General features: G+C 36.3%; 1 protein-coding gene and 1 pseudogene across 1 annotated transcript; both read left to right on the top strand.

Moving 5' to 3' along the window:
* The first annotated feature begins 36,735 nt into the window (after positions 1 to 36,735).
* Positions 36,736 to 37,666, top strand: LOC127688820 (olfactory receptor 147-like; annotated as a pseudogene).
* A 4,284-nt stretch (positions 37,667 to 41,950) lies between these two features.
* Positions 41,951 to 42,898, top strand: LOC127690035 (olfactory receptor 145-like). Its single transcript, XM_052189597.1, has one exon. The coding sequence runs from the start codon at positions 41,966 to 41,968 to the stop codon at positions 42,896 to 42,898; it is 933 nt and encodes a 310-aa protein (XP_052045557.1). The 5' UTR covers positions 41,951 to 41,965.
* Positions 42,899 to 72,089: the final 29,191 nt, after the last annotated feature.

Genomic DNA, 72,089 nt, shown 5'->3' with positions numbered 1-72,089 from the left:
CACCCCTGGCTAGTCTGTCTACAGGTTTATCTATCTTGTTCATTTCCTCAAAGAACCAGCTTCTAGGTTGGTTGATTCTTTTTATAATTATTCTTTTGTTTCTACTTGGTTGATTTCAGCCCTGAGTTTGAATATTTCCTGTTCTCTACTGGTCTTGGGTATATTTGGTTCTTTTTGTTCTAGAGCTTTCAGATGTGCTACAAACTGCCAGTGTATGTTCTCTCAGTTTCTTTTGGTGAGAGCTGTGAGTTTTCCTCTTAGCACTGCTTTCATTGTGTCAATTAGGGTTTGAGATTTTGTAGCTTCATTTTGATGAAATTCTAAATAGACTTTAATTTCTTTGCTTATTTCTTCCTTGACCACGTTAACATTGAGTACAATGTTTTTCAGCTTTCGTGTGTATGTTGGTTTTCTGTTGTTTTTGTTGCCATTGAAGACCAGCCTTAATCCATAATGATCTGATAGGATTCATGGGGTTATTTCATTGTTCATATATCTATTGAGGTCACTTTTGGAGAAGGTAGCATGATGTGCTGAGAAGAAGTTATATTATTTTGATATAGGATGAAATGTTCTATAAATATCTATTAAATCTATTTGGTCCACAACTTCTGTTATTTTTATTGTGTCTCTATTTAATTTGTGTTTCCCTGATCTATCCATTGATGAGAGTAGGGTGTTGAAATCCCCCACAATTATTGTTTGAGATGAAATATGTGCTTTGAACTTCAATAAAGTTTTTTATTTATGAAGGTAGGTAACTTAGCATTTGGAGCACAGATGTTCAGAATTGAGAGTTTCTTCTTGGTACATTTTTCCTTGGATTAGTATGAAATATCCTTCCTTATCTTTTTTGATAAGTTTTGGTTTAAAATCTATTTTATTTGATATTAGAATGACTACAGGAGCATGTTTCCTGGTACCATTTTCTTGGAAATGTGTTTTCCAGTCCTTTCCTCTGAGGTAGTGTTTATCTTTGATACTGAAGTATGTTTCCTGTATGCTGCAAAATGCTGGGCCTTGTTTATGTATCTAGTCTATAATTATATGTCTTTTCATTGGGGAATTGAGTCCATCGATGTTAAGAGATATTAAGGAATAGTGATTGTTGCTTCCTGATATATTTGATGTTATTTTTATGTTCGTGTGGCTGTCTTCTTTTGGGTTTGTTGAAATAAGATTATTTTCTTGCTTTTTCTAGGGTGTAGTTTCTCTTTTTGTGTGGGATGTTTCCAACTATTATCCATTGTAGGATTTGTGGAAAGATATTGTGTAAATTTGTTATTGTTATGGAATATCTTGGTGTCTCCATCTACGGTAATTGAAAGTTTTCTGTGTATGGTAGCCTGTGCTGGCATTTATGTTTTCTTAGGGTCTGTACTAACCACACAGGATCTTCTAGCTTTTATGGTTTCTGGTAAGAAGTCTGGTATGATTATTATATGTCTGCCACTATATGTTTCCTCACCTTTTTCCCTTACTGCTTTTAATATTCTTACTTTATTTAGTACATTTGTTATTTTGATTATTATGTGATGGGAGGAATTTCCTTTTGGTCCAATCTATTTGGAGTTTTTTAGGCCTCTTGCATGGGCATTTCTTTCTTTAGTTGATGAAGTTTTCATCCATAATTTTATTGAAGATATTCACTGTTCCTTTAAGTTTGGAATCTTTACTCTTTTTTTTATACATATTATCCTTAGGTTTGGTCTTCGTATTATGTCCTGGATTTCGTGGATGTTTTGAGTTGGAAGATTTTTACATTGTGCATTTTCTTTTACTGTTTCAATGTTTTCTATGGTATATTCTGGACTTGAGATTCTCTCTTCTATCTTTTGTATTCTGTTGGTAATGTTTGCTCCTGATATCTTTCCTAGGATTCGAACTCCAGGGTTATTTCCCTTTGTGATTTCTTTATTGTTTCTACTTCCAGTTTAAGATCATGGATGGTTTTTTTCATTTCCTACACCTGCTTCATTGTATTTTCCTGTAATTCTTTCAGGGATTTTTTGCGTTTTCTTTTGAAAGTCTTCTATCTGTTTTCTTGTTCTCTCTTGTATTTCTTTAAGGGAGTGATTTATATACTTCTTAAAGTCCTCTATCTTTACCATGAGATGTGATTTTAAATCAGAGTCTTGCTTTTCTGGTGTGTTGGTGTAAGCAGGGCTCACTGTGGTGGAATAACAGGATTCTGATGGTACCATTTATCCTTGGTTTCTGTTGCTTGTGTTCTTGTGTTTGCCTTTCACCATCTGGTTATCTGTGGTGTCAGCTGTTCTTCCTGCCTTTGATTGTGTCTTGTTTGTCCTGCACTCCTTTTTGTCAGTACTCCTGGGCAATCAGTTCTGTGAGCAAATAGGTATGGAGAGCTGTGGTACAGGGTCAGCTCTGTGCTTGTAGATGTGTAGGCACTTCTGGGAGACCAGCTCTTCCTTGGCAATATTTGCTTACACAGCACTAGGCCCAGGACCAGGTGTAGACGCAATTTTGAAGCCGCCTGTCCCAGGCAAGTCCTATGTTCCTGTGTCCAGAAGGTTCTAGGAAGGTTCCACTGAGCAGCAGTGGTGGTCCTACTTGCACTCACAGGCCTGTCCACACTCCTGGGAAGCTAGCTATCTCCCTGTGCTACCTGAGTATGGAGCCCAGCAGCTGAGGGTCTTCTCCAGGGATAGACAGAAACCAGAAGGCTCCCCTATTATTTACATTTTTAAATGTCCCTGTTTCTTGAATGATGTCTTTAAATTCTGCCTTATGTAATTATATTTTGTTACAAAAGGCTTGTTTAATTTTAGCTTTTTCAAATAGAGATTATGTCACTTCCTATAGTTTATGTCCACTCATCTATAGATAAATAGTCATAACAACACACACACACCTACAATAGAACACCATCTATAAATGAAATTTTGCAAGGGGAATTATAAAGGTTTTAAGAAAATTCCAAGAGAAAAGACAATTATATTAAGATATCATTTTCTTCAAAAACATGAAACTCCTTTTGGTATCTGCTTGCATTTTCCTCTGAGGTGTAGCAGTTAAATGAGTTTACCACAGGTGTTGTATTCATATGCCTATATAAAAAACATGGTGTTGGCATGGGTTATTCTTGTGATTGAACAACTTATTAATCTAATTCTTCTTAATCACCACAGTATGAATTGCCTAGTGCTTTGAATGATGTTGGGTACTGCATGATAATTTTGTCCAACTCATTTTTAGGATATGCTCTTCCAGGTTCATGTAACCAACCAGAATATTAAACACACACACACACACACACACACACAGACACACACAGAGAGAGAGACTGAAAGACAGATGGAGAGAGAGAGAGAGGGAGGGAGAGAGAGAGGAAGAGAGAGAGAATTATAGTGGAACATGCATAAGATATAAGTATCAAAGAAACTAAGACAGCAGGGTCGAAATTTGAAGGCCAAGGCCTTACAGCCTATGGTGGATGAAGTAGTGATACCTTATTTTAGAAGAAAAGAAATGTTAACAGAAACAGACAAACAAACACACCAAAGCAAAGAAGCTCCTACTGAAATAGATGGGAACAAATCATTGCTATTAATCCTTAAATGGTAAAGTAGGTTTGTAATCATAGCACAACACAGAGAGAATTACAAGGATATTGAATTTGTAGGCTATCTGGGCTACACAATATTTGAAATAGTAAATAAATGAATGCAAATATAAGTTTCATTGAGATGTCTGAATACCAACCATGATACAGGATTATAGTCCAGAAAAGAAATAGGTATACAATTTCATTAGTAATTATGAATCTTGTTTATATTGGTATAATATGTAATCCAAGGAAAATTATCCTTTAGATAGTTATGGAATAATTGTCTCTTTACTGGAAGGTCAGTATTAATGCACATATAATCTAGGGACGAATGATACTTGACAAATCATCCTTTCCAAAAGCCCATGTTATATTTTCTGGCACTATAAATTATAATCAACAAGGGGGAGCCTCCTGCTTATTTTCAACGTGATTTCTGTGCCATGTATCATGTATTTAAAAATGGGTGTCTACATATCAAAGGCAACCAATAGAAGTAGTAATATCTTGTATTATTTGGAAACTCTCTGGGCCCTCTCTAAACAACAGCTCATCTAGAGGTATGATCTATTTGGAATATCTGTTTTTATTTAAGTGTTATGACTTCCTATACAGCATATGTTTTTGTGCTTTGTCTGCTTATATAAAATATGGATATATTTCAACTTCATTATTTTTCCCTTATTATGAATTAAATTTACTTACTTTGTTGCATAATCATTTAAGTTAAACATTAAATTTCAGATAATTTGAGATAAAATTTGCCCTGCTTATAACTTGAAATCACTCATTATAATATTGAGTTATCAAGAACAGAAATGAAGATTCATGCTTGGTTATCTTGGTTGGAAATAAAATTGTTGTAAAAAATATTAAAAATGATACCAACATGGGAATAATTGTACCAGTTAAACCTTTAAATCAATCTGATTAAATTTATTTATAACAGAGTTAAACAGTTTTATTTATTATAATATTTACATGACTATCAAATTTGCTTAAAGTTGATGTCTCAAGAATATTTTGTTTCCTGACACTCTGTACTTCTCTCCTGACACCTGAATGCAGGTGAGTGGCAGTGGATGATGAGAAAATGGAGGGAGACACTAGAAAGTTGCAGGTGTCAGGATGCAAGAGATTCCCAGGACCCAACAGGGATAACACTAGCCAAGATACTGAGCAAATGGGATATAGAACCTGTAGAAACCATTTCCAGTGTAAAGGCACAACCTGCAGTTTGGCGATAGTGCAACCCAGCAATCTCAAAAATTTTAACCCAGAATTATTCCTGTCTAAATGAAATGCAGAGACAATGAGTGGAGCTGAGACTGAAGGAAAGACCATCCAGAGACTGCCCCACATAGGGATTCATCCCATCTGCAGACACCAAACACAGACACTATTGCTGATACCAAGAAGGGCTTGCTGACAGGAGCCTGATATAGTTGTCCCCTGAGAGGCTATATCAGCACTTGACCAATAGAAATGCATATATTCACAGCCAACAGTTGGACTGAGCATGGTGACCTGAATGGAAGAGTTAGGGGAAGGCCTGAAGGAGCTGAAGGGGATTGAGACCATATAGGAAGAGTACTATCAACTAATCCCACAATACCCACTTCAGAGCTAGGGCCCTAATCCTGGAAAGGCTTGATCCAGCATTGTAGGGGAGTACCAGGACAGAGAAAGGGGAGGGGGAAAGATAGGAGAATGGATGGTGAGAAGAGGACTTATGGGACATATGGGGATGGGGGAACTGGGAAAGGGGAAAGCTTTTGTATTGTAAACAAAGAATATAGAAAATAAAAATATATGTAAAAAAGAAAATTGGTAACTAGTTGATATAATTTCTAATTAATGTAGACAGTCCTTAACAATTAAGTATAAGACCTGAATGATTATGCTTCAGAACAATTATATATGTATATTAGCATATATATATATATATATATATATATATACATATATATATATATATATATGTGTGTGTGTGTGTGTGTGTGTTTGTGTGTATATATACACACTATATATATATGCATATGTACATGTATACTTATATGTGTATATATAATTTGAAGTTGTTTTTAATAAAAGTAAAAATAAATAGTATCTTTTGGGATTTTTAAATATCAGATGAACTTTATACATATTCATCATTTGTAAGTGTGCTTGAAGACTACAGTTCCACCTCAGGTGTTACTTGAATCTGCCCTTCTGCTTTCATTTGATCACTTGAAAACTGTCATTCTGAATTTGATGACATAAAATATCGAAGTTGTTTAATTTACATTAATTTGTATTTTCATTTGTATCTACCTTCCCTTTATTCCTTCATTTTCTACCAACATGCTAGGCTATAATAATTTCAAAATGCTGAAAATAAAAGAAAACAAATATACAAAATTAAATAAAATTAACATGTGATTATATTTTCACTATTTTCATTAATATGTAGAAAATAAAATAACTTTACATATTATATTTAAAGATTATACTTGTTTTGCAACCACAAATATAATAATACATATTATATTTATTAAGTAACTTAGTAACAGGTTTTTTTTTTTACTGGAAAAATTATTCATCTTATTACTAAACTGTTAATCACCAAGTCAGGGAGCCCCTCAGAATTTTTTAGTAATTGTTAAAAATCTTAATTTGAGATATGACACCATAAATGTGGTGTTGTTTGTTGGTTTTTCTGGGGTTTTTTTTGTTTGAGAAAATATATTATTATGTAGCCCTGGATGGCCTGGAATTTAATATGTAAAAGCAGGCTAGACTCGAACTCACAGAGATTTGCTTGACTATACCTCTAGAGTGGTGTCAATAAAAGAGTACCCTACTTCACACAGAGCAATAAATGTGATTTTTAGGGTTTTGGATCTCTGGGTATATTGCTTATGGTAAAGCACATACCTAGCATAGATGACTTCCTGAGTATTATTCAAATCTATAAAAGCAAGACATGGCATTCAGAAAAATATTTAATAGAAGGTGACTTCCTTTAAAAGAAACTTAAAAATAATGAGAGAGTAGACAATAACAGAAATAGACTGTGGAATATTAGCATGAAAGTACATGGGAATAAAAAGAAAACAACAAAAGCATCAGAATTCCCTTAAGAGACATAGATGAGTGTCAAAAGGGAGTTCAGTATTGGTCCCACAGAGGAAGTGCATTCCCTAAAGGAGAATGTATAACTGAATGGAGAACTAGCCCCTAAATATTTAGACATATATCACAGTCAGGTATGCAAATCATATAACCCCATTCCCTCTTTAAATCTGAGGCCTGTGTTCAGAGAAGAGACAAAACAAACAAACAAACAAACAAACAAAACAACAACAACAACAAAAAAAAAACCCGCATCTTCCTTAAATAGAGCAACATGTTGGAGAGCAGTAATTTTGCTAAATGTCTAGTATTGCCCAGTGGCCAACGTGATAAAAATAAAAGGTATATGCTTCTTTGTGATTCTTCAGAGTGTAGAGAATAGCTTTGTGAATTATGATCAGTAGTTCAGAAAGATTTCTAATGAATATAGCATATTAATAATGTCCTGTATCACCATGGAATCAAGGACATCTAGGTCCTCCTCAGGATACCAGGGTAAATAAAACCTGTAAGTAAGCAAGAATGTTTTTCTCACTAAAGGAGTGTACATTTGAGTTCTACTCCAATATTTTACTAGTAGGCACTTTCAGTTAGATATCATTAAAGTCTAAAATGTTTGTGTGTGACATTTGTTTTAAATCATATGTTTATGAAATGCTCAACAATAGAACTGATGTAAATGTGGCTTTTTTTTAATACATGACTGCTTTCATTTGATTTTAAAATGTATGCATTCAGAAGTTAACCTTAAGATATACCCTGTTAATAAACTCAATGTTACAATAAAGCATTATTCCTATTAATATGTTGAAAACGTATATCTCTGGGTCTTGGCATCTTTTCCAATTGAATGGTATTTCTTTTTAGCATGTAGTCCTTGTAGCTTTAAAAGCAAAATCTTTTATTTATAGTATTATTTTCTTATTCATCAATCTTTATAGTGACATTTGACATCAATTTACTAATTTATTCTGATTTTTCCCTCCCATTAGCTCCAGTAACCAACATACCATGATTTATGTTTGTGGACCAAACTCTTAATTTACAGATGCTGTAGATAATACAAAGTGTTTTCTACTTTTTGATTTCAGCTCAATATGTTTACAGAAAGGCTTGGTATTGAGCTGAAGCCAAGCTCCAAGGTCTTTCTTTCTTTTCCAACCTGCACAGATATAAAATTTCACCAAATTTCACTAGAAAATGTCTTCAAAACTGAGCAGAAGACTTATGTAGTTTCAAGAAAATACGAGTTGCTTTTGGTGTCTTAATCAACAAGTACATGTTCTTTGGAATAGACTGAGCTTACTTCTGAATTCATGATTTTTGTTGTGAGAGGACTGCTAACTAAACCTGAGAGTGATCCATCAATGAGAAACTAGAAATGAATGTAGTCCACTCAAAAGAATTTCTAGATGTTTAGAAATCCCAAGCACAACAGGAATGCTAGAGCTGACTTCAAGAACATGCATTTTAGCAACAGGAACTGACCTGAATCCACTAAAGATCCTTATATGGATGGCCCTTATTAGCATGGTAGCTGTGTGCCTGACAAAGACCATCCAGGTAGAGATTATTACTTGTAAGGTGGTTCACAATAGCTGTATGCCAAAGTTAATTCTTTTCAACTTGCCTATTTTGTTATTAATTCCATGCTAGTAACATGCATGAGCTTCTAAAAACACACACACACACACACACACACACACACACAGAGAGAGAGAGAGAGAGAGAGAGAGAGAGAGAGAGAATCACACAAGAAGACAGAACAAGACAGAAACAGAGAGAGATAGACACATAGTAGTCAGGAACAGATATAGAGAGACAGAGATAGAGTGACAGACTCAGCTAAACCTTATAAGTACTATTAAAAGTGATCCTTATAACTCAATGTTGATGCAACAGATACTTCTCTAGTTATTGCCCAGCTCAACCTTTCTACATTTTAATGTATACACAATAAACTGTTGATTATATTGTATAAGAAGTTAATCTATCAACATCTGCTGGTCTCTTTTAAACTACAAGAGTACAAAGTACACTAAATTAACTATCTATACAATTAAGATCTTTTGTTTATGTCATGCAAGGGTTAAATTTAGATGAAGTTCAGTACCTTTACTCTAACCTCCTCAAGGAAGAGAGCAAGTCAAAGAAATAATATTAAACAGACCAAGGGCAAATTGACTTGGCACAATCTGCTTCACAATTCTCTCTTAGTTCTTCTAATAGTTGTATTGTGTATGACAGTAATCTAGTCAGCTTACAAATATTGTTGTTGATGCTCTAGAATATACTTCATGTTTATATCTATAGACTATGCCATTGAGTAAGGTGGTATAATGAATGTGGCCGTTTTTTCAATTTAATAAATTTCAGACATTTCTAGTACAAACCTCACTTATACAAAAGAAGTTTGGTGTTATGTTTATTTATGTTGTCTACTTTATCTTTGTTTCATCCTAAAGATTCTTTTACAAAAGAATGGCTCTGGAAAATGCTTCTCTGGTCACTGAGTTCATCTTGATGAAAAAAAAAAGCTTTCATATATTATATCCAACAATGATATAATAAGTGCTTTCTCATTTTGTAATAGAATAAGAATTACCAGCAGTATAGTGATCTGTGCAGAAGAGAGCAAGAAGGCAGATCATGTATATGGTTTCAATCAGGAAAATTACAGTTGAGTCCAACTTATCACATAGCCACTCTTATTAATGATTTTTTTAATTAAAAAGGAATAAATTTTACGTTTCAAGCTACAAAGAAGAAACAATTATGTCAGAGAATGAGTATTTCATTTTATTCACTTTAATTACTTCACAGTTGATATCTATTGCAGGATATTTACTGTCTAATCATATTGAGACAGTGAAAGGCCTGTGAATTGACAGGAATATGGAGATGGAGCTAGGAGTTGGGGAGTCAGAGAGCTAACACTGGGGCATGGGAGAAAAAGGTCAGAGCAGGAGGAGATGAATATTGGCTTGTGATCTTTTTCTGTGTGTTTCATAAGGTTAGAGATATTGGGAAAAGACTTTTATCATTGTAAATTGGCATCTTGTAATTTTGAGTTTAATACACATAAATATAAATGGCTAACTAATTAAGCATTAAGAGTTATGATTTACTTGGTTACTGGAATGTAGACTGCTGACGGCAGTGAGAAATCACAGGTTTGATGCTGTCAGAGCTGGATGGGAGAGAGTAGCTCAGCATCCTGAGAAAATACACAGAGCAGGGACCCCACCAGGACATGGTGCTTAGGCCTGGCAGGGCAGGAGAGATGGAGTGAGTGGCCAAGACTGCTCCAGAGAAATCTATTGTCTAGCACTGTCACTCATAAACAACATATGTAGAATTCTATTTTAAATTACAAATAAAATCAGAATAATTGATCATTTGTTTACACGATTTCTAATTAAAGTAGCATAGTCACTACAAACTAAGTACAAAGTCTGATGAATTGTGATTCAGAACAATTACATATTTTCATATGTATTCATACATAAGAAATATGTATGTGTACATATACATGTACACATGTGTGTGTGTATATATATATATATATACATATATATCAAACATTTGAAATAGTACTTAATAAAAATAAAAATTATTATTATTTTCTGGGATCATTAAACCTTGAATGACTTAATACATATTTTTTTTGTTTCTACTTAGGTTTTAATATAAGATATTTTTAAAATATTTTTATTTTCTATATTCTTTGTTTACATTCCAAGTGATTTCCCCTTTCCCTGATCCCCCCTCCCCATATGTCCCATAAACTTTCTTCTCTCCATCCATTCTCCAATTACCTTCTTCCTTTTTCTCTCTGTCCTTATATTCCCCTCCAATGCTAGATCAATCCTCTCCAGGATCAGGACCTTCTCCTTACTTCTTCATAGGAGTCATTTGTTATGCGATTTGTGCCTTGGGTAATCCGGCCTTCTGGGCTAATTAATATCCACTTATCAGAGATTGCATTCCATGTGTATTCTTTTGTGACTGGGTTACCTCACTTAGGATGATATTTTCCAGATCAAACCATTTGCCTAAAAATTTTGTGAATTCATTGTTTCTAATTGCTGAGTGGTATTCCATTGTGTAAATATACCACATTTTCTGTTTCCAATCCTCCTTTGAGGGGCATCTGGGTTCTTTCCAGCTTCTGGCTATTATAATTCCTAAGTATGTTTGAAGACTCCAGGTCCATCTTCAGGTGCTAATTAAATCTGCCCTTTCCTTTCCTTTTAATTCTTGATAACAATGATTTTGACAGCAATGGGATGATATATCAAAGTTGTTTTAATTTACATATATTTGAATTTTCATTTGTATATATCTTCCCTTTCTACTTCATTTTCCACCCATGTACTAGTCTATAGCAATTATTAAATACTGAAAATAGGGGAAAAAAACAAACAAAAATAAGCCAAACTCACACATGATTAAATTTCCACTAATATCATTAATATATAGATAATCCCCTTACATGTTTCCTTTAACGATTTTATTTGCTTGCTTTTTAAGCACTTAATACCAAGTTTATTACAGGAAAAAAAGTTCATCTTGTTACTAAACTGTTAATGAACAAGCTGGGCATCCACTCAGAATTTTTTAGTAATTGCTTAAAAAAAATTATGTTGAGTTGCAATACCATGAATGTTGTTTGTTGGTTTATTTATTTATTTGAGAAAATATATTATTGTTGTAGCCCTGAATGACCTCATATTTAATTTGTGCAATCAGGCTAGCCTTAAACTCACAGAGATTTGCCTGCCTCTACCTCTTGGGTGGTGTAAATAAAAGAGTACCATACTTCACAAAGAAGAATAAACATGATTTTATGATTTGGGGGGTTGGATATGTTGCTCAGTGGTAGAGCCCATGCCTAGTATGAGTGACTTCCTATGTTTTATCCAGATTTATAAATACAAGAGATGACCATGAGAAAAATATTTATTAAAGGTGACTTTCCTAAAACAATTAACATAATGAGACAGTAGACAATAAAGGAAATAGACTCAGTGGAAGATTACCTTAAAGGAATGTGGGAAAAAGAAAAATAACAAAAGCAGCAGATTTCCCTTAAGAGATGAAAATGACTATCAGAAGGAAGTTCAGTATTATCACATGCAGAGGAGAGGTACATTTCCTAAAGGAGAAGGCATAACTAAATAGAGAATTGGTCCTCAATGCATTAGACAGACATCACAGTCAAGCATCAAAATGCAGCAACACCATCCCCTCTTTATTTCTGACATTTGTGTCCAGAGAAGAGACCACGAAATCTCATTTTTTAACTGTAGCAGCATGAAGGACAGAAGTAAACTATGTAAAATTTGAAGAGATGCCCATTTACCAGCATTATATAAAGAAAAGGCGTTTGCTTCCCTGTAATTTTTCAGAGTGTTAGGGAATAGGTTTGTGAATTATGATCAGCAATTCAGAGAGATTTCCAATGAGTATAGGATATTAACTTTGAACTGTATCACCTTGCAATCAAGGTGATATCTAAGTCCTTTTCATGATACCAGGGTTATTCTCAGGATACTGAAAATAAGCAAGACTGTTTTTCACACTTAATGTAGGTAAGTTTTAAATTTGATGCCCATATTTTATTTGTTAATTGGCAGTTTCACTTACATATGTCTAAACTCTAAAATGTTCATGTGAGACTAATGTGTTTTAATCCATGTCCTTAGGAAATGCCATGTGTTCACGAAATAATATTTAAATAATTTTTAGTACATAGGACAGATTTAATTTGGTTTTAATGTGTTTGCAATGAGAAAGTAATCTTAAGATATAGCCTCTTAACAAATTCAAGATGACAAGAGAGCACTAATCCTGTTAATATGGTGAAGAGTAGTTCTCTAGGTCTCGGCATCTTTCTAAATTTAATGGATTACTTTTAGCATGTAATCATTGTAGGTTTAAAACCAATATCTTGTATTATACCTATTATTTTTCGTATCCATGAATTTATTCAGTGATATTTGACTTAGATAAACTGAAACTAATAGAAAATAAAGTAAGGAAAAGCCTTAAGCACATGGGCACAAGAGAAGGTTTCCAGAACAGAACACCAATTGCTTCTGCTCCAATTGCTTGTGCAACAATTGACAAATGGAATCTCTTAAAATTACAAAGTTTCTGTAAGGCAAAGGACACTTTCAATAGAACAAAACAGCCACCAACAAACTGGGCAAAGATCTTCACCAACCCTGTATCTGACAGAGAGGTAATATGCAATATACACAAAGAACTGAAATATTAGACTCAAGAGAACCAAATAACCCTATTAAAAATGGGGAAAAGTTCCTGAACAGATCATCAATAGCTTATGCTTAAAGATCAAAAATTGACAAATGGGACCTCATAAAATTACAAAGTTTCTGTAAGGCAAAGGACACTGTTAAAAGGACAAGACAGCAACCATCAAATTTGGAAAGGATATTCACCAACCCCACATCTGATAGAGGGCTAATATCCAATATATACAAAGAACTCAAGAAGTTAGACCCCAGGGAACCAAATAACCCTATTAAAAATGGGGTACAGACTGGCGGGGAGTGGGGGGCTAGAAAAGGGGAAATCATTTGAAATGTAAATAAAAACTATATCGAATAAAAAAAACTGGGGTACAGATCTTAACAAAGAATTTTCACCTGAAGAAATTCGGATGGCCAAGAGGCACCTTAAAAAGTGTTCAACATCATTAGTCATTAGGAAAATACAGATCAAAACAACCCTGAGAATTCACCGTACACCAGTCAGAATGGCTAAGTTCAAAAACTCAGGAGACAGCAGGTGTTGGCAAGGATGTGGAGAAAGAGGAACACTCCTCCACGACTGGTGGGGCTGTAAGATGGTACAACCACTTTGGAAATCAGTCTGGAGGTTCCTCAGAAAACTGGATATGAGACTTCCAGAGGACCCTGCTATACTTCTCCTGGGCATATACCCAAAGGATTCCCCAGCATGCAATAAAGACACGTGCTCCATTATGTTCATAGCAGCCTTATCTACAATAGCCAGAAGCTGTAAAGAACCCAGATGCCCCTCAAAGGAGGAATGGATACAGAAAATGTGCTATATTTACACAATGGAATACTACTCAGCAATTAGAAACAATAAATTCACAAAAAAAATTTTTGTTTTTTTTTTGTTTTTTGTTTTTTGTTTTTTTTTTCCGAGGCCCAGATCCTTAATTTTATTTTATTTTATTTTATTTGATATATTTTTTATTTACATTTCAAATGATTTCCCCTTTTCTAGTCCCCCACTCCCCAAAAGTCCCGCAAGCCCCCTTCCCTCACCCTGTCCTCCCACTTAACCCTTCCCACTTCCCCGTTCTGGTTTTGCCAAATACTGCTTCACTGAGTCTTTCCAGAACAAGGGGCCACTCTTCCTTTCTTCTTGTACCTCATATGATGTGTGGATTATGATTTGGGTATTCCAGTTTTCTAGATTAATATCCACTTATTAGTGAGTGCATACCATGATTCACCTTTTGAGTCAGGGTTACCTCACTTAGTATGATGTTCTCTAGCTCCATCCATTTGCCTAAGAATTTCATAAATTCATTGTTTCTAATGGCTGAATAGTACTCCATTGTGTAGATATACCACATTTTTTGCATCCACTCTTCTGTTGAGGGATACCTGGGTTCTTTCCAGCATCTGGCAATTATCAATACGGCTGCTATGAACATAGTAGAGCATGTGTCCTTATTATATTGTGGGGAATCCTCTGGGTATATGCCCAGGAGTGGTATAGCAGGATCTTCTGGAAGTGGGGTGCCCACTTTTCAGAGGAACGGCCAGACTGATTTCCAGAGTGGTTGTACCAATTTGCAACCCCACCAGCAGTGGAGGAGTGTTCCTCTTTCTCCACACACTCTCCAACACCTGCTGTCTCCTGAATTTTTAATCTTAGCCATTCTGACTGCTATAAGGTGAATTCTCAGGGTTGTTTAGATTTGCATTTCCCTAATGACTAATGAAGTTGAGCATTTTTTAAGATGCTTCTCTGCAATCCGAAGTTCGTCAGGTGAGAATTCTTTATTTAACTCTGTACCCCATTTTTTTTGTTTTTTTTTTTTATTCGAAATATTTTTTATTTACATTTCAAATGATTTCCCCATTTCTAGCCCCCCACTCCCCGAAAGTCCCGCGAGCCCCCTTCTCTCCCCCTGTCCTCCCACCCACCCCTTCTCACTTCCCCATTCTGGTTTTGCCAAATACTGCTTCACTGAGTCTTTCCAGAACAAGGGGCCACTCCTCCTTTCTTCTTGTACCTCATTTGATATGTGGATTATGTTTTGGGTATTTCAGTTTTCTAGGTTAATATCCATTTATTAGTGAGTGCATACCTTGATTCACCTTTTGAGTCTGGGTTACTTCACTTAGTATCATGTTCTCTAGCTCCATCCATTTGCCTAAGAATTTCATGAATTCATTGTTTCTAATGGCTGAATAGTACTCCATTGTGTAGATATACCACATTTTTTGCATCCACTCTTCTGTTGAGGGATACCTGGGTTCTTTCCAGCATCTGGCAATTATAAATAGGGCTGCTATGAACATAGTAGAGCATGTATCCTTATTACATGGTGGGGAATCCTCTGGGTATATGCCCAGGAGTGGAATAGCAGGATCTTCTGGAAGTGTGGTACCCAGTTTTCGGAGGAACCGCCAGACTGATTTCCAGAGTGGTTGTACCAATTTGCAACCCCACCAGCAGTGGAGGAATGTTCCTCTTTCTCCACATCCTCTCCAACACCTGCTGTCTACTGAATTTTTAATCTTAGACATTCTGATGGGTGTAAGGTGAAATCTCAGGGTTATTTTGATTTGCATTTCCCTAATGACTAATGAAGTTGAGCATTTTTTAAGATGCATCTCAGCCATCTGAAGTTCTTCAGGTGAAAATTCTTTAACTCTGTACCCCATTTTTAATAGGGTTGTTTGGTTTTCTGGAGTCTAACTTCTTGAGTTCTTTATATATATTCGATATTAGCCCTCTATCTGATGTAGGATTGGTGAAGATCTTTTCCCAATTTGTTGGGTGCCGATTTGTCCTCTTGATGGTGTCCTTTGCCTTACAGAAACTTTGTAATTTTATGAGGTCCCATTTATCAATTCTTGCACTTAGAGCATACGCTATTGGTGTTCTGTTCAGAAACTTTCTCCCTGTACCGATGTCCTCAAGGGTCTTCCCCAGTTTCTTTTCTATTAACTTCAGAGTGTCTGGCTTTATGTGGAGGTCCTTGATCCATTTGGATTTGAGCTTAGTACAAGGAGACAAGGATGGATCAATTCACATTCTTCTGCATGCTGACCTCAAGTTGAACCAGCACCATTTGTTGAAAGGGCTATCTTTTTTCCATTGGATGTTTTCAGCCTATTTGTTGAGGATCAAGTGGCCATAGGTGTGTGGGTTCATTTCTGGATCTTCAATCCTGTTCCATTGATCCTCCTGCCTGTCACTGTACCAATACCATGCAATTTTTAACACTATTGCTCTGTAGTATTGCTTGAGGTCAGGGATACTGATTCCCCCAGAATTTCTTTTGTTGCTGAGAATAGTTTTAGCTATCCTGGGTTTTTTGTTATTCCAGATTAGTTTGATAATTGCTCTTACTAACTCTGTGAAGAATTGAGTTGGTATTTTGATGGGTATTGCATTGAATCTGTATATTGCTTTTGGCAAAATGACCATTTTAACTATATTGTTTCTACCGATCCATGAGCATGGGAGGTTTTCCCATTTTTTGAGGTCTTCTTCCATTTCCTTCTTCAGAGTCTTGAAGTTCTTGTCATACACATCTTTCACATGTTTGGTAAGAGTCACCCCATGATACTTTATACTGTTTGTGGCTATTGTGAAGGGAGTCATTTCCCTAATTTCTTTCTCAGCCTGCTTATCGTTTGAATATAGGAAGGCCACTGATTTGCTTGAGTTGATTTTATAACCTGCCACTTTGCTGAAGTTGTTTATCAGCTGTAGGATTTCTCTAGTAGAGTTTTTTGGGTCACTTAGGTAGACTATCATGTCATCTGCATATAATGATAGTTTGAATTCTTCCTTTCCAATTTGTATCCCTTTGACCTCCTTATGTTTTCGAATTGCCCGAGCTAGTACCTCAAGTACAATATTGAAAACATAAGGAGAAAGGGGGCAGCCCTGACTAATCCCTGATTTTAGTGGGATTGCTTCAAGTTTCTCTCCATTTAGTTTGATGCTGGATACCAGTTTGCTGTATATTGCTTTTACTAAATTTAGGTATGGGCCTTGAATTCCTGCTCTTTCCAAGACTTTAAGCATGAAAGGATGCTTATCCAAACAAAGTTTTAAACAAAATTTAACCAAAACAAAGTTTTAAACAGAATTTTGTATTTTTTTATCTTTAGTTATAATACTAAGAGTTATTGTATGCTGGCTAATATATTTTCCTAGATTGTGTGACTGTTGGGGGTAACTAAATTGAAAAGGAGAATTTAATTTATAATAGTTGTTTTTAGATCCCTATCTTGGAAAACTTTCATCCTTCACTATTTAGCAATTTGAGAACATCAGTAAGTAAATAGATTCTTCCTTTCATTACCATTCTCTCACATTCTCAAAATATTAATTGTTGGAAAATGTCCAAATAAAGATTACATGAATAATAAACAATTTTGATGGTACACTTACTATGTGTCTTGTTTTACAATTGTGAGTCAAATAGTCTGTCTATATTCCTGATTTTCTTTCTTTGGTGACCATGTGCCATTTGATTTGATAGTGTTCCAGTTGTTCACTAACTCACTTTTTGCCCTACCAGACTGTTTTTTCACATGGATGAATAATTGCAGATGTCTGTAAGCAATGTATTCCATATTTTCCAGACCTTCAACATTCATTTTTTATTGAATAGTTTTGTTATATGCCCAACATATTTGTTATGAGACAGTTATCATGATAATAAAAATGATGATGTCTTGAATATGGTATGAAATTTACAGTGACAGTTGAAATATTCCAAGAAACTTATTCTATAATGAATCACAGCATTGTCCATGAGAATATGTAGACCTGGGAAGCATAATGATCACACTAATCTATTCCCACAGTGGAAAATGCCTCTGCTAGAAATAAAGTAAGGGCTTCCCAAACTAATGTCCTCAGGTCAGGAGCATCACTATAACTTGGCAACACTAGAAACAGAGACTTTCCATCTATGTGTTGTTAAAGATGGTTCTCATGCCTCCTCTAGGACATTGGAAGCAGAAACCATAGCACATCTGTTCAGTGAAAATTATCTTTAGTGAATTATTTAGTTGTAATCAATATGAGCCCAGAATATTATTATCTATTTGGCTTTTCCTTCAGTCTGTGCTCCACACTTTGTCTCATTCTTTGCTCTCATGAGTATTTTGTTATCCCTTCTAAGAACTGAAGCACACACACTTTGATCTACCTTCTTTTTGAGCTTCATATGGTCTCTGATTTGTATCTTGGGTATTCCAAACTTTTGGGCTACAATACACTTATTAGTGAATACACACCATGTATTTTTTGTGATTGGATTACCTCATACAGGATATTTTCTAGTTCCTTCCATTTGCCTAAGAATTTCATGAATTCATTTTTAATACCTGAGTAGTACTACATTGTATAAATGTATGCATTTTCTTAATCCATTCCTCTGTTGAAGGACATCTGGATCTGGGTTCTTTCCAGCTTCTGGCTATTACAATAAGGCTACTATGAACATAGTGTCCTTGGTATATGTTAGAGCATCTTTTAGGAATATGTCCAGGACTGCTATAGCTGGGTCCTCAGGTAATACTAAGTACAGGTTTCTAAGCAACAACCAGACTGATTTCCAGAGTGGTTGTACCAACTTGTAATTCTACCAACAATGGAGGAGGGTTTCTCTTTCTTTATATCCCTGCCAGAATCTACTGTCACCTGAGTATTTGATCTTATTTATTCTGACTGGTGTGTGGTGGAATCTCAGGGTTGTTTTGATTTCCATTCCCCTGAGGACTAAGGATGTTGTACATTTGTTTCAGTGCTTCTTGACCATTCAAGATTCCTCAAATGAGAACTCTTTGTTTAGATATGTGCTCCAATTTTAATAGGGTTATTTAATGGGATGGAGTCTAGATTTCTTTGTATATACTTTATATGAGCACTCTATTGGATGTAGGATTGTTAAGAAATTTTCCTAATCCATTGATTTCTATTTTGAAATATTGACAGTGTCCTTTTTTTACAGAAGCTTTCCAATTTTATGAGTTCTCATTTGTCAGTGCTTGATCTTAGAGCATAAGCCATTGGTGTTCTGTTCAGGAACTTTCCCCTGTACTCACATGAGTATTCGAGGTACTTTGCCACTTTTTTTTCCTATTAGATATATTGTTTCTCGCTTTATGTGGAGACCTTTGATCCACTTGGACTTGAGCTTTGTATAAAGATAAAAGAATGATTCAATGTGAATTCTTCTACATGCTGACCACACTTTCAACTAGCAACATTTGGTGAAAATGCTGGTTTTTCCAATGCATGGTTTCAGCTCCTTTGTCAATGATCAAGTGATCATAAGTGTGTGTGTTCATTTTTGGATATTCAATTATATTCCATCCATATTCCCTCCTGTCTGTATCAATGGGGATTCATCCCATATCCAGTCAACAAATGCAGACACTATTGTAGATTTCAAGAAGTGCATGATTACAGGATCCTGATATACTGGTCTCTTGAGAGTCTCTGCTGAGGCTGATGCATACAGAGGAGGTTGCTCACAGCCAACCATTCGACTGAGCAAAGGGTCCCCAATGGAGGAGCTAGAAAAAGGACTAAAGGAGCTGAAGGTGATGATAATATCATAGAAAGAACAACAATATTAATCTACCAGACTCCCGAAATATCTTAGGTACTAAACCACCCACCAAGAATTACCCCTCGCTCCAGTCCTATATGCAGCATAAGATGGCCTTGTTGAGTATCAGAGTGAGAAGAGGTCGTTGGTCCTTTGAAGGCTCAATGCCCTAGTGTAGAGGAATGCAAGGACAGGGAGGAAGTAGTGTGTGGGTTTGTGGGGGTATACTCTCATAGAATCAAGTGGATGGGGAATGGGTGGGATAGGGGGTTTCTGAATGTGAAATATGAAAAGGGGATAACATTTATAATGTAAATAAAAAGGTCCAATAAAAATCTAAAAACAAAGAAAATAAAATGTAATTATCCACTTCAGAAAAAAATATTTATTTTTTTAAATCAAACTTTTGATGATATAGGAAACAATCTTTTAAATGACAAACTCAGAAGTGGAAGGACTCACCATATTCTTTCTTTTTTAATAAATATTTTTACTAGTTATTTTTATATACTTCATATTCTATTCCCCACCCCACCGATGCCAGTCCACCCTGTGACACTTCCACATACCATACCTCCCTTGCCCCCTCTCTCCACATGGATGTCCCTACCTCCAACCCCCACCTGACCTCTACACTTCCTGGTGCTTTCAGTCTCTTGAGGGTTAGGTGCATCATCTGTGAATGAACAGAGACCTGGCTTCCCTCTACTGTATGTGTGTTTAGAGCTTCATATCAGCTGGTATATGCTGCCTGTTTGGTGGACAAATGTTTGAGAGATCTTCAGGGTACAGCTTAATTGATATTGCTCGTCCTCCCATTTTCTAATAACAATGGACTTTTAAAACATGAATCTTCAAATTACACACAAAGCCACAGTAGGAAATCAGTTGAACTCTCCCAAGCAATTTAAAAATACAAACAATTCCCTTCATCTTTGCTTTTCTAAATATTTTTGCATCTTCAAAATTTTAAAAATCATGGTCTTCATTCACTGCAAAAGCAGGGTACAATTGTCCTATTGATCAATTACTTTAAATTAAAGAAGAGGTTTGGAAGATAACATAATAAATAAAAGGGTTATAAGTAATATAGAGCCTGATTAACCCTGCTGACGCCCACCCCTCTTCACACACACACACACACCAAATTGTGATGGAAGGGAGGCATTTCTAATTAACACACTGGACAGCTACAGTTAGACAGTTCCTTAAGCTCACTGGCCTGCAATCTTAGTTTAATCACCAAGTTTTTGTACAAAGATAGGTAGATAGAATCAGAAATAATAGGTCAAAGATGGTCAAGGAAGTAAACTGGTTGTTGAATTCTAGCATGCACAAGTAATTGCATATATGTTTGCAAACACACACACATGCGCGCACACACATTCACACTTGCATACATTCAAATAAAAATATACATATATGAGTCCACCACTAGTAGGAAGACAACACATCAAATGAGGGAGAGGGAGTATATTCTACAGTCACTCTGAACCATAATCATTCCCATCTGGAATGAAGAAGAGCCTGAGGTAAAGAAGGTACAACGACAGGCCAAAGTGGCATCCAGCTCATTGGGAGGGAGGTCCTAAGGCCTGACACCATTATTGATGTTATGGAGTTGTCATATAAATGGACCTAGCATGATTGCATTCTGGAACAGCCAACAAGCAGTTGAAAGAGTCAGATGCAGATATTTGCACACAACAAATGGACAGAAGCTGACCCCTGTTGTTGAACTAGGGAAGGCTGAAAGAAGCTGAGGAGAAGGGCAACCCTGTAGGAGGATCAGCAGTTTCAATTAATCTGGACTCCCTCAGATGCCTGAATCATTGGACCACCAACCAGGCAGCATACAGCAGCTTATATGAGGCCCCCACCACATATACAATAGAAGACTGTAGGATCTGTGCTTGTTCAGAGGTGATGCACCTAACCTTTAAGAGACTGGATGCCCCAGAGAGATTAGAGCTCAGGAAGGGTAGAAGGTGGGGACATCCACATAGAAACAGGAGGTGGGGAGGAGTTATGGGATGTGGAACAGTCAGAGGGTGGATGGGTAGGGGGAATAAAATATGAAGTGTAAATAAATTAATTAATTAAAATATGTACATATAAGTAAATAAACTGGAAAGGGGATATAATGAATCAATTTTGAACAGAGCAAAAACTCTGATGCAGATATCTTTTTGAGGTAGTCTTAAGGTTTTGTTTTGGGGTGCTGTTGTATGATAACAGCTTTTAAATATTTTACTTTTCAAACGCTCTTTGCTGGGAAGAGCAAATAACATCAGTTTTACCATAGTTTAAATCTGCCCTCCCAAACCATCATGAAATGTAATTGCCAGTGTAACGTACTTGGTAGTGTTTTTAAAAGACGATCAATCCTGACAGCAGTTGTCCTGATTACATTAGTATTGCAACTGAAGAACTGGGATCATCTGTATGGATTTGCATTCTTTATAAAAATAATATATTTGTCCTAATGCTCATTCTCCTCCTTGTATCCTGACTATTGCTCCCAGCATCTCTGTCTTGTTCTGATATAAGATCCTGCTGCAGGAAGGCTCGGACAACATTTAGGCAGTTTGAATTTAGAGGGTGTAACAGTCAGACATAAACTGCTCTCTTCATGCTTGTTATTGATTATCTTAGAGAAAGAAATTGAAAAATTATTTACACACACATAAACAACCACATATATTTTATACAACACTATCATTAATTACTTAGTAGCGGATATTAGAATTTATTTTAGTGCATTTTCTTTGCAGTGCCTACTGGTGAGACAATTACTTATTTTTTCTTTTCTGTATAGCTGTTATTAATTTCATCCTCAACTATTAAGACTAAAATCCTAACCTTTGTGAAAATTTATCTATATAATTTTGTGTGAGATATAGGCTTTATGTGTTTGTGATATTGTTTTCTCTAACAACTGTATTTTTCAAAGACATAAAGATATGCACTGGAAAGATACAATTTTGAATAACTAGAAGGATCTTCATTTTTTTAAATCATTTTATTGGATATTTTCTTTATTTACATTTCAAATGTTATATCCTTTCCCACTTTCAACACCTACTGGAAACCCCCTATCCCATCCTCCTTTGCTCTGCTTCCATGAGGCTTTTCCTCTACCCACAACAATCCTTCATCCCTGCCCTCAATTCTGGGGCATCTATCAAGTATTTATAGGACCGAGGACCTCTCCTTCCATTGATGCCTGACAAGTTAATTCTCCGGTACATATGCAGTTGGAGTCATATGTTCTCCTTGGATGATGGCTTAGTCCCTCACAGCTGTGGGTGTATGGTTGATTGATTTTTTTCTACCTATGAAGAAACATCAGGACAATTGTTTCCGATCATTGTAATATGGAGGATTGTAAGAGAATATAAACTATCAGAGAGATTGAAGGTTTTGTAAGAATATGTTCTATAACAGAGACAGGAATTGTATAAGCAAATAAATCACTATTGCAGAGAGCATATGTGTAGGTAGAAATTTAAAAATGCATGCATTCTCACAAGAGCCCCATGTTAAAGGATTGCAATTATGGTGAGTGTCAAAGTAACATTTCATGTTGTTCTTTTATTTTAGTGACTTTTAGTCATTTATTAATTAATTAATTTAATTAATTATATATATTTTCTTGTATGGTGGGACTGAGAAATTTGGTTAAGCTTTTCTGGTGAGGCATATCACTATTTCCAAAGTTACATATGTACTTTAAAACTCTGGTACTTGTTATATCTCTATCTCAATAGGAAATCATTCATTTAAAGTATCATTAATAGAAATTTATATTTTATCACATTTTTTCTTTGTGTTTGCTGTTCTTGGAATACATCATTATTGATTTTCATGACGATGAGTGAGTTAACTGCAGATGCCTCACAGTGAAAGTTGTGACTTCTAGGAAAACAATAATGAAGTCTTTTTAACCATAGAACCAAAGGAATGATATGGTACAAGTCTGGCTCTGAGAAACAATGGGTGTTTGGGAGTTATTTACATAAGTGTAGACAAGAAGTTACTGCCAGGAATATGGGATTCAAAAACAAGTGCCTAACCGAAGAAGCCACAGAAAAGCAATTTCCTTAAATCTGCTGCATTGAGGTTTTCTGTCTAAAGGGCATTCTGCTTTCTTCCAGAAATGTTTAATGATAATGTGTTTTTCAATGCTGTGCCAATATGGTGAGTTTTGAAAACTTCTTCAGAATTATGATCCACTTTCAAGAAGGAATACTTCAGTTTTGAGGCTTTATATACAAAATATTGAGTATTTCCTATTAATGGTACAGTAACTTAATAAACTGTAATTTTGTATGTAGCTTTTAGAATTCCAAAAGTTTTTGATTGGAAATATGGGCTTAGAGAAAAATGTCTGCTAAAACATTAAATCAATTAACTTAACTAATAAGTATTGGAGAGATATACCTTTGGATATTTTTTATATATAGCAAAGTTTCCTGGCAAACACCAAAGAGAAATTTGAAACTGTATTAAATTTTTAGAAATAAACCCACAGTTTATCCAGTTAAATGATTTTAAACAAAAATGCTAAGAACGAGCATTGGCCAAAAATTTTTCTTTAGAATAAGCAGAGCTAGGAAAGAGGATATTACACAGGCAGAAAAAAGACAATTGTTTTCTCTTTCTTGCTGAGAGCAGTCAACTTAAAATGCATCAATGGCCTAAATGCAAGATGTGAAACTTTGAAATTTTCTCAATGATTGGACCTGCTGCTAAATGTGCCCCAATTTTGCATCACTCAAAATTGTTCTTATTAAAAAACTAATAACAAGTAAATACATTCTTTTTTTCTGGGAGGAAGTTCTATTTCCATCTTCTCAAGGTAGTTTGGTACGTATTTTTGGGAAGATAACGCAGAACAAAATTGTCAGTCCCTCATCATGATGCACATAGAACTGAGTAATATTTTCCAGTGATAACTAGACCAAATAAAAATAATGCATGCTTATAAGTTCATAATCTTTTCATTCATTAGCCGTTATTTAGGGTGCATTTTGCTTTCACCTAATATTATGTAAGTATAGGCTAATGTTGTAAGTAAACTTTACAATGATCTGAACAATAATATATTAAAGAATATTTATATTTTTAAATGTCTTTGACTCTTGAATGATGTCTTTAAATTCTACTTTATGTAAATATATTTTGTTACAAAACTTCTGTTCAGCTTTAGCTCTTTCTAATAGAAATTCTGTCACTTTGTAAACTTCATGTTCACTCATCCATAGATAAACAATCATAAAAATACACACACACACACACACTCACACACACACACACACACACACACACGTGTCTACTACAGAACACAGTCTAAAAATTAAGCTTTTCCAGGGGAATTCTAAATGGTTTAAGATAACTCAGAGAAAAGACAATTATATACAGATCTCAGTTTCTTCAAAAACATGGAAGTGTTTTTAGGATCTGCTTGCATTTTCCTCATAAGTGTAGCAGTTAAATGAGTTTATCATAACTGTTGTATTCATGTACCTATGCCAAAAACTATGCTTTTGCAATGGATTTTTCTTGATATGGAACAACTTATAAATCTTCTTCCTCTTAGCCATCAGAGTCTAAATTGCCTAATGTTTTGGATAATGTTGGCTATTGCATAATTGTGTCAAACTCATTTTAGAATATGCTCTCCCAGTTTCATATCATCTAGAGTGTTTTACACACACACACACACAGAAAGAGAGAGAGAGAGAGAGAGAGAGAGAGAGAGAGAGAGAGAGAGAGAGAGAGAGAGGCAGACAGAGACAGACACAGACACAGACACAGGCAATTACAAAATGAAACCATTTAATATATCATATGTATAGGCCAGATTAAACTTAAAAAGATCATTGTATCCCCACCAAAAAATTTTCAATTTTGAAGATGATCTGAAAGAATGGGAAATTTATCAGAATTTAAAATAAGAGACATTTTGGTAGAAAACGTGGTAGCTCTTTTTTTTTTAATTGAAAATTTTTTTCTTCAGTCAAAACATTTTGTTCCTAGTTTCCTTCATCTAATTCGTCCAAGATCCTTCCTATCTTCCTACCTTCCCAACTTTATTTTCTGCTCCCAAATCAAAACTAAACCAAAACAATAGCAACAACAACAACAACAACAAAAGACTAATGCAAATCAAAATCCTCTCATAGCCAGTCTGCTTGTAGGTACCTTCTATTGGCTGCTTATAAAACAAGTGTGAAAGAGACAATTTGCATGTGGGTATTGTTGTGGTATTGTGTAAGATCTACCCCACACCTACCTGGCAATAGCCAGGTATGCCCCGCCCCAGAGATCTGGCCCACTATAAGAGGGGCTACTTGCTCCTCCTCTTCCTCTTTGCCCTCCGCTCTCCCACATACTCTCACCTCTCCACCCCTGGGGCTCTCCCCCCCCATGTGGTCATGGCCGGCCTCCTCTCTCTCTCTCTCTCTCTCTCTCTCTCTCTCTCTCTCTCTCTCTCCCCCCCCACTAACTCCCATCCCCTATTCTGAATAAACTATTCTATACCATGTCTGAGTGTGTGTGGTCCCTCAGGGGCAGAGGTGCCCAGGCAAGGGCTCGCCTGGACACCTTCCCCCACACCGCCTAGCCACACTCACCTAACCCCTTATATGTGGGAAGCCATCCTGAGCTATTCGGACTATTGCTTACTCATGGCCCTAAGGTGGTGGCTGCTAAAATACAAGAACAATTAACTGGAGCCTCTCCCGTGGGCATTGGTTTAGCCATTGTCTCGAGATAACTGCAGAATGGTCCTGCCTGCATCATCACCCTCCGACTCCAGTAATTGCGGTGGAAGGAAGTCCTGAGATAATTGCGGCAGGCTCCGGCCTGTGCAAACACCTGTTGTCTCCACCGGAGGACCCTTATCTCTTCCTGCTGAAACTGCTAGGATTGCCTTTCCTTTCTTTGTCCTTGCCTTGGGGTACGCCCCTCCTGAAAGCCTTAAAACGTGGGTACCCCAGAACAATAAACGAGGCTTTGACACAACTCAGATTGGCTCATCATTCTTGGTGCTTGGCCTCCCTCCTTCTCTCCCCCCCTTTTTGACCCGCAGGTAGCACCCCTTCGGAACCCTGGAATAACTGACCCGCGGGACGGGTTACAGTGGCGCCCGAACCAGGGACCTGAAGTACGGTCAACTACCGGACGACGGAGGAGAAATCCCAGGAAAAGGAATCAAGGACCCCACAGACCGCATCGCTCGTGCATCGCTGGAGGGGCAGGTGAGTGGCCAAACATTGTCGTCCGATTGTCATTGGGAAAAAAAAAAAAAGAGGCTAAAGAGGCTTGATTCATAGGAGAAATCAAGAAATCATTCAGGGAGAGAGGAGTAAGAGTTAAGAAAAAAGATTTAATTAAGTTCTTTTGTTTTGTCATGAGAAATGTCCTTGGTTAATTTTAAGTGGACCTGATATTCACCCGCTAACTTGAGATAAGGTTGGTAAAGAAATTAATAAGATTTTAAAAACAGGTACAGGTGAACCAATGTCTGATACATTCTTTAGTTACTGGAGGCTCATTCAGAGTGCAAACGAGGACCCTGCTGAATATTGCCTCCGCCCTTTGTCGCGGGCAGCTTCTGTGACCTCGCTTTCCCCTAAAAAGAACTCTCCAAAACCTTCCTTGGTCGTTATAGACAGGTCTGAGTCCCTGCCATCCGCTCTTGTAACTTCTCTTTATCCTCCGCTCCTGAGGGACCCATGCCTTGCTGATATGCCATTAAGTTTAGAGACCCCCTGGGGAGAAAGCCAACTTGGAGGGGAAAAGCTGCAGAGAGAAAGCAGTCCTCTTGAAGGAGCTACGAGGGACAAATGGTCATTCTAACTTCAAGATTTATTTCAAGTCAAATGCCTAGAAAAAGCCAGAGCCAAAACAAGCCCCTCCGCGTGGCCCACCACCCTATACCCAGCGATAGACATGCAGCGCGGCTCCTCTCAGCCAGGTTCCTGAGACCTTAACTGGGTCCAGGCAATCACCAGAGATCGTCCTATACTCAGCCTTAAAATAAATGGTAAAAGCTTTGAGGGCATCTTAGACTCAGGTGCTGATTCTACTGTGATCTCACAAAGTGCTTGGCCCCCCTGCTTGGCCTATTACAAGCCTCTCTGACCCATCTGCAGGGGACTGGACAATCAAAAAAGTACTCTCCAGAGCTCAAAGTTGGTGACTTGGGAGGACAGAGGGAAATACTGGCTCTACTCAGCCCTTTGTGGTTCCTGGTCTGCCTGCTAACCTCTGGGGAAGAGACATTCTCTCTCAAATGAAAGTCCTTATGTGTAGTCCCAATGAGGTCATTGCTCAACAAATGCTCTCCCAGGGCTATCTCCCTGGACAGGGACTAGGCAAAAATGGACAGGGGAGACCCGTGCAGGTAGAAGTCAGAGACTGCTGCTGAGGCGGCCGGGGGAAAAAAAAAACCAAAAAAACAAAAAAACAAAAAACTGCTCATGGACAGCATGTAAGACCTGGACTGCAGAGAAATTCCTGGGCTCTCCTCCCCTCTCCACAGGTGTGTGTGTTCAACTAGGCATCCTCCTTCCCCCTTGTTAAATCTTAAACAAGAGAAAAAGCAGGTTACAGAAAAGCAGTTTTTCCATGTGTAGGACGTGGTATCAAAAAAAAAAATAATAATAATGGTTAGAAGCTATTTCAAAACTCTCCTGGAAAGGAGAAGAAAATGGGAGACGTCCTGTTTTCTCTCTGAAACCTACTGGAGATCTCCTTAGTTCAGGTTAAGATATTTGGATCTTTTGGGGACATCAAGTTCCCTCACTGTCTATTGTACGTCTTTGGTGCACCAAAACTTGTCTATATGTGTGTCAATTCATGTTGTCTATTGTTTTGTTTGGCTGAATGATTGGTTGTTTTTTATGTTTTATGTAAAAAAAAATGGTAAAAGGCGTTATCTTGCTGGCAGTCCTGCCAATTGTGGTTTACACAGAGAAGGCTAATTTGAGGTGCCTCACATTCTAAGATAGGAGTCAAAGACAACTGGGAAAAAAGCTGCTTCTTAAAGGGCCAGGAGCCGGACAAGTGGAAATGGTTAATTCTCCTAGAAAAATTTCTATCATGATGATGATTGGGTTCAAAGTGCTTTATTCCTCTGAAGTTACAGCTAGAAAAAAAATATGTATTTGGTGTAAATTTATGAGATTTGTATGATCGCTTCATTTTTATTTCTAATTAGTCTTAAAGGTATAAATGTTTTACATATCTTGGCTATAGGGTTATAAATTAATTGGTTATAATTTAAAAGGTATAGTGTTTTTAAGAAAAGGTTAGTTTAAAACCGGTGATTCAGTGTCGGAGCCATCTTGACTAGCTACACGTGGCATGACGCAACCCAGGAAATACAGGCCTCTAAGATGCTTCTAAATTGACATGGTGTTTTGTGTAAATCTTGGCCTGGAGATTGGACTTATAAGAAATACGATTTAAAATAATGTCTCTTCAATAAGTTACAAAGTCATACATTCAAACACAAGATGATGGACAAACTTTACAATATAAAAACATATTTGCCATTAATTTTAAGGAGTAAAGATTGTTTAAAACTGGGTTTTGCTTTCAACAAATTGTAGTTATGCTTTGATATTACAGGTTCCTTTTGTTATTTGACCTTCATACAATGGGGTCTGGTTACTCTTTACAGGACCGGTGGGTGTAGGTTTGACCTTAGAGATAACAAACTCAGATCAGGAGATTTACATTTGAGTTAATACAAAGCTCAGAGCTGCCTCAAAGCCGTTCAAAGCTGCAGAGGATTGAGAGATGCAGTTTTGTCTTGCAGGCCTCACTTAGAGAGTTTCTGGCCAAAAGAACATTTTTAACAGATTCATACAGATGTGGTTCAAAATAAAGTTCAAACTTAGATCTATAAAAGAATTTCATTAGAAAGTTATTCCTCAGGAAATGGCTTGCTCTTAACATGGGCTTTTGAAATTTTTAAGAAAATGATTTTCAAAAGGTGTTAAGATAAATATTTTGCCTAAGACACTGCTTTAAGTTTGTCATTTAAGCTTCTGATGTTCTCAAGATAGATGCAAAACAAATACTGAGAGACATAACTTGGAGAAAGCTACCATAAGTATTTGTCAACAGTTTATGATATATGCTCACTTCCATTCCTTAACAAAGAGAACATTAAGGTAAAATCTCTCCAAATACGATTTTGACATCCTCCAATAAAGATTTGATATAATAATAAAATGTTACAAGATAAAATCATAAAAATATTTTTTAAAAGGATGTTTTAAGAGCGTGATAAAATGTTTGCTCCTTATTTTAATTATTAATTGTTAATCTATTACATGACTAGCCTTTTTGACAAAATTAATAATTGTTATCTAAAAGATAAATTGTTAAAAATTTGCCTCTATACATGTTTTTATATTGTTATAGATTTATACATGCATCCTATAAAAGTGCATCTACTATGGGAGTAAAGCTCATATAATTAGATCACATGTTTATTCTTTTGAGTGTCCTCTTGCTTCAGCACAGATAATTGAATTGGGTGCTGTAGCTGTTCTTTTAAAAGGTTAAAAATCAAACTTTTGATTTTTATATTAATAATATACATATATAGCTCATGGCTTACAAATTGCTTAAAGTTGTTTCTTTTTAATGATACTAATTCTTAACTTTTACAATTATTTATACAAATACAATTCAAAAAATTAATCATAAATATACATACAACTATTGACAGCTTTTCAAGCTTTCTAGTTATAACTGTTTTAACATAAGAAATAAAATGAAAAATAAAATTAGTCATTACATATGTTATTTTTAATACTAAATGTTCCAAATCAGATTAAGACAAATATTATAACTGATTATTATAATCAGTCATTTGAGATGTCGTATTAACAATTTAATATTAATCATATTACTAAGATTCCTCATAATTTACAAAGACAAGATATTATAAAACAGGCCCATAAAACATTACAACAATATTTTTATAATAAAAGAGGGGAGAATCACATCTCTATATACCACAAAAATTTAAAAATTTTAATGCTAGGGATCTCTCTGAGTGTAGAGAGGAGGGCATGTTTGTGTTCTTTCTACAGGATGCTGAAGGAACATGCTAGCTGCCAGAGTATGCTGATGCTGAGATTTCACCCTGGTTTTCCGCCTTGCTCTCCAGCCTTTTGGGGCCCCTCCTGGGTCTTTTGTTTCTTTTGTCATTTGGCCACTGGGCCTTTAACAGATTAACCAGTTTTGTTAAATCACAGATTGATTCTGCCTTGACAGACGTGGAGGTAGCAACCATCGGCCTTCAGTTTTCTACCCTTGCTGCAGGCACAGAGCTTTCTTGGTTCCTAAGCAGTAGAAACGTCAATGCCAGTGAGGGTGACCTCTGGCTCCTAATAGTGGCTGAGGGCCATAAGCTGTGGAGTAGCCAATGACGGGAAATATTGTGGTGCCACGAGCCAGATGCACACCGCCTCTTGGCTGCAGGGTGACTCCATGACGGGATTATTGTGAGTCCGCTACCTGGATGCCCGTCACACCCACCAAGGGCCTGATTAAGCCATTGGAGTGGGATGTGATGCCAGGAGTGGATGCAACTTACATAGCCTAAGGCAGAGGCCCTGCCCTACTAGGATCTAAAAAGGCCTAGTTACTGCGGTGCTGGACGTGGGGGCAAAACCACATAGCCTAAAACAGGCTCTCCACCGACCCTCTTTCCATAGCCACCCCTCAACTTAAGAAAGAAAAAAGGAGGAGATGTGGGAAGCCATCCTGAGCTATTCGGACTATTGCTTACTCATGGCCCTAAGGTGGTGGCTGCTAAAATACAAGAACAATTAACTGGAGCCTCTCCCGTGGGCATTGGTTTAGCCATTGTCTCGAGATAACTACAGAATGGTCCTGCCTGCATCATCACCCTCCGACTCCAGTAATTGCGGTGGAAGGAAGTCCTGACATAACTGCGGCAGGCTCCGGCCTATGCAAACACCTGTTGTCTCCACCGGAGGACCCTTATCTCTTCCTGCTGAAACTACTAGGATTGCCTTTCCTTTCTTTGTCCTTGCCTTGGGGCACGCCCCTCCTGAAAGCCTTAAAACGTGGGTACCCCAGAACAATAAACGAGGCTTTGACACAACTCAGATTGGCTCATCATTCTTGGTGCTTGGCCTCCTTCCTTCTCTCCCCCCCTTTTTGACCCGCAGGTAGCACCCCTTCGGAACCCTGGAATAACTGACCCGCGGGACAGGTTACACTTATACTCCCACCTTTAAGCCCCTTCATCATCCTGCTAAATCCTTCATTAAATCCTTCAGGTATAGCAGCTTTACTCACCTTTCCAAACACTTTAACTACCATCCAAGATATTCTTTGGAAGGTGGGTGGCCACCCACAATAGGTTTGACCCGAACCTTATCCGGTCTACAAGAAATGCAGGGACTGGGCTTGGAGCAAAGATTGGGAATGGCCAACAAATAACTATCCGAACAGTGGACAAGCAACAATCTCTAACACTATTAATGTTACTCTATTATGTTTACAGACAAGAGTCTAGCATGAATGTCTTCTAAGAGATGACACTGAGCAGTTGACACAGACAGATTCAGATACCAACAGCCAAACAGTGGATGGAGCTTGGGAACTCTTATGGAAAAATGGACAAAGAATTACAACCACTAAGGTGATAGGAATTCCATAGGAATAAAACATATGTAAGTAACCTGGATCCTTGAATCTCACAGAGAATCAATCACTAATCGAAGAACATATGCAGGTAGGACCTGGGCCTCCTTGAATATATGTAGCAGATGTATAGCTTTGTATTCACTGGATTCCAAACAACTGGAGCAGGGGCTATCCTAAAAGCTATTGCCTGTATGTGGGACATATTCTTCTAGCTGGAATGCTATGTCTGGCTTCAGTGGGGAAGAAGTTGTCTATCTTCATAGTGACTTGAACTCTAGGGTAGGGAGATTCCAAGGGGGACTCTCACACAATGAGAAGAGAAGGGGCAGGAAGGATGGGAAAAATACTGTGGGATTGGCTGACAGGGAGGGAACAGTGAAGAGGATGTAAATTTAATAAGTAAAATAATAATAATTTTAAAAATTGGGTGCAGAAACACACTGAAGTACATTCCATAGAAGAGAATTGAAAGAAGTTAGGTATTGAGACTTGAAAAAAGTGGAGGAGCCTTAAGGACACATTGCTAAGTGAAACGCTGACCTTTATAAGTTAGATACCAGGTGAATCCAGTGTCACTATCATGTAGAGTGGGAACACTCTCTGTGACTATGGGAAGATTAATGGTTGCTAGGGATTAAGTGGTAACTGAGAGGAAATAAGAGAAACACAGTGAATTTCTAGGGCAAGCAGTCAACCCTAAGAGATGTTGTTGTGTTCTATACAACATGTTGTTTTAAGTGCTGGAGAATCTTGATGTTCTCTGTTAATATATATTGCAAGTATAATGTTTTTGGGCACTGTGTAAAGGTTATCCTTGTGTTATTCAAATGTTGATTTCTCTGCACTCATACCTTGTTTCAAACTGGACACTACATTGCAGTGTTTATTCCAAGAATATATGGCTCAAACTTGTGCAAACAATTGGTACCTGTTATTCTTTGACTTGTCTGGAAACTATGACCACCCAATGGCTGGGAAGAATAGAGAAAAGGGTAAGACTTTTGTCATCCACGGGAAGGAGAGAGAGATAGCAAGAGACAGAGAGAGAAAGAGAGTGAGGAAATGAGAGACATAGAGAGTGAGAGAGCAAGTGAGCAAGGGATCAAGAGCCAGAGAGAAATTTAGAGAGTTAGAGAGAGAGAGAGAGAGAGAGAGAGAGAGAGAGGGGGGGGGAGGAGAATTAGGAGAAGGTGGAGGAGGAGGAGAAGGAGGAGGAGAAGGTGGGCGAGGAAGAGGAGGAGGAGGAGAAGAAGGAGGAGGAGGAGAAGGAGGAGGAGAAGATGGAGGAGGAAGAGAAGAAGGAGGATGAAGAGGAGGAGGAGGAGGAGGAGAAGGAGGAGAAGGAGGAGAAGAAGGAGGAGGAAAACGTGAAGGAAAAGGAGGAGGAGGAGAAGGTGAAGGAGGAGGAGGAGGAGGAGGAGGAGGAGGAGGAGGAGGAGGAGGAAGGGTCCTTTCAGCCCAAACAATGAGGAAGTAGTCCAGAGGGAGGATCTTTCACAAGAGGAAGGAAGAACATGTTCATAGAGTTCTGCTGAATCAACAAAGTCCCAAATTGTAAGCAATGTAATTCTGTGCTGGGAGGTATCCAGATTTGTATAGGTAATTTTATATAAATCAGTAGATTTCAGAGATACTGAGGGTGAAGCTTTGAAAATATATCATGATTCTTCTGTATTTTTATGAGGATCTAGTTACGATAAAGAAATAAGTCTGACATATTACTTTACTAATTATGTCTATATTAAAAATGGTTCAATTTACAAGATATTGACTGTGTAAACTAATGGATCGTGGTATGAAATTTTAATTGTGTAAATAAAGTACATTTAATGTCAAAATAAGGGTTCCATGTATATTCCGCAAGCATTCTTTCAGTGCACTTCATTCCCAGCTTTTATGTGACCATGTTCTAACACAATTATCATTATTTTTTTTTAGTTTTTTGCATTTGGGTATTTTTATAAGGTCAGAATAGCTGTCATTTTTTTCTTCCATTCTGATTGCTGTCACTTCACTAAATATTTTTCCTGCAAATAAACTTTTTCGTTAATTCCATTTATTAATTCAATTAATTTTCTTCTATTGCAGTATTATTAAAAATGAGATTGGCTGGTACTAACACATCTTTCCACACTACCTTCCTTTCAATCTTGCTTCTGCACAGGACAAAATATATGGTATCTCTGAATTAAACATTTTTCTTGACTTGATCTGAACTTCCATGCTGTTTCTTCACTTTCTAGAACATAGTTCATAACACTCAGTCATGAATCCACAATATATTTTCGTTATCCACTGATTGAGTTCAATGTTTCTATGCTGGTTCTGTAACATAGCTATAAAGAAAAATTTAATGATGAAGGTATGTGTATAGGTTTACCTACTATATTGCAGGGATGATAAAAGAGAATCACATGATGGATCTCATTTAAGCTCCTCTGGAGAAACCTCCACAATCACGTCCATAGTGCCTGAACTACTTTACGTTTTCACAGATTTTCCACTTTCCCTTACATCTTAGACAGTTATTTTTTTTCTTTCTTAGAGACATTCAGCATGGAGGAGGATAGAATCCAAATGTATGTATGCGTGTGTGTGTGTGTGTGTGTGTGTGTGTGTGTGTGTGTGAGTTTGTGTGTTTTGTGTGTGTATGTGTTTCTGTCTGTCTGCCTGTATGTCTGTGTGTATGTGTGTGTTTATTTTGTTGTGGTGGTAGTTGTGGTTGGTGTTGATTTTCTTTTCTCTTCCTGCTTCTCCTACAGGGAATTATTCTGTAATCAATGGTGTCATAAAATTTCTAAAAATCCAAATTCCTTCCTCCTAAAATGCAAAGATTACAGACTTGAGATCCATGTACTATTTAATGTACTTTTGATTTCCTATTTTCCTGATGGTTAGGGTAGTGAATAATATGTCATATATTAGTTAGCTACTGTAATTTTTAGAGGACTTGTTTTCAATATATTTGCTCATTTAATTATTGTGTTTGTTTATATTTTGTAACAAGAAATGTCAAACTAAGGGCTACATGCATATTCAGCAAACATTCTTTAAGTGTGCTTCAACCCTGCTTTTGCTTGACCATTTCCTAACACAATTATTATTATTAGATTTTATGTTTTTGCATTTGGGTATTTTTCTAAGTTCAGAAGAGCTGTCAGTTTTTTTTTCTTCTATTCTGATTGCTGTCACTTCACTAAATATTTTCCTTTGAATAAACTTTTGAATTAATTCCATTTATTAATTCAATTATTTTTCTGCTATTGCAGTCTTATTAAAAATGAGATTGGCTGATATTACAACATATTCCTTCTATATTTCTCTAGAAATTTCAAACATTTATATATTATTTAAAGACATTTTGTAAGTTTTGAATTGACTTTTGTGCAAAATAAAATATGGGAATCTATGTTCCTTCTTCTGGATGTATATAATGAGTTTTCCCAATAGCATTTCTTGAAAAGGAAGTCTTTTCATTAGCATTACATTAGATCCATTATTTAGAAACATAGCTGACCACCGATGTGCATGCCAGTTTATATTTTATGAAACATTTTTCATGTTTACACATAGGTGTAAAAGAGAGAGTACTAATTACATTGAACGACAAATCACTATATCAAACAATGTATCAGTAGTACAGAAGTGTTTATGTACATTCCAGAAGAATTAGGATGATGAATTGAACAAAGGAGTGGGAGATAAAGGACCAGATTAAATAATTTATTTTGGAATCCACATCCCACCACTTAAGATTATTAATGGATAAGAGTGAAAGTTAGGTGTCCCTTCCCCCACAGCATTGAGCTGGACTTCTCAGCCCATCCCATCAGCTGTGACATTCTTGGCTGCCAGCCCCCAGCCTTCTGCTTGTGTTATCTCTGGCTTTTGTTCCTCTGAGAACAATACAGTTGTTTTCACCTTGACAACCAAGGCTGTCTCACCTGGAGACAAGCAGAGACCTGTGAGACATGAAGTCCTTTAATCCCCCGCAGGCAACCAGCTGAGAAGAGGAGCCAACAAGTTCTCTGCCATCTCCTTGAAGTGGAGGGGGGGGGGCAAGGCTTTTTCTTTAAAGTCTATATATTGACTAAATATTAGTAAATATCAGTCTTGATCGGCAAATGTTGTCCTGACTCATTTCTCTTTCGTCGCCTCCCCGTTTATCCCCAGAATTCTCTGCCAGGTCTCTAGTTCACATGTGGCTATGGGTAGTCACAGTTAGGCATACTACATACATCAATTGGTTGAGGCAAGAATAAAAGAATACTATAGGACTATCCAGATTATTAGGATAAGCATGGGTGGACCTACATTTTCACTCATGGGAGAGTGTGATAATAAGATGATGAAGCACATCTTTTGTTCATTGTGCGAAATTCAGCTGATGTTAACATCTAAGTACAGAGCTTGTCCATTCATTAATACAATTTTCTTTACTTCTAGATTTTTGAGGATATGCATGCTGATTGGAAATGGCTCCTCTGTAATAGAATTTGTCCTTGCTGGTTTGACAGATCATCCAGAGCTCCAGCTACCCCTGTTTTATGTATTTCTAAAAATCTACATAGTCACAGTAGTAGTATACTTTGACTTAATCACCTGATTGACCTCAATCCTCATCTGAACACCACCATGTACCATTTCCTCTTCAACATCTCCTTAATTGATTTCTGTTACCCTTCTCTTTTCAGCCCCTAAATGCTAATGAACTTTGTCTCCCAGAAGATTTTCTTTTATGAGGGTTCATGATTCAACTGTTTCTATTTCTCATTTTTGACAGCTCTGAATGCTACATGTTGACCTCAATGGCATATGCATGCTATGTGGCCATCTCTAATCCACTGCTGTGTAAGGTCACCATGTCCCTCAGATCTGTTCTGCAATATCTTTTACAGCTTGTGGGATGAGGTTTGCTGGATCCTTTTCCCACACATTCTGCATGATCCAACTGACCTTCTGCAATGTCAAAGTCATCAACCATTACTGGAGTGATATTCTCCCTCTCCTCTAAATTTCTTGCACCAGCACCTATGTCAATATGGTCATGGTTCTCTTAGTTGTGGGTATTTACATCACAGTTCCCAGCTTTATCATCCTCATTTCCTATGTTTTCATCCTTGCCAACATTCTAAACATCAAATCCACACAAGGAAGATCAAAAGCCTTCAGCACCTTTAACTCTCACATCATTGCGATTTTTCTTTGCATCAGCTGAATTCATGTATCATAAATACCCTTCTGGATCTATGGAACAAGGAAAAATATCTTCAGTATTCTATATTAATGTTGGGCCCATGCTCAACCCTCTAATCTATAGTTTCATGAACAAAGATGTCAAGATGGCATTAAGGGAATCTTTGATTAAGTTTCAGAGAAAAGACAGATTTTAATTAGAATAAATAATCATGTAAGAAATTGGAAGATCTGAATTTTTGTTGGTATTTTCAGTGAAGATCTATTTTTTGTCTGTTTGTAGGTTGATAAACTCTCTTAATGAAATATGAATAATTTCATTTTGTTTTTGTAGCTTCAATATATCTAACAGCATATACAAATGTTTGATTGATAGCATAACGATGATGCAATAAATACACAATTTTCATCACTGTTCCATACTTTGTCTCCTAGGTTATTTCTCACATCAAAGTAAAGTAAATTTTATGTTACAAAACATTGAAACCTTACACATCTAAAACCAAAAATGTGAAATAACATGTTTTAGCATTTTGTAATCAAATCAGAATTTCCAGAAGCATAGGGAACTTGTAGACGAGAGAAAGGAGACAGATCCTCTATATGGTTTCAATCAGGGAAATTATATTGGAGTCCAAAACACCACATAGCAACTCCAATTAATCATTTTTTTCATTTATACTTTAATAAATTTTAGATTTCAGACTACAAAGAAGCAACAATTATGTCAGATGATGAAAATTTCATTTTATTCAATTTAGTTGGTACACAATGGATATCTATTGTTTAGCATTGTTTCTCATAAACCACATATGCAGGATTTCATTTTAAATTATAAATGATATCAGAAAAATTGATCACTTGTTTACATAATTTCTAAGTATGGTTTACATTCTGCATATACCACATATACAGATTTTATTTTAAATTATAAATAAAATCAGAAAAATTGATGACTTGTTTATAAAATTTCTAAGTATAGTATACAGAGTCTTTAACAACTAAATACAAGACGTGAATGATTGTGCTTCAGAACAATTATATATATTTACATTTGCATATATATGTGTGTATATGTGTGTGTGTTTGTGTGTGTGCATACATACATCAAATATATATATTACATATATATAATTTGAATTAGTATTTAACAATAAAAACAAAAAAGAATAATATCTTCTGGGATTTTTAAATCTCAGATGAGCTTTATACATATTTATAGTGTGTTAGTGTATTTTTAGACTACAGGTCCACATCCAAGCATTACTTGAACCCACCTTTTTGCTTTCCTTTGATTACTTGCAAACAGTCATTCTGAATGTGATGAGATGAAATATCAAAGTTGTTTAATTTACAAAAAAACCATTCAAAAATACAAAAAAATCAAACTCCCATGTGATTACATTTTCGCTACTTTCATTAATATATAGATAATACATTTACAAATATAGAAGATTATAATTTGCTTATTTTTATAACCACTTAATAACAAGTTTTTTGACTGGAAGAAAATATTCATCTTGTTCCTGAACTGTTAATCACCAAGTCAGATAGCCCCCTCAGAAATTTTAAAAATGGTTATAAAATATTTTGTTAAGGTACAACAACATAAATGTAATGTTGTTTGTTATTTTGTTTGTTTGTTTGTCTGAGAGAATATATTATTATGTAGTCCTGGATGGACTGGCATTTAGTATGTAGAATCAGGCTAGCTTTGAACTCATAGAGATTTGCTTGCTTCTTCCTCTTGAATGGTGTAAAAAAATAGTGTACCCTAATTCACAGAGCAATAAATGTGATTTTAGGGTTTTGGAGCTCTGGGTATATCACTCAGTGGTAGAGCACATGACTAGAATGGGTGACTTCCTGAGTTTTGTGCAGATCTATACAATCAAGACATGGCCTTGAGAAAAATACTTAATAAAAGGTGACTTCCTGTAAAAGAAACATGAAAATAATGAGACAGTAGACATTAACAGAAATAGACTCTGTGGAATATTATCATGAAAGTATATGGGAACCATAGAAAATAACAAAAGAATCAGATTTCCCTTAAGAGATAAAGATGATTGCCATATGGGAGTTCAGTACTGGTCCCAGCACAGAGGAAATAAGTTCCCTGAAGCAGAAGGCATCATTGAATAGAGAGCTAGTCCCTAAAGTTTTAGACTTACATTACAGTCAGGCATGCAAATGCAGTAAGCCCATTCCCTCTTTAGATCTGTGGCCTGTGTCCAGAGAAGAGACCAAAAACAACAAAAACCCTTGCTTACCCATAGCAACATGTAGGACAGCAGTAAATTATGTAAAATATCTAGTGTTGCTCAGTGGCCAGCATGATAAAAATAAAAGGTATATGCTTCTCTGTGATTCTTCAGGGTGTTAGAGAGTAGCTTTGTGAATTATGATCAGTAATTCAGAAAGATTTACAATGAATACTGCATACAAATTTTGTAGTGCATCAGCATTGAATCAAGAACATCTAAGTCCTCCTCAGGATACCAGGGTAAATAAAGCTTCTAAGTAAGAAGAATCTTTTTGTCACTTAAGAAGGGTAAGTTTTGAATTCTATGTCAATATTTTACTTTCAATAGGCCTTTTCACTTAGATATCTTTAAATTTTAAAATGTACATGAGTAATAGATTTGTTTTAATCCAGGTGTTTATGAAATGCTCAAAAATGAAACTGATTTAAATGTGAATTTTTTTAATATAGGACTGCTTTCATTTGTCTTTAAAATGTACACAGTCAGAAGGTAACATTAAGTTATACCCTCTTAACAAATTCAAGATGACAATGGGACATTAGTCCTGTTAATATGTTCAACGGTAGATCTCTAGCTCTTAGGATCTTTACCAATTGAAAGGATTGCTTTTTAGTATATAGTCTTTTTTTGGGTTAAAACCAACATCTTTTATTTATAGAATTATTTTCTTATCAATCAATTTATACATGACCCTTGACATCAATTTAGTAATTGATTCTGAGTTTTCACTTCATTTAGCTCAAGTAAACAGCATCCCATGATCTATGTTTGTGGATAGAACTCTTAGATTATAAATATCATAAAGGTCATAAAGCATTTTTCCCTTTGTGCTTTGAGCTCATTATGTTTGCAGGAAGTCTTTGTATTGAGCTGAAGCCCAGCCCCAAGATCTTTCTTTCTTTTCCAATCTGTGCAGACTTAAAATTTAACCAAATTTCACTAGGAAATATCATGAAAACAGAGCATAAGATTTATGTAGAGTCAGTAAAATAGGAGTTGTTTTTGTTGTCTTAATCAACAAGTACAAGTTCTTTTGAATAGATAGAGCTTACTTCTGAATTGATGATTTTTGCTGTGAGAGGGCTGGTAAATAAACTAGAGAGTGATCCATCAATAAGAAACTACAGAATGAAGGTATTCCACTCACAGGAATTTCTAATTGTCTAGGAATCCCAAGCACATCAAGAAAGCTAGAGCTGACTTCAAGAAAATGCATTCTAGCAACAGGACCTGATCTGAATCTCTTAAAGGTTCTTATTAGGATGGCCCTTATTTGCCTGACAAAAAGCATCCAACTAGAGATTATGAATTGTAAGGTGGTTGACCTTAACTTGCCTATTTAAATTAATTATATGAGGTAAAATACCTGCATGGACTGGTACACAAACACACATTCACAAACACACACACACATGCAGAGAGAGAGAGAGAGAGAGAGAGAGACAGAGAGAGACAGAGAGAGACAGAGAGAGACCGAGAGAGAGAATCACATAGAAACACAGACTAAAATAGACAGAAATAGACTGAGAGAGAGACACATAATCAGAAACAGAGATATAGAGACAGAGACAAAAAGAGTGACAGATTCAGAAAAACGGTCTAAATACTATTAAAAATGATTCTTACAACTCACTATTGATGCACCAGATACTTCTCTATTGCCAGTTCAAACTTGCTACATTTAAAGTATACACAATAAATGATTTATTTTATTTTATAAGACATTAATCTATTACCATCTTCTGATCCCTTTTAAACTGTCAGAGTTCAGACCAAGTACACTAAATTAACTATCTGTATAAATAGGGTATTTTGTTTATGTCATGCAAGGGTTAAATTTAGATGAAGTTCATTACCTTTACTCTAACATATTCCAGGTCAAGGAAGAGCTTGACACTAAGAAATAATAGTAAAGAGACCGCGGGCAATTTGACTTGGCACAACCTGCTTGACCTTTCTCCCTTAGATTTTCTAACAGCTGTATTGTGTATGACAGTAATCTACTCAAATTATATACACTGTTGTTGATACTCTCGATAATATACTTCATGTTTAAATGTGTAGACTATGCCATTGAATAATGTAATATCATGAAATGTGGGTGTATTTTTTCAATTTAATAAATTTCAGATATATGTACCTCATATATATAGAAAAAGTTTTGGTGTTATATTTTTTTATGTTACTTAATTTTATCTTTGCTTCACCCTAAAGATCCTTTTACAAAGAATGGCTCTGGAAAATGCTTCTCTGGTCACTGAGTTCATCTTGATGGGGTTAACAAACGAGCCTGACTTACAAATACCCCTGTTCCTACTCTTTCTGTTGACTTACTTGATAACTACCTTGGGGAACTTGGCTTTGATCCTGCTGATTGTTCTGAATTCTCACCTTCACACTCCCATGTACTTTTTTCTCTTTAATTTGTCCTGGCTAGACATTTGTTATTGTTCAGTTGTTACACCGAAAATGCTGATAAATTTTGTACTAAAAGAAAATGTTATTTCTTATGAGGGATGCATGACACAGTTCTACTTCTTTGCCTCTTTAGTCATTTCTGAATTTTATGTGCTGACAGCAATGGCCTATGATCGCTATGTGGCCATTTGCAATCCACTTATGTACAATATTGTCATGTCTCCTAAGGTGTGTTGTAATCTTATGCTTGGTTCATATTTAGTGGGATTTTCTGATGGAATGATCCATACTGGAGGTCTCCTGAGACTGACCTTCTGTGATGGAAACATCATCAACCATTATTTTTGTGACTTCTTCCCTTTGCTCCAGCTCTCCTGCACCAGCACCTATGTTAATGAGATACAGATGTTCATTTTTGCAGGAAAAAACATCATTGTACCCACTGTCCTCATCTTTAGCTCTTATGGCTTCATCCTCTCAAGCATCCTCAAAATCAGATCCACAGAAGGCAGGTCAAAAGCCTTCAGCACATGTAGTTCTCACATAATAGCTGTTGCTCTGTTCTTGGGATCATGTGCATATATGTATTTAAAGCCCTCCACATCTAGGTCTTTGGACCAGGGAAAATTATCTTCTGTGATTTATAACATTGTAACCCCCATGATGAATCCATTAATCTATAGTCTTAGGAACAAAGATGTTAAAATTGCTCTGAAAAAAACTGTAACCAAAAGAAAATTTTAAACAGAGTTTGGTATCTTTTTCGCCTTAGCTATAATACCAAGCATTATTGTGTACTGGTAAATATATTTTTTCTGGATTTTTGTCTGTACTGTGTGTATGGGGATTATCTTGGATGGGAGATTTTGTAACTTGTTTCAGTTTTAGTAGCTTTTGTTTGATCCTTACCACTGGAAAGCTTTCATGGTTCACTATTTCGGCAGTTTAAGAATATCAGTAAGTAAATAACTTCTTATTTTCATTATCATTGTATCACATTCTCAGAAGTATCAATTGATGGATCATGTCCAAATAAATATTACATAAATAATAAATATAAGCATATCATTGTATGGTACAGTTATTATTTACCTTCTTTTTAAGTTGTGGGTCAAATAGTCTGTCTATATTCCTGATTTAGTTCCTTTGATGATCATATATCCTTTGTTTTGACAGTGTTCCCAGTTGTTACAGTAACTCATTTTTGTACTACCACACTGTTTAATAACTTGGCTAAGTAATTGCAGATGTCCCTAAGCAATGTATTCCATGTTTTCCAGATCTTCAACATTCACATTTATTGTTCAGGTTTGTAATATCCCCAATCCAGTGGATTATGACACAGTTTCCATGATGAAAGCAAAGGAAGATACCTTGAATGACATGTGAATTTTACACTGACAACAGAAATATTCCAGGAATTTTATTCAGTAATGATTCATTTAGTGTTATACATGAGAAGCCATAGAATAGGGAAGCATAGTGATCACTCTTATTTATTCCCACTATGTAATGTGTCTCTAAAAGATATAAAGTAAGGGCTTTCCTAACTAATGTCCAAAGCTCAGGAGCATCACTAAAACTTGGCAACACTAGAAACAGAGACTTTTCACCTATGTGTTATTAAAGATGATTTGATGCCTCCTCAAGGACATTGGAAGGAGAATCCATAGCATAGCTGTTCTATGAAAATCATCTTTAGTTATTCATATAGAAGCAATCAATATGAGCCAAGAATATTGTCATCTGGATAGCCTTTCCTTCAGTCTGTGCTCCAGACTTTGTCTCTGTATTTGTTCCTTTCGGTATTTTGTTATCCTTTCTTAGAAGGACCAAAGCATCCACTCTTTTGTGTTCTTTTTCTTGAGCTTCATGTGGTCTGTGAATTATATCTTGGGTATTAAGAGATTTGGGGATAATATTTACTTAAAAGTGAATACACACCATGTGTATAATTTTGGGATTGGGTTATCTCACTTAAGATGATATTTTCTATTTCCATTCATTTATCTAAGAATTTCCTGAATTCATTTTTTTAATAGCTGAGTAGAAATCCATTGTGTAAATATACACATTTTCTGTGTCCATTCCTTTGTTGAAATAATGTGGATTCTTTCCAGCTTCTGGCTATTATAAAAAATACTGCTATGAACATAGTGGAGCATGTGTATATGTTATATGTTAGAGCATCTTTTGGTACATGCCCAGAAGATATAGCTGGGTCCTCAGGTAATACTATGTCCAATTTTCTGAGAAATCTCCTGACAGATTTCCAGAGTGATTGTATCATGTGGCAATCCCACTGACAATGGAGGAGTGTTCCTCTTTCTTCACATCCTAGCCAGTCTCTGCTGTCACCTGGGATTTGATCATAGTCATTCTGACTATGATCAGAACGATGGAATCTCTGGATTTTTTTCATTTGCATTCCTCTGTTGACTAAGGATGTTGAACATTTGTTTAGGTGCTTGTTGACAATTCAAGTTTCCTCAGTTGAGAATTCTTTCTTTTAGCTCTGTACCCTGTTTTTAATAGGGATATTTGATGGTCTAGATTCTAATTTCTTAAGTTCTTTGAATACATTGTATATTAGCCCTCTATTGGCTGTAAGATTAATAAAGTTCTTTTTCCAATCTGTTGGTTGCCATTTTGTCCTATTGAATATGCCCTCTTTCTTACAGCTTTTTATTTTCATGTTACCATTTGTCTATTCTTTAGGCATAAGCCATTGGTGTGCTGTTCAGGAAAGTTTTGCCTATCCTCATGTATTTGAGTCCCTTCCCCATTTTCTCTTCTATTAGCTTCAGTTTATATGGTTTTATGTGGAGGTATTTGATTCAGTTGGACTTGAGATTTGTACTAGTTGATAATAAAGTCAATTTGACCAGCATCATTTGTTAAAAATGGTGTTTTTTTCCCACTGCATCATTTTAGCTCCTTTTCAAAGATCAAGTGACCACAGGTTTGGGGGCTCATTTCTGGGTCTTCTATTCTATTCCATCGATCTACCTGCCTATCGTTGTATCAATACCATGCAGTTTTTATCAAGATTTCATTGTAGTACATGTTCAGGTCAGGGATGGTGATTTTGCCAGACATTCTTTCATTTTTGAAAATACTATTCACTTCCCTAAGTTTTTGGTTTATGTTATAATTTATCATCTCCTCCAAATGATTGATACCATAGTGATGATGCAATACACAGACATTTTTCATAATTCTCATACTTTTTCTCCTAAGCTATATCTCATTTCAAAGTAAAGTAAATTTTATCTTACAAAACATTGAAATTTTTCATATATAAAATGAAATATGACATAAATGCTTTCTCATTTTGTAATAGAATCAGAATTCCCAATAGTATAGTGATTTGTGCAGAAGAGAACAAGAAGGCAGATTATGTATATTGTTTCAATCAGGAAAATTACAGTTGTGTCCAACATAACACACAGTCAATCTTGTTAATAATTTTTATTATTTTTAAAATTAAAAATGAATAAATTTTACATTTCAGGCTACAAAAAGTAACAATTATGTCAAATAATGAATATTTTATTTTATTTATTTTAATTACTTCACAGTTGATAGCTATTACAGGATATTTTCTGTCCAATCACATCGAGACAGTGAAAGGCCTCTGAGCTGACAGGAAAGAGGAGGTGGAACAAGGAGTTGGGGAGTTAGAGCTGACACAGGGGCATGGGACAAAGGAGTCACAGCAGGAGTGGATGAATAATGCCTTGTGAGGGTTTTCTGTGTGTTTCATAAGATTAGAAATATTGGGAGAAGTCTTTTATCACTATAAATTGACATCTTGTATTTTTGAGTTTAATATACATAAATTTAAATGGTTAACTAGACATTAAAAATTATGATTTACTTGTTTACTGGAATGTGGGACTCTGATGGCAGTGAGAATTTACAGGTTAGATGCTCTAAGATCTGGATGGGAGAGAGTAGCGCAGCATCCTGAGAAAATACACAGAGCAGGGACCCCACCAGGACATGGTGCTTAGGCCTGGCAGGGCAGGAGTGTTGGAGTGAGTGGCCAAGACTGCTCCAGAGATATCTATTGTCTAGCATTGTTACTCATGAACAACATATGTAGAGTTCTATTTTAAATTACAAATAAAATCTGAATAATTAATCAGTTTTTAATACAATTTCTAATTAAAGTTTCATAGTCATCACAAACTAAGTATAAGGTCTGATGAATTGTTATCAGGACAATTACATATTTTAATATATATGTATACATACATATATATGTATATATATATATAACATTTGAATTGGTACTTAATAAAAATAAAAATTATTATTGTTTTCTGTGAGTTTTAGACCTATAATGACTTAATACATCTTTCTAGTTTGTAAGTGAGGTTGAGGACTACAGGTCCATCTTCAGGTGCTAATTGAATATGCCTTTTGCTCTCCTTTGAATTCTTGATAAGAATCATTTTGACTGCAATGAGAGGATATATCAAACTTGTTTTAATTGTCATTTATTTGGATATTCATTTGTGTATACCGTCCGTTTTGATTTTTCACCCATGTACTATGATATATTAATTATTAAATGCTGAAAATAGAAAAAACCAATCAAACAAAAATATGTCAAACTCACATATGATTAAATTTCTACTACTTTCTTTAATATATGGATAATCCCCTTACATCTTGCCTTTAAAGTTTTTATTTGCTTATTTTTTAACTACATAATACCAAGCTTTTTATTGGAAAAAAATCTGTCATCTTGTTACTAATCTGTTAATGATTAAGCAGGGCACCCACTCAGAATTTTTAGTAACTGCTTTAATAAAAAATATGTTGAGTTGCAATACTATAAATGTTGTTCGTTTTATTCATTTATTTGAGAAAATATATCATTTTTGTAGCCCTGAATGCCCTGGTATTTAATTTGTATAATCAAGCTAGCCTTTAACTCACAGAGATTTGACTGCCTTTATCTCTTGAGTGGTGAAAATAAAATGTACTGTTCTTCACACAGAAAAATAAATGTAATTTTAGGGTTTCAGAGGTTTGGATATATTGCTCAGTGGTAGAGCCCATGCCTAGCATGGGTGACTTCCTGAGTTTTATCCAGATTTATATAAGCAAGAGTGGCCATGAGAAAAATATTTATTAAAGGTGCCATCCTTTGAAAAATATTAAAATAATCAGACAGACAATAATAGAAATAGACTACGTGGAAGATTACCTTAAAGGATATGGGAAAAAGAAAAATAACAAAAGCATCAGATTTCCCTTAAGAGATGAAGATGACTGTAAAATGGGAGTTCAGTATTATCACATGCAGAGAAGAGGTACATTTCCTAAAGGAGAAGCCATAACAAGGGAGTGGTCTCCAAAGGTTTAGACAGACTTCACAGTCAGGCATCAACATGCAGCAACACCATCCCCTCTTTATTTCTGAGGTCTGTGTCCAGACAAGAGACAACGAAATCTTCTTTAATCATAGCAGCATGAAGGACAGAAGTAAACTGTGTAAAATTTCAAGGAATGCCCGATGGCCACCATGATATAAAGAAAGGTGTTTGCTTCCCTGTGATTCTTCAAGGGAATAGCTTTGTGAAATATGATCAGCAGTTCAGAAAGATCCCAATGAGTATATGATATTAATTTTGTACTGTATCACCTTGGAATCAAGGTGATATCTAAGTCCTCTCATGATACCAGGGTTCTTCTCAGGATACTGAAAATAAGCCAGGACATTTTTCTCAGTAAAGGTAGGTAAGTTTTAAAATCTATGCCTATATTTTACTTGTTAATTGGCACTTTCATTTACGTATCTCTAAACTCTAAAGTGGTCATGTGAGACTGATGTGTTTTAATCCATGTCCTTAAGAAATGCCATGTGTTCATGAAATAAAACTGATTTAATTATGGCTTTGTTGTACACAGGACAGCTTTTATTTGGTTTTAATGTGTATGCAGTGAGAAGGTAACCTTAACATACACCCTATTAACAAATTCAGGATGACAATGGGGCACTAATCCTGCTAATATGCTGAGCAGTAGATCTCTAGGTCTCAGCATCTTTCCCAATTGAATTGATTTTTTTAAGCATGTAGTCATTATAAGCTTAAAACCCAAATCTTGTATTTGTACCTATTATTTTTCTTATTCATGCATTTATACACTGACATTTGACATCCATTTACTCCTTATTCCTTATTTTTTCCTTCCTTTTTGCTCTAGTAACCAACATCCCAGGACCTATGTGTGTAGAAAAACTCTCAGATTACACATACCAAAGAGGTCAAAAAATGCTTTCCATGTTATACTTTGAGCATATTTTGCTTGCAGAAAGGCTTTGTATTGAGTTGAAGTCCAGTACACAAGATCTTCCTTTCTTTACCAATCTGTACAGTCATAATATTTAACCAAAATTAACTAGGGAATATGCTGAAAATGAAAGCTGGGCAGAAGTTTTCAGTTGAATCAATAAAATAGGAGTTACTTTTGGTGTCTTAATCAGCAAGTACAAGTTCTTTTGAAAGATAGACCTTACTCCTGAATTGATGATTTTTTTTTTTTTTTGTGAGAGGGCTGGTAATTAACTGAAGAATGATCCATCAGTAAGAAATGAGAAAATGAATGTAGTCCACTCAAAGGAATTTTTTGTCTATCTAGGAATCCCAAGCACATCAAAAAATGGTGCAGGTGACCTCAAAAAGCTTCATCCTAGCAGCTGTACCTGACCTGAAGCCCCTGAGGGTTCTTATTAGGATGGCCCTTATTAGCCTGTCAAAGTTCTTAAAACAAGAGAGTACTACTTGCAAGTTGGTTCACAATAACTGTATACTAAAGTGTTTTCTGTAGAATTTGTCTATTTTGTTGTTAATTACATGCTGGGACAATATATTGATGAGTTTGCATGCGTGCACGCGTACACACACACACACACACACACACACACAGTAAGAGAGAAAGTGAGGGGGGGAAATGTTGAACAAACCTACCGTGAGGGGCACAAACAGACTGTAACCAACAGAGACAAAGAGACAGAGAGGACATAGTCAAAAAAGGGAAATAGGAAAACAGAGAGAGACAGGCACAGATAAACCTTATAAACACTATTAAAAGTAATCATTTCAACTCACTATTGATGCAACAAGTACTTCTCTAGTTATTGTCCAGTCCAAGCTTGCTTAATTTTGAAGTATACACAATAAACCATCGTTTTATTGTATAAGAAGTTAATCTATCAACATCTATCAGTCCCTCTTAAACTACCAGATTAGACATATAGTATACTACATTATCTATTCATAGAATGAAGTTCTTTGTTTATGCTATGCAAGGGTTAAATTTAGATGAACTTCAGTACCTTTCCTCTAGCTTCTTCCAGACCAAGTAAGAGGCTGAGTCAAAGAAACAATAGCAAAGGGACCAAGAGCATTATGAATTCTCACAAAATGCTTTACTCTTCTCCCTTAGTTTTCTAATAGTTGCATTGTATATGACAGTACTCTAGTCAGTTTGTATACATTGTTGTTGATGCTCTAGAATATACTTCACATTTAAAGGGAAAGACTATGACATTTAGTCACATGGTATCCTCAAATGTAGCTATTTTTTTCAAATTAATTAATTTCAGACATTACTAATATATACCTCACTTATATAGGACAAGATTTGTTGGTGTGTTATTTTATGTTAACTAATTTTATCTTTTTTTCTTACTACAGATTATTTTAGAGAAGAAAGGCTTTGGAAAATACTTTTCTGGTCACTGAGTTCATCTTGATGGGGTTAACAAACCAGCCTGACCTAAAAACATCCCAGTTCCTATTCTGTCTTATGACGTACATGATAACTACCTTGGCATATGATCACTATGTGGCCATTTGCAAACCATTCATGTACAATATTTTTATGTCTCCTAAGGTGAGACATGCTTGATTCACATTTTGTGGAGTTTTCTGATTCAATGTTCCACGATGGATGTGTCCTGAGACTCATCTTCTGCAATAGCAACACCATCATTAATTAGTTCTGTGACCTCTGCCCATTGCTCCAGCTCTCCTGCACTAGCAGCTATGTTAATGAGTTAGAGATGTTCATTACAGCAGGAAAATCCTCATTGTACCTTCTCTCCATATATTTACGTCTTATTGTCTCATCCTCCCAAGCAACCTTAAAATAAGTTCCACAGTAGGCAGGTCCAAAGCCTTCAACATGTAATAGCAGACCCTCCCCTTATGAGAACAGAGATGAGAGCTCCACTTTCTCTCTATTATCTCTCTGGAAGGGTACAGCTAGAAGTGCACAGGACATACCATCAGTGGAGCAGTGGGGGTAGGAGCCTTTGGTCTCCATTTGCACTGGGGAGCTAGGCAGCCTCACAGCATTGTGTGTACAGCCTGCAAGGAGAAAGAGATCTCACAGGAGGGCCTCCACTTCTGAGTACAGAGGTGAGAGCTCTACTTTCTCTCCAATATCTCTCTGGAGGGGAATAGCTAGGAGATCACAGGAAGATCAGTGGAGCAGAGGGGACAGGAGCCTTTGGTTAGCATTTGCAACAGAGAGCCATGCAGCTCCACATCTTCCTGTACACAGACCTTGCCAGAACAATAGTTGGTTTCCCAGGAGTATAAACACACCCTTACAGGCCCAGAGGAGGGATAAACACCAGCCCGAGACAGCAAGACCAACTAACAGGAGAAATAACCAGATGGCAAAAGCGAAGTGCAAGAACCCTACCAACAGAAACCAAGGCTACTTAGCAACATCACAGCAAGTCTCAGATATGCCAACATACCAGAAAAGCAAAGGTTGTATTCAAAAGTGCATTTTGTGATGCTGATAGAAGACTTCAAGAAGGACATAAATAGCTCCCTTAAAGAATTACAAGTGAACATGGGACAACAGGTAGAAACCCTTAAAGAGGAAAGAAAACAATCCCTTAACGAATAACTGGAAAACACAAAAAACATGTGAAGGCACTGAACAAAACCACCCAGGAGCAAAAAAATGGAAGTAGAAATAAGAAAGAAATTGCAAAGGGATGCAACTCTTGTGATAGAAAACCGTGGAAAAGAATCAGCAGTCAGAGATGCAAGTATCGACACCAGAATAGGAGAGATAGAAGAAAGAATCATCTCAGGAACTGAAGATAAAAAAAAAAAACAAAAAACACATTGATTCACCAGTCAAATAAAATGCAAAATGCAAAAAACTTGTAACCCCAAACTTCAAAAACATCCAGCATATAATGAGAAATCAAACCTAAGGATTATAGGTATAGAAGAGAGGGACAAATTACAACTTAATGGGTCAGCAAATATCTTCAACAATATTATTTAAGAAAACTTCCCTAACCTAAAGAAAGTGATGCCCATGATCATACTCGAAGCCTACAGAACTCCAAATGTACTGGAGCAGAACAAAAAGTCCTCCCCTCACATTGCAATCAAAAAACCAGATACACTAAAAAAAAAAAAAGAAAGAAATAATAATAAAAGCAGTAAGAGAAAAATGTCAAGTAACTTATAAAGGCAGACCTATCGGAATTATACCAGACTTCTCACCAGAGACCATGAAATCTACAAGATCCTGGGAAGATCTCATACAGACCCTAATAGAACAAAAATGTAAGCCCAGACTACTATACCAAGCAAAACTCTGAATCACCATAGATGGAGAAACCAAGATATTCCGTGACAAAACAAAATTAACCCAATATCTTTCCACAAATCCAGCCCTAACAAGGATAATACATGAAAAACTCCAAAAAAAAAAAGGATTGAAACAACACGCTAGCAATAAAGTAGTCTTCTTTCAACAAACCCAAAGAAGATATCCACACAAACATAAAAATAACATCAAAAATAACAGGAAGCAACAATCACTATTCCTTAATTTCTCTTAACATCAATTGACTCAATTACCCATAAGAAACACAGACTAATAGACTGGCTATATAAACAGGACACAGCATTTTGCTGCATAAAGGAAATATATCTCAGTATCAAAGACAAACACTACCTCAGAATAAAAGGCTGGAAAACAGTTTTCCAAGCAAATGGTCCAGGGAAAAAAGCTGGAGTAGCCATTCTTATATTGGATAAAATTAAGTTTCAACTAAAAGTAATTAAAAAGACACAAAAGGTCACTTCATACTCAATAAAGGAAAAATCTAGAAAGAAGAACTCTCAATAATAAGGCTGCTATGAACACAGTGGAGCATGTGTCTTTGTTAAATGTTAGAACATCTTTTTGGAATTTACCCAGGAGTACTATTGCTTGGTCCTCAGGTAATATTAAGTACAATATTCTAAGGAACCATCAGACTGATTTCCAGAGTGGTTGTACCAACTTGTAATTCCACCAACAATGGAGGAGGATTCCTGTTTCTCTACATCTTCACCAGCATCTACTGTAACTTGTATTTTATCTTAGTCATTCTGACTGGTATGTGGTGGAATCTCAGGGTTGTTTTCATTTCCATTGCCCAGGTCACTAAGGATTTTGAACATTTGTTTCAGTGCTTCTCAACCATTCAAGTTTCCTCAGATGAGAACTCTTTTTAGACCTGTATCCTTTTATTAATAGTGTTTTTTGATGGTATTAAGTATAGATTAATTTTGTATACTGGATATGAACACTCTATTGGATGTAGGAATGTTAAAGATATTTTCCCAATCCATTGATTGCTGTTTTGAAATATGGAAAGTGTCCTTTGCCTTACAGAAGCTTTGCAATTTTAAGAGTTCTCATTTGTCAATTCTTGATCTTAGATCAAAAACCACTACTGTTCTGTTCAGGAAAGTTCCCTTGTACTCATGTATTCTAGGTACTTCCCCACTTTTTTTCCTGTCAGATTCATTGTTTCTGGTTTTATGTGGAGGCCTTTGATCCACTTGGAGTTGAGCTTTGTATAATGATAGAAGAATGGATCAATTTGCATTCTTCTACATGCTGACCACCTATCAAACCAGCAACATTTGTTGAAAATGCTGTCTTTTTTCCAGAGCCTGGTGTATATAGAGGAGGTTGCTCACAGCCAACCATTCTACTGAGCATGGGGTCCCCAATGGAGGAGTTAGAGAAAGGACTGAAGGAGCTGAAGGTAATGGCAATGTCATAGGAAGAACAGCAATATCAATCAACCAGACCCCCCCCCAAATATCCCAGGGACTAAACCACCCACCAAGAATTAACCATGGCTTCAGTCCTATATGTAGCAGAGGATGGCCTTGTTGGGTGTCAGTGTAGGAAGAGGTCCTTGGTCCTGTGAATGCTCGATGCCCCAGTGTAGAGGAATGCATGACCAGGGAAGCAGTAATGGGTGGGTTTGTGGGAGCATACCTTCATAGAAAGAGGAGGAGGGGGAATGTAATAGGGGCTTTCTGAGTATGAAATGTGGAAAGGAGATAATATTTGTAATGTAAATAAATAAAATAGCCAATAAAATTTTATTATTAAAAAATAAAATGTGGTTACCTAATTCAGAAAAATATGATTTTCTTCCAATGAAACTTTTAATGATATAGGAATGAACCTTTTAAAATGACAGTCACCATTTTCTTTCATTGTATAATAAATACTATGTTTTTCATTCACTGAAAAAGCATGGTATAAATGTCCTATTGATCAATCACTTTAAATTAAAGATGAGGTTGGTAAGATAACAAAGTACATAAAGGGGTTACAAGTAAGATAGAACCCGACTAACCCTCCTGAACCTCACTACCCAATTCCTTCTACAAAGCCACAATTACGCTGATACCAAAACCACACAAAGATCCAACAAAGAAAGAGAACTTCAGACCAATTTCCCTTATGAATATCGATGCAAAAATACTCAATAAAATTCTTGCCAACCGAATCCAAGAACACATCAAAATGATCATCCACCATGATCAATTAGGCTTTATCTCGGGAATGCAAGGTTGGTTCAATATACGGAAATCCATCAATGCAATCCACTACATAAACAAACTCAAAGAAAAAAACCACATGGTCATTTCATTGGATGCTGAAAAAGCATTTGACAAAATTCAGCATCCTTTCATGCTTAAAGTCTTAGAGAGAACAGGAATTCAAGGCCCATACCTAAACATAATAAAAGCAATATATAGCAAACCGATAGCCAGAATCAAACTAAATGGAGAGAAGCTTGAAGCAATCCCACTGAAATCAGGGACCAGACAAGGCTGCCCCCTTCTCCTTATTTTTTCAATATTATACTTCAGGTACTAGCTCCGGCAATTCGACAACATAAGGAGGTCAAAGGGATACAAATTGAAAAGGAAGATGTCAAACTATCATTATTTGCAGACAACATGATAGCCTACCTAAGCGACACAAAAAAACTCCACTAGAGAGCTCCTACAGCTGATAAACAACTTCAGCAAAGTGGAAGGTTATAAAATCAACTCAAGCAAATCAGTGGCCTTCCTATACTCAAAGGATAAGCAGGCTGAGAAAGAAATTAGGGAAATGACCCCCTTCACAATAGCCACAAACAGTATAAAGTATCGTGGGGTGACTCTTACCAAACATGTGAAAGATCTGTATGACAAGAACTTCAAGATTCTGAAGAAGGAAATGGAAGAAGACCTCAAAAAATGGGAAAACCTCCCATGCTCATGGATCGGTAGAATCAATATGGTTAAAATGGTCATTTTGCCAAAAGCAATATACAGATTCAATGCAATACCCATCAAAATCCCAACTCAATTCTTCACAGAATTAGAAAGAGCAATTATCAAATTCATCTGGAACAACAAAAAACCCAGGATAGCTAAAACTATTCTCAGCAACAAAAGAAAGTCTGGGGGAATCAGTATCCCTGACCTCAAGCAATACTATCGAGCAATATTGTTTAAAAGTGCATGGTATTGGTACAGTGACAGGCAGGAGGATCAATGGAACAGGATTGAAGATCCAGAAATGAACCCACACACCTATGGTCACTTGATCCTCGACAAAGAGGCTGAAAACATTCAATGGAAAAAAAGATAGCCTTTTCAACAAATGGTGCTGGTTCAACTGGAGGTCAGCATGCAGAAGAATGCGAATTGATCCATCCTTGTCTCCTTGTACTAAGCTCAAATCCAAATGGATCAAGGACCTCCACATAAAGCCAGACACTCTGAAGCTAATAGAAAAGAAACTGGGGAAGACCCTTGAGGACATCAGTACAGGGAGAAAGTTTCTGAACAGAACACCAATAGTGTATGCTCTAAGATAAAGAATTGACAAATGGGACCTCACAAAATTACAAAGTTTCTGTCAGGCAAAGGCCACCATCAAGAGGACAAATCGGCAACCAACAACATGGGAAAAGATCTTCACCAATCCTACATCAGATAGAGGGCTAATATCCAATATATATAAAGAACTCAAGAAGTTAGACTCCAGAAAACCAAACAACCCTATTAAAAATGGGGTACAGAGTTAAATAAAGAATTCTCACCCGAAGAACTTCGGATGGTGGAGAAGCATCTTAAAAAATGCCCAACTTCATCAGTCATTAAGGAAATGCAAATCAAAACAACCCTGAGATTTCATTTTACACCAGTCAGAATGGCTAAGATTAAAAATTCAGGAGACAGCAAGTGTTGGAGAGGGTGTGGAGAAAGAGGAACACTCCTCCACTGCTGGTGGGGTTGCAAATTGGTACAACCACTCTGGAAATCAGTCTGGTGGTTCCTCCGAAAACTGGGCACCTCACTTCCAGAAGATCCTGCTATACCACTCCTGGGCATATACCCAGAGGATTCCCCACCATGTAATAAGGATACATGCTCTACTATGTTCATAGCAGCCCTATTTATAATAGCCAGATGCTGGAAAGAACCCAGGTATCCATCAACAGAAGAGTGAATGCAAAAAATGTGGTATATCTACACAATGGAGTACTATTCAGCCATTAGAAACAATGAATTCATGAAATTCTTAGGCAAGTGGATGGAGCTAGAGAACATCATACTAAGTGAGGTAACCCAGACTCAAAAGGGGAATCATGGTATGTACTCACTAATAAGTGGATATTAACCTAGAAAACTGGAATACCCAAAACATAATCCACACATCAAATGAGTTACAAGAAGAAAGGAGGAGTGGCCCCTTGTTCTGGAAAGACTCAGTGAAGCAGTATTCGGCAAAACCAGAACGGGGAAGTGGGAAGGGGTGGGTGGGAGGACAGGGGAAGAGAAGGGGGCTTACGGGACTTTCAGGGAGTGGGGGGCTAGAAAAGGGGAAATCATTTGAAATGTAAATAAAAAATTATATCGAATAAAAAATAAATAAATAAAAAATAATTGATTAAGTTTCAGAGAAAAGTCAGATTGTAATTGGAATCAATAATTCTTTAAGATATTGGAGGATCTAAATTTTTGTTTGTTTTTCAGTGAAGATCATTTTTATGTCTGTGTGTAGGTTGGTAAACTATTTTTATGAAATATGGATTATTTCATTTTGATTCTGTAACTCCAACATACATAAAGCTTACCCGAATGATTGATTGATATCATATTGATGATACAATAAATACAGGATTTTCTCATTTTTTTCATACTTTGTCTCCTAGGCTATTTTTCACCTCAAAGTTAATTTTATGTTACAAAACATTGAAACATTTCACATCTTAAACCAAAAATGACAAATAATATGTGCTTTCTCATTATATAATGGGATGAGAATTGCCATAAATATAAGGAACTTGTAGAAGACAGAAAGAAAAGGCAGATCTGTGTATGGCTTCAAAAACTTATATTTGTGTCTAATATACCACATAGTGACTCCAGTTAATGATTTTTTTTAATTTATAGACTATTAAATTTTACATTTCAGTCTACAAAGATGTAACAATTATGTCAGATGATAACTATTTCATATTACTAAATGTAATTATTATCAATGGATTTCTATTGTTTAACATTTTTACTCGTAAACTGTATAAATAGGATGTTATTTTAAATTACAAATAAAATTAGAAAAATTTATCATTTATTTAATTTCTACTGAATGTAGCTAGTCATTAACAACTAAGTGCAAAACCTGAATGATTATGCTTCAGAACAATTATATTTATATTAGTGAATAAATGTGTGTATATATATATATATATATATATATATATATATATATATATATATATATGTGTGTGTGTGTGTGTGTGTGTGTGTGTGTGTGTGTGTTTGTTTGTGTGTGTTGTGTGTGTGAGAGAGATGTGTATCTGTGTATCTGTGTGTTTGTGTGTACATACACACCCTATATATGTGTATATGTATAAGTATGTGTATGTGTAAGTATATATGTATATGTGTATAATTTGAATATTACTTAATAAAAATAAAAATAAATAGTACCTTCATGGATTTTTAAACTTCAGATGAACTTTATACATATTTAAAGTTAGTGTGTTTGAAGACTAGAGGTCCACCTTTGGAGGTAACTTGAATCTGCCCTTGTGCTTTCATTTGATCACTAGAAATCTGTCATTTTGAATGTGATGACATGAAATATCAAAGTTGTTTAATATACATTAATTTGTATTTTCATTTGTGTCTATCTTCCCTTTCTTCCTTCATTTTCCACTAACATGCTAGTCTATAATAATTTATAAATGTTGAAAATAAAAAAAACACAAATATACAAAAATAAATCAAACTTACAAGTGATTACATTTTCACTACTTTCATTAATATATAATACATTTACATATTATATTTAAAGTTTATAATTTGTCTTTTAACCATTTAATAACAAGATTTTTTACTGGAAAAATTGTTCATCTTGTTACTAAACTGTTAATAACCAAGTCAGGCAGCCTCTCAGAATTTTTTAGTAATTATTTATAATATTATTTGTGTTGCAACACTATAAATGTGGCGTTGTTTGTTGTTTTTTGTTTGTTGGTTGGTTTGTTTGAGAAAATATATTATATGTAGCCCTGGAAGACCTGACATTTAATGTGTAGAATCAGGCTAGCCTTGAATTCACAGAGATTTGGTCACCTCTACCTTTTGAGTGGTGTAAATAAAAGAGTACCCTGCTTCACACAGAGCAATAAATGTGATTTTAAGATTTTGGAGCTCTGGGTATGTGTTCCAGAGTTAGAGCACATGTCTACCATTGGTGAATTCCTGAGTTTTATGCAGATCTATAAAAGCAAGACTTGGCCTTGAGAAAAATATGTAAAAGGTGACTTCTTTAAAAGAAATATAAAAAATAATGATACAGTAGACAATAACAGAAATAGACTCTGTGGAATATTACCATGAAAGTATATGGCAACAAAGAGAAAATAACAAAATTATCAGATTACCCTTAAGAGACAAAGGTGACTACTGTCTTATGGGAGTTGAGTATTGGTCCCAGAGCACAGAAAGTACATTTCCAAAAGGAGAAGGCATAACTGAAATGAGAACAACTAGTCACTAAAGATTTAGACATACATCACAGTCAGGCATGCAGATGCAATTACCCCTTTCCATCTATATATCTGAGGCCTATGTCCAAAGAAGATACCAAGAAAGCCTCTTCCTTAAACATAGCAACATGTAAGACAGTAGCAAATCATGTAAAATATCTAGTTTTGCCCAGTGGCTGACATGATAAAAATAAAAGATAAATGATTCTCTGTGACTCTTCAGAGTCTTAGAGAATAACTTTGTGAATTATGATCAGTAGTTCAGAAAGATGTTCAAGGAATATAGAATATTCATTTTGTAATGTATCACCTTGGAATCAAGGACATCTAATTTATCCTCACGATTCCACTTATATATCTCTAAAATGTTCATATGAGACAGATCTGTTTAATCCATGTGTTTATGAAATGCTCAACAATGAAACTGATTCAAAAGTGGCTTTTTTGAATAGAGGACTGCTTTCATTTGTTGTTAAAAAGTATTCAGTCGAAAGATTACCTTAAGATATACTTTCTTAACAAAGTCAAGGTAAAAATGAGGCATTATTCCTGTTAATATGTTGAACAGTAGATCTTTAGGTCTCTGCATCTTTCCCAATTGAATGAATTTCCTTTTAACATGTAGTCATTGTAAGTTTAAAACCAACAAGTTTTATTTATAGTATTATTTTCTTATTCATCAATTTATACAGTGACATTTGACATCCACTTACTAATTTATTCTGATTTTCCCTTCCATTTGTTTCAGAAATCAAAATTCCATGATCTATATTTGTAGACAAAACTCTTAGATTATAAATATCATAGAGGTCATAAAGTATTTTCCACTTTGTGCTTTGAGCTCATTATGTTTGCAGAAAGGCTTTGTATTGAGCTGAAGCCCAGCCCCAAGCTCTTTCTTTCTTTTCTGATCTGCACAGTCAGAAAATTTAACCAAATTACACTAGGAAATATCTTGAAAAAGGAGTAGAAATTTTATGTTGATACAGTCAAATGCGAGTTGCTTTGGTGTCTTAATTAACAAGTACAAGTTCTTTTGAATACATAGAGCTTGCTTCTGAATTTATGATTTTTGTTGAGAGAGGGCTGGTAACTAAAATGGAGAGTGATCCATCAATAAGAAACTAGAAAATGAAGGTAGTCCACTCAAAGAAATATCTAAATGTCTATGAATCCAAGTACATCAAAATGCTAGAACAGACTTCAAGAACCTACATTCTAGCAATAGGACCTGACCTGAAATCCCCTACATTTTCTTATTTGGATGGCCTTCATTATCATGGTCCCTATTTGCCTGACAAAGATCATCCAATTTGAGATGATTACTTGCAAGGTGGTTCAAAGTAACTGTATGCCAAAGTGGACTCTTTTCAACATGACAATTTTGTTATCAATTACATGCTGGTAAAATATATGCATGAGCTTGTAAACAAACAGACACATACACACACACACACACACACACACACACACACACACACACAGAGAGAGAGAGAGAGAGAGAGAGAGAGAGAGAGAGAGAGAATCACATAGAATGACAGACCAACCTATAAAGAAACAGACTTGCAAGAGAGACACGGTTAGAAACAAATAGAGAGAGACAGATAGAAAGAGTGACAAATTCAGCTAAACCATATAAATAAAATTAAAAGTAGTCCTTAAAACTCACTATTGATGCAACAGATAGTTCTCTAACTATTGTCCAGTCCAAACTTGGAATATTTTAAAATATACCCAATAGACAATTGGTTTTATTGTATAAGAAGTTGACCTATCAATATCTGCTTGCTCCTTTTAAACTACCAGAGTGTAGAAAAAGTATACTAAATTAGCTATCTGTACAATTAAGTTCTTTTGTTTATGTTATGCAAGGGTTAAATTTAGATGAAGTTCAGTACCTTTACTCTAACCTCCTCAAGGAAGAAGCCGAATCAAAGAAATAATATTAAAGAGAACAAGGGAAATTTGACTTGGCACAACCTGCTTCACCCTTCTCCCTTAGTTTTTCTAAAAGTTGCATTGTGTATGACAGTAATCTATTCAGCTTGTATACATTGTTTTTGATGCTCTAGAATACACTTCATCTTTAAATGGATAGTCTATACCACTGAGTAATGTGGTATCATGAAGTGTAACTTTTAAAAAAATAAATTTCAGACATTTCTAATACATACATCATATATATAGGGGAGATTAGGGTGGAGTGTTTAACTATGTTATCTAATTTTATGTTTTTTTTTTTCTGCCTACAGAATCTTTTAGAGTAAAATGGCTCTAGAAAATACTTCTCTGGTCACTGAGTTTATCTTGATGGGATGAACAAACCAGCCTGACCTACAAATACCCCTCTTGCTACAGTTTCTGATGACTTACATGATAACTACCTCGGGGAACTTGGCTTTGATCCTGCTGATTGTTCTGAATTCTCACCTTCACACTCCCATGTACTTTTTTCTCTTTAATTTGTCCTGCATAGACCTTTGTTATTGTTCAGTTTTTACACCCAAAATGCTGATGAACTTTATACTAAAGAAGAATGTTATTTATTATGAGGGATGCATGACACAGTTCTACTTCTTTTGATTTTTTTGCATTACTGAATGTTATGTGCTGACAGCAATGAATGGCCTATGATTGCTTTGTGGCTATTTGCAATCCACACTTTTACAACATTGTCATGTCTCCTAAGATGTGTTTTTAGCTTATCCTTGGTTCACATTTAGTGGGGGCTTTTGATGTAATGATGCACACTGGAGGTCATCTGAGACTGACCTTCTGTCATAGAAACATCATCAAACATCATTTCTGTGAAATTGTCCCTTTGTTAGAGCTCTCCTGCACCAGAACCTATGTTAATGAGATGCAGCTGTTCATTGTAGCAGGAAAAAACATCATTGTACCCGCTCTCATCATCTTTCTGTCTTAGGCTTCATTTTCTCAAGCATTCTCAAAATGAGCTCCACAGCAGGCAGATCCAAAGCCTTCAGCACTTGTAGCTCCCACATAATAGCTATTTCTCTGTTCTTTGGATCATGAGCATATATGTATTTAAAGCCCTCCTCATCTGGGTCTTTGGACCAGGGGAAAATATATTCTGTGTTTTATAACATAGTAGTCCCCATGATGAATCCATTAATCTATCGTCTTAGGAACAAAGATGTTAAAATTGCTGTGAAAAAAAAAAACTTAACCAAAAGAAAGTATTAAACAGAATTTGGTATGTTTTTCAGCTTTAGATATATCATCAAGAACTATTGTGTACTGGTTAATATATTTTTCTGGATCTTTCTCTATATTGTATGTGTAGGGGATAAACTTGGAGAGGAACATTTGTAACTTATTTTGTTTTGTTTTTTTTTTTTTTTAGGTTTTCTTTGATCTCTACCATTTTATAGCAATTTGAGAACATCATTAAGTTAATTTCACTATCATTGTATCACATTCTCAAAAGTATTAATTGTTGGACATGTCCAAATAAAGATGACATGAATAATAAAAAAAAAGAATGTCATTGGATAGTATAGGTATTATTTGTATTATTTTGAGTAGTTAATCAAATTGTCTACATTCCTAATTTACTTTATTTGGTGACCATATGTCCTTTGGTTTTACAATGTTCCCAATTGCTACAGTAACTTTCTTTTTGTTCTACCAGATTGTTTTATAACATGGCTGAATAATTGCAGATGTCCACAAGCAATGCATCCCATGTTTTCCAGATCGTCAACATTCATATTTATTTTCCAAGTTTGTAATATGCCTAAGCCAGCGGGTTTTGACACAGTTTTGATGGTGAAACCAAATGAAGATATCTTACATGTCATGTGAAATTTACAGTGACAGGTGAAATATTCCAGGAAACTTATTCTATAATGAATCACTTAACATTATCCATAAGAAGCTATAGACCTGGGAAGCATAGTGATCACACTAACCTATTCCCACTATGTAATTTTTCTCTAAAGATAAGAAGTAAGGATTTTCCAAATTAATGTCCTCATCTAAGGAGCACCACTACAACTTGGCAACACTAGAAACAGAGACTTACTGTCTATGTGCTATTAAAGATTGTTCTGATGCCTCCTCAAGGGCATTGGAAGTAGAACCCATAGCACATCTGTTCTATGAAAATCATCTTTAGTGACTTATCTCATTGTAATCAATATAAGCCAAGACTATTATTATCTGGATGGCCTTTCCTTCAGCTTCTGCTCCACAGTTGGTCTCCATATTTCCTCCAATGAGTATTTTGTTACCAGTTCTAAGAAAGACCGAAGCACCCACACTTTGGTACTCCTTCTTCTTGAGCTTCATGTAGCCTGTGAATTGTATCTTGGGTCTTCAGAGCTTTTGGGCTAATATCCACTTATCAGTGAGTATATACCATGTGTGCTATTTTGTGATTGGATTACCTCACTCAGGATGATATTTTCTAGTTCCATCCATTTGTCTCAGAATTTCTTCATCCACCAGACTGATTTTCAGAGATGTTTTAACAGCTTGCAATCCCACAAATAATGGAGTGTTCCTCTTCCTCCACATCCTCACAAGCATCTGCTGTCCCCTTATTACTAATAATGTGGAATAATTCTTTAGGTGCTTCTCAAATATTTGCGTTTCCTCAGTTAGGAATATTTTGTTTAGCCCTATATACCATTTTTATATGTTTTTTGATGATCTGGATTCTAATTTCTTGAGTTCTTGTACATATTGGATACTAGTACTCTATTAGATATATGTTTGCTAAAGCTCTTTTCCCAATCTATTGGTTGCTGTTTTGTCCTATTGACACTGTCCTCTGCGTTATGGAAGCATTATAATTTTATGAGGTACCATTTGTCCATTATTATAGTATAAGCCATCGGTATTCTGTTCAGGAACTTTTCCCTGTGCCCATGCATTCCAGGATCTTCCCCCACTTTCTCTTCTATTAGTTTCAGTGTATCTGTTTTTATGTGGAAGCCCTTGATCCACTTGGACTTCAGCTTTGTACAAGGCGTTAAGAATGGATCAATTTGCATTCTTATACATGCTGATAGCCAAACTGCACCATTGAAACTGCACCATTTCATGAAAATTTTGGTTTTTTTCCCCACTGCATGGTTTTAGCTCCTTTGTCAAAGATCAAGTGACCATAAGTGTGTAGGTTCATTTCTAGTTGTTCAATTCTACTCCATTGATCTTCCTGCCTGTCTACCATGCCTGAGGACTTGTCCCATATACAGTCACCAAATGCAGACAGTATTGCGAATTTCAAGAAGTACATCTTGATGGAACCTGATATAGTGAGAGGTCTCTTGAGATGCTCTGCCAGAGCCTGACACATACAGAGGCAGATTCTGGCAGCCAACCATTGAGCTGATCATGGTTTCCCCAGTGGAATGGTTAGAAAGAGGACTGAAGGAGCTTAAGGGGTTTGTAACACCCTAGAAAAAACAACAATATTAATCATCCAGAACCCTCAGAACTCCCAGGGAGTAAACCAACAACATAGGCTTACACATAGAGGGAACCATGGCTCTAGCCAAATATGTAGCAGAAAATGGCCTTGTTAGGTATCAAAGTGAGAAGAGGCCCTTAGTCCTGTGAAGGCTCAGTGCCCCAGCATAGGGGAATGCAGGTGTCTGTAGGTGAGTGGGGCCACACCATCATAGAAGCAGGAGGAGGGTAGAATGGGATAGGCATTTTTGGGGACATTGGGAAAGGGGATAAACTTTGTAATATAAATAAATGAAAATCCTATAAAATACCATTGTTCAAAAAATATTTTCTTCAAAATATATTTCCATTTCCAAAAATGATATTTTCTTTAATTAAAACTTTCAATGATACCAGATTGAGCCCTGTTAAATGACAACCACTGAAGTGGAAAAACTCACCATTTTTTTTAATAATAATGGACTTTTAAAATATGAATTTTCAAATTACACAGAAAACCACAATGGGAAATCAGTAGAACTTCCCCAATGAATTTTAAGATATTAACAATTTCCTTCATCTTTGCTTTTCTTAATATTTCTGCATATTCAAAATTTCAACAATCATGTGTTTCATTCACTGAAAAGGCATGGTATAATTGTCCTATTGATTAATCACTCTAAATTAAAAATGAGTTTGGAAAGGTAACATAGTAAATAAGGGGGTTACATGTAAGACTGAGAGCTTGATTAACCCTCTTGTCCCTCAACTCTGTTTACCACAAAACCAAAGTGTGGTGGAAGGAAGAATTTATAATGACCACAATGGACAATCACATTTAGATGGGTCCTTAAGTTCACTGACCTGCAATCTTAGTTTAATCACCAAGTTCTTGCTCAAAGATAGATAGAATCTGAAATAACATGTGTATCATGAAGAAGGAAATCAACTGGATATTGAACTCTAGCATACACAGGGCAATGCATACATGTTTGAAACTCTCTCTCTCTCTCTCTCTCTCTCTCTCTCTCTCTCTCTCTCTCTCTCTCTCTCTCTTTCGCACACCCAAATAAAAGTATATGTATAAGAGCCCACTTCCAGCAGTAAGACAGGGCATCAAATGAGTAAGAGGGGGTCATCCCACAGTCAGAACCCTGACCTATAATTGGTAATATCTGATTGAATTACAGGCATGGAAATGGACAGAAGCCTGAGGAAAAAAAGTCCAGTGACAGGTCTAAAGTGGGATCCAGCTTCTCAAAGGGAGGTCCAAAGGCTTGCTGCTATTATGGAGGCTATGGAATTCTCACAAAAAGGAGCCTAGCACAGCCACACTACAAAAGAATCAGCAAGCAGCTGAACGAGTCACATGCAATATTTGCACCCAACCAATGGACAGAAACAGCAGACCCCTGTTGTTGAACTAGGGAAGACTGACAGAAGCTGAGGAGAAGCTGACCCTGTAGGGGGACCAGCAGTCACAATTAATCTGGACCCTTAGATCTCTCAAATACTGAAACACCAACCAGGCAGCAAACACCAGTTTATATGAGGCCCCCAACACACATACAGGAGAGGACTACAGCGTCTGGCCTCATTCAAAGCTGATGCATCTAACCTCAAGAGACTAGAGGCCCCAGGGAGTTTAGATTTCTGATGGCACTGGGGTTTGGGACACCCACATGGAGACATGGGTTCGGGAGAAGGTATGGGATGTTGAAAAGTCAGAGGGTAGATGGGGCAGGTGGAATAAATTATAGAGTAGAAATAAAAAATTAAAATATATATTCATATACTTGCATACGGTGATATCATAAAACAATTTTGAACAGACAGAAAAAATTCTGATGCAGATATCTTTTTCACATAGATCTAAGGTTTTAGACTTGGATGCTATTGTACCACAAGAGCTTTTAAATATTTTACTTTTCAAATCCTCTTTTATAATAGTTTAAAGCTTCCCTCCCACAAAACATTATGGATTTGGATTCTTCATAAAAATAATATATTTGTGCCTCTAATGTCCATTCTCCTTGTTTACTGTCTCTTGTTCCTAGCCTGTCAACCTTGTTCTGATATGAAAAGCTGTGGCAGGGGTTACATCAAAGTCGGCAGCAGCAGCAACAGCAGCAGAGGCTGGTCCAGAGGAAGGGCCATTAGCAGAGGAACCAGGCTGACAGGGTCCAGGCAGACACTGCGCCCAAGACCACTGGCCATCGCTGGCCAGTCAGGCTGCAAGCAGCAGTGGATTTATGGTGCCTTTCACCACGCAGAAGCCACTTCAGAACTCTGCCTCCCGCCAATCAATTACGAGAGACTGGCTTACATCTTGGTTCTCTGACGCCAGAGAGATCAGACAGACTGAGGTACGCAAATACAGCCCGAGACCAACATTGAGGGGGTCTAAGCCCGACAGGCGTTGGCCTGCACCCAGGTCCTGGGCTGGACGGGGGGCCACTAGTGTGCAAACCCGACCAGGAGGTTGTTTGCCGGGGCCATTGCACAAGCACACGCAGGGCCGCCACCATTTTGCCTACGGAAAGCCAGAGAGTCCTAGCAGGCAAAATCGGCTAACAGGCTAGCCCGAGGCTGATATAGCTGGGGTCTAAGATGGTCAGACCCTGGACTTCCCCATGGCCTTGGGCTGCTCGGTTGGCCATCTGTGTGCCGACCCACCCAGGAGGTTGTTAGCCCAGCAGACTGAACAAAGGGCTCAGAGAAAGTATCCAACTTAAAAAACTTAGAAATGAAAAGGGGGATATAACAATAGAATCTGAGGAAATCCAAAAAATCATCATATCCTACTACAAGAGCTTATACTCAACACAACTGGAGAATCTGGAGGAAATGGACAATTTCCTTGACAGATACCAAATACCAAAATTAAATCAGGACAAATAGATCATCTAAACAGTCCCATAACCCCTAAAGAAATAGAAGGAGTCATAGAAAGTCTTCCAACCAAAAAAACCACAGGACCAGATAGTTTCAGTGCAGAATTTTATCAGACCTTCAAAGAAGACCTAACACCAATACTCTTCAAACTATTTCATAAAATAGAAACAGAAGGAACACTACCCAATTCCTTCTACGAAGTCACAATTATGCTGATACCAAAACCATACAAAGATCCAACAAAGAAAGAGCACTTCAGACCAATTTCCCTTATGAACATCGATGCAAAAATACTCAATAAAATTCTTGCCAACCGAATCCAAAATGATCATCCACCATGATCAAGTAGGCTTTATCCCAGGGATGCAGGGTTGGTTCATTATACAAAAATCCATCAATGCAATCCACTACATAAACAAACTCAAAGAAAAAAACCACATGATCATTTCATTAGATGCTGAAAAAGCATTTGACAAAATTCAGCATCCCTTCATGCTTAAAGTCTTGGAGAGAACAGGAATTCAAGGCCCATACCTAAACATAGTAAAAGCAATATACAGCAAACCAGTAGCCAGCATCAAACTAAATGGAGAGAAACTTGAAGCAATCCCATTGAAATCAGGGACCAGACAAGGCTGCCCCCTTTCTCCTTATCTTTTCAATATTGTACTTGAGGTACTAGCTCGGGCAATTTGACAACATAAGGAGGTCAAAGGGATACAAATTGGAAAGGAAGAAGTCAAACTATCATTATTTGCAGACGACATGATCGTCTACCTAAGTGACCCAAAGAACTCCACTAGAGAGCTCCTACAGCTGATAAACAACTTCAGCAAAGTGGCAGGTTATAAAATCAACTCAAGCAAATCAGTGGCCTTCCTATACTCAAAGGATAAGCAGGCTGAGAAAGAAATTAGGGAAATGACCCCCTTCACAATAGCCACAAACAGTAGAAAGTATCGTGCGGTGACTCTTACCAAACATGTGAAAGATCTGTATGACAAGAACTTCAAGACTCTGAAGAAGGAAATGGAAGAAGACCTCAAAAAATGGGAAAACCTCCCATGCTCATGGATCGGTAGAATCAATATAGTTAAAATGGCCATTTTGCCTAAAGCACTATACAGATTCAATGCAATACCCATCAAAATCCCAACTCAATTCTTCACAGAGTTAGAAAGAGCAATTATCAAATTCATCTGGAACAACAAAAAATCCAGGATAGTTAAAACTATTCTCAGCAACAAAAGAAAATCTGGGGGAATCAGTATCCCTGACCTCAAGCAATACTACAGAGCAATAGTGTTAAAAACTGCATTGTATTGGTACAGTGACAGGCAGGAGGATCAATGGAACAGGATTGAAGATCCAGAAATGAACCCACACACCTATGGCCACTTGATCCTCGACAAAGAGGCTGAAAACATCCAATGGAAAAAAGATAGCCTTTTCAACAAATGGTGCTGGTTCAACTGGAGGTCAGCATGCAGAAGAATGCGAATTGATCCATCCTTGTCTCCTTGTACTAAGCTCAAATCCAAATGGATCAAGGACCTCCACATAAAGCCAGACACTCTGAAGCTAATAGAAAAGAAACTGGGGAAGACCCTTGAGGACATCAGTACAGGGAGAAAGTTTCTGAACAGAACACCAATAGCGTATGCTCTAAGAGCAAGAATTGACAAATGGGACCTCATAAAATTACAAAGTTTCTGTAAGGCAAAGGACACCATCAAGAGGACATATCAGCAACCAACAAAATGGGAAAAGATCTTCACCAATCCTACATCAGATAGAGGGCTAATATCCAATATATATAAAGAACTCAAGAAGTTAGACTCCAGAAAACCAAACAACCCTATTAAAAAATGGGGTACAGAGTTAAACAAAGAATTCTCACCTGAAGAACTTCGGATGGCGGAGAAGCATCTTAAAAAATGCTCAACTTCATTAGTCATTAGGGAAATGCAAATCAAAACAACCCTAAGATTTCATCTTACACCAGTCAGAATGGCTAAGATTAAAACTTCAGGAGACAGCAGGTGTTGGAGAGGGTGTGAAGAAAGAGGAACACTCCTCCACTGCTGGTGGGGTTGCAAATTGGCACAACCACTCTGGAAATCAGTCTGGCGGTTCCTCCGAAAACTGGGCACCTCACTTCCAGAAGATCCTGCTATACCACTCCTGGGCATATACCCAGAAGACTCCCCACCATGTAATAAGGATACATGTTCTACTATGTTCATAGCAGCCCTATTTATAATTGCCAGATGCTGGAAAGAACCCAGGTATCCCTCAACAGAAGAGTGGATGCAAAAAATGTGGTATATCTACACAATGGAGTACTATTCAGCCATTAGAAACAATGAATTCATGAAATTCTTAGGCAAATGGATGGAGCTAGAGAATATCATACTAAGTGAGGTAACCCAGACTCAAAAGGTGAATCATGGTATGCACTCACTAATAAGTGGATATTAACCTAGAAAACTGGAATATCCAAAACATAATCCACACATCAAATGAGGTACAAGAAGAAAGGAGGAGTGGCCCCTGGTTCTGGAAAGACTCAGTGAAACAGTATTCAGCAAAACCAGAACGGGGAAGTGGGAAGGGGTGGGTGGGAGGACAGGGGAAGAGAAGGGGGCTTGCGGGACTTTCGGGGAGTGGGGGGGCTAGAAAAGGGGATATCATTTGAAATGTAAATAAATTATATCGAATAATAAAAAAAATAAAAAATAAAAAAAAAATAAACCCATAGATCTCCAATTCAGTGATTTTGAACAAAAATTCTAAGAACAAGTATTGGCCAAAAAATTGTCTTTACTATAAGCAGTGTTAGGAAAAAGGCTATCCCACAGGCAGAAAAAAATAGTACTTGTTTTCTGTGTCTTGCTGTCAGCAATCAACTTAAAATGCACCAAAGGCATAAAAGTAAGATGTAAACTTTTAAAATTTTCTCAATGTAAGGAGCTGTTGCTAAATGTGCCTCAATTTCACAATAATCAGAATTTTTTTTTTTTAATTTAATAAGCAAGTACATTTTTTTTTTCTGGGAAGAAGTTCTAGCTCCATCTTCTCAAGGTCATTTGGTACATACTTTTGGAAATATAACTCAAAACAAAATTTTTAATCCCTAATCATGATGTATGTAGAAATGAATAATAGTTTCCCAGTGATAACCAGAACAGATAAAAATAATGCATGCTTAAATATTCATATTTGATTCTCTGGAGTCTAACTCTTGATTTATTTTGTATATATTGGATATTAGCCTTCTATCCTGAGTAGGGTTGGAAAATTTTTATTCCCAATTTGTTGGTTACCATTTTGTCCTGTTGACAGTGTCCTATGCCTTACAGCAGTTTTGTAATTTTGTGAGGTCATATTTGTCAGTTTTGACCTTAGAACATAAGCTATTCATGTGATTTTCAGGAAATTTCCCCCTGTGCCAATGTGCTCGAGGCACTTCCAAACTTTCTTTTCTATTAGTTTCAGTTTATCTGGTTTTATGTGGAGGTATTTGATTCACTTGGACTTGAGCTTCATACAAAGAGATAAGAAGGGATTGATTTGCATTCTTCTGCATGCTACTCAGTAGTTGAACCAGCACCATTTGTTGAAAAGGCTATCTTTTTTCTACTGGATGGTTTTAGCTCCTTTGTCAAAGATCAAGTCAACATAGGTGTGTGAGTTCATTTGTGAGTTTTCAGTTCTACTCCATTGATCTACCGGCATGTCACTGTCCCAATACCGTGCAGTTTTTATCATTATTACCCTCTAGTACTACTTGAAGTCTGAGATGATGATTTCCCCAGAAGTTCTTTTATTGATGAGAATAGTATTCAATATATTGTTTTTTTTTTTAAATTCCAGATGAATTTGAGAATTGCTCTTTCTAAATCTATGAAGAATAAAGTTGGAATTTTGATGGGGATTGCACTGAATCTGTAGATTGCTTTCAGCAAGATGGTCATTTTTACTATATTAATCCTGTCAATCCATCCGAATGGGAAACCAACTTGGCGCAACTTACTTCACCCTGCTCTTAGTTTTCCTAATAAGTTTATTGTGTATGACTGTAATTTTGTTAGTTTGTATACATTGTTGTTGATGCTCTCAAACATACTTCTCATGTAAAGTTATAGACTATGCAATTGTGTAATGTGATAACATGAAATGTGGCTGCCATTTTTTCAAATTAATAACTTTAAGAGCTTTCTAAAGCATATCTCACTTATATAGGAGAAATTTTGGTGTTGTGATCTTTTATCTTACCTAATTTCACCCTTTTTCTTTCTACAGACTCTTTTAGAGGAGAATGGCCCTGGAAAATGTTTTCTTGGTCACTGAATTCATCTTGATGGTGTTAACCAATGAGCCTGATCTACAAGTACCCTGTGAGGTACATGGTAGCTACCTTGAGGAATTTCGTTTACATCATGCTGTTTTGAATTCTTGGATTTTTTGTTTTTTGTTTTGTTTTTTTTGTTTTTTTTTTGTTTTGTTTTGTTTTTTGTTGTTGTTGTTGTTGTTTTTGAAACAGGGTTTCTCTGTGTAGCACTGGCTCTCCTGGAACTCACTTGGTTGTCCAGGCTAGCCTCAAACTCAGAAATCCTCCTACATCTGCCTCCCAAGTGCTGGGATTAAAGGCATGCACTGTGAGGAGCCGCCCGTTGCTCCTGCAAACTCCATTACAAGATGGCCTTCGCATCCAGCTAAAATGTATCATTAACCGGTGAACAAATCAGTGCGCATGCCTGAAGTGATTTAATGTCCTTCGGTCTCTGCCTACCTCGTGGCGTAATATGGGCTGATGAGCTGCAACCAATTAGGAAGTGCCACGTCCTAGGCGGGCTTACCAACCTATATAAGGGATGGGTTTTCAGACCGTTGGGGTCTCCGCTTTGTAAGCTTATGCTCTCCCTCTCAAGATGCATTAAAAGCTTTCTACAGAAGGATCCTGAGTGTGCCGCGTCGTTTTGCTGGCAAGACGGTAGCGCGGGACAATGCACCACCACCACCCGGCTTTGTTTTGAATTCTTACCTTCACACTTCCATGTGTTTTTTTCCTTCTTAACTTGTCCTGCATAAAACTTAGTGTTTGTTCAGTTGGAATAACCAAAATGCTGCTTAACTTTATACTAAAGAAAAATGACATTTTTTATGAGGCAAGATAACCCAGCTCTACTTTTTTTTCTTTTTTTTTCT

Source organism: Apodemus sylvaticus, chromosome 7 (genome assembly GCF_947179515.1).
Source record: "Apodemus sylvaticus chromosome 7, mApoSyl1.1, whole genome shotgun sequence".
Lineage (NCBI taxonomy): Eukaryota > Metazoa > Chordata > Mammalia > Rodentia > Muridae > Apodemus > Apodemus sylvaticus.
Note: the sequence above shows the minus strand (reverse complement) of the source record. Positions and strands in the feature narration are given on the sequence as shown.

Coding starts and splice junctions, on each gene's coding strand:
- LOC127690035 (XM_052189597.1), top strand. CDS start 41,966: ATGGCTCTGGAAAATGCTTCTCTGGTCACTGAGTTCATCTTGATGGGG.